The 68,156-nt window shown below is 40.1% G+C and overlaps 5 protein-coding genes across 7 annotated transcripts; 3 read left to right on the forward strand and 2 right to left on the reverse strand.

Moving 5' to 3' along the window:
* Positions 1-12,272: 12,272 nt before the first annotated feature.
* LOC128743501 (protein FAM177A1) lies at positions 12,273-13,657 on the reverse strand. Its single transcript, XM_053840096.1, has 2 exons — positions 13,330-13,657; positions 12,273-12,824 (listed from the first exon to the last, which is right to left on the reverse strand). Exons 1-2 carry the CDS (start codon positions 13,522-13,524, stop codon positions 12,465-12,467), a joined length of 555 nt encoding a protein of 184 aa, XP_053696071.1. The 5' UTR covers positions 13,525-13,657; the 3' UTR covers positions 12,273-12,464.
* Positions 13,658-14,055: 398 nt separating this feature from the next.
* Positions 14,056-14,498, forward strand: LOC128743627 (uncharacterized). The gene has a single exon (XM_053840239.1). The coding sequence runs from the start codon at positions 14,130-14,132 to the stop codon at positions 14,436-14,438; it is 309 nt and encodes a 102-aa protein (XP_053696214.1). The 5' UTR covers positions 14,056-14,129; the 3' UTR covers positions 14,439-14,498.
* Positions 14,499-33,196: 18,698 nt separating this feature from the next.
* Positions 33,197-34,835, forward strand: LOC128744540 (ribokinase-like). 2 transcript variants are annotated; one of them, XM_053841613.1, is made up of 5 exons: positions 33,197-33,443; positions 33,538-33,674; positions 33,734-34,279; positions 34,334-34,487; positions 34,552-34,835. In XM_053841613.1, exons 2-5 carry the CDS (start codon positions 33,619-33,621, stop codon positions 34,756-34,758), a joined length of 963 nt encoding a protein of 320 aa, XP_053697588.1. In that variant the 5' UTR covers positions 33,197-33,443; positions 33,538-33,618; the 3' UTR covers positions 34,759-34,835. The 2 variants fall into 2 exon arrangements, with proteins under 2 accessions (XP_053697588.1, XP_053697589.1); XM_053841614.1 differs by having other exon boundaries at positions 33,197-33,435.
* LOC128744539 (uncharacterized) lies at positions 34,796-56,858 on the reverse strand. 2 transcript variants are annotated; one of them, XR_008412396.1, is made up of 5 exons: positions 56,423-56,858; positions 54,926-55,458; positions 52,957-54,850; positions 52,261-52,895; positions 34,796-35,053 (listed from the first exon to the last, which is right to left on the reverse strand). XR_008412396.1 is itself a non-coding variant. In XM_053841612.1 (4 exons), exons 2-4 carry the CDS (start codon positions 55,407-55,409, stop codon positions 52,433-52,435), a joined length of 2,841 nt encoding a protein of 946 aa, XP_053697587.1. In that variant the 5' UTR covers positions 55,410-55,458; positions 56,423-56,858; the 3' UTR covers positions 52,096-52,432. The 2 variants fall into 2 exon arrangements, 1 of the variants encoding a protein (XP_053697587.1); XM_053841612.1 differs by lacking the exon at positions 34,796-35,053 and having other exon boundaries at positions 52,096-52,895.
* A 1,696-nt stretch (positions 56,859-58,554) lies between these two features.
* Positions 58,555-59,396, forward strand: LOC128739662 (uncharacterized). Its single transcript, XM_053835158.1, has 2 exons — positions 58,555-58,708; positions 58,900-59,396. The coding sequence occupies exons 1-2, from the start codon at positions 58,555-58,557 to the stop codon at positions 59,394-59,396; spliced, it is 651 nt and encodes a 216-aa protein (XP_053691133.1).
* The last annotated feature ends 8,760 nt before the right edge of the window (positions 59,397-68,156 follow it).

The following is a 68,156-nucleotide window of genomic DNA, read 5'->3' on the forward strand; positions in this document are numbered from 1 at the left end:
AATTCAACATTGAGCTTCCAGCATTTCGAGTCGAATAATGTAGCGATCAAATAATGGGGCAATTTAACACTAAATCTTTATTTGAAATTAATTGTACACAGAAGTTTTTAAATACTGTAAAAAATTTGTTTTAAATACTGTAACCAAATATTGTTGACGATTAGTAACTAGTATTAATATCACCCTCTAATTTCCTTTTGCTGCAATAAAATACACACTTAAAAAAAAGGCCGAAGTCAGCAAAATTTTGCCGAGATTTGGATAGCCGAGCGTTCGGTAAAATTTTTTATGATGCCAAACGTTAGTAAAGATCAGTAAACGTCGATTTGCAAAACTGAAATTTTTACTGAACGCTCGGCTGTCCAAATCTCGGCAAATTTTGCTGAGTTTTTTAGGTGTGTAGTTTGTTTTAAACTGGAAAAAATTATCAACGACGATTAATGTGAAGTGTAAAAATTTTCTGAGCACTCGTGAAAACTTATTTGCAAAATATTTCATTGCCCAGGTGTTACCCCAATGCTTTTCACCGACGGAAATTTTCTAAAGCAAGCAAATTCCAACCTCCTATCTTAACAATAATGAAGTATGTACCTACAACGTAACTGGACAACAAGATAATAAAAAGCATAAAGTTCCTAGGCTTTTTGAAAGCAAGGCCTACCAAATTGAACAGGATCGGTGTCAAAAACTGTTGGGTAGTATTTTTATTGAATTCATTATTGCAGTATTTTTAAGATTTTTAAAACAAACTTTAAGAGAGTTACTACATAAAATGTAGTAAATCTCCAATCTGCGTTGAATGCATGACTTTAAATCTGACAATACTATAATCAAATTGGCAAAATATGTTTACACTTTCTACTGTGATATTGAGATTTTTTTGTAGACAAAACATTCAAGCACAGATACTCGAGCAGACAGCTCGTAAATTTACCATGAATCATTACAGCATCCAGACGGTACTTGAGCCAGCTAACTCCATCATCAGAGAGTGTACCAGAAAACAAATAACATCTTTAAGAAACAGAAAAAGTGGCGCAATTTTCAAGATCATTGCTGAACCATCGCGTGGCATACATAATTTTTCCCCGTCCCAGCGTGTGACGCATACAGCAGACTGTGGAGGTGACGGCATCCAGGACGGAAGCAGAAAAAAAAATGTTGCAGCAGAAGGGAAAATGTTCTCGCGACAGTCGTATCAGAGACCGAGACGCGCGCCAATTTTTACGCTATCACCGTTATGCACCTCGCGGGCCGCCGAAGTCGGATAGCAGCAGCAGCACGCGGTGCAAATGAAAAAGTAGGTTTATGCCCCAGCTGGAGTTCTACGAAAGCGTGGTGAAAAACTTTGTACAGGTACATTGCAGTTGAAGCAAACAAGTTTGCGGAAACATAACACAAAATAAAAAGTTGCAGAAAAACATGTACTGCGGCATGCATTCCGTGCCAAATAGTTGAATTGCATTTTTACGCTTCCTTAACAGTGGACCAAAAACCTTTACGCATCCATCGGCTTTTTTTAAACACCCAAAACGGAACGGATTAGTTTTTTGTTACTTTTTGGCTTTTATTTTTTAAATTTCAAATGAAAAATAAAAAATCAAAAGAGATCAAATAATATTAAAAGAGGCCTGATTATAAGTAAGTAATATTTCAAATTTGGTTTTTCGAAAATATCGCTATGTTATAATTCAAAATCAGCTACTTTACTGATTTGCAAACAAATGAGATGACCAAAGGCGGAATATAAATATCTTGATGAGAGCATCCGTTAGGGTTAGAGTTACAAATATAACATTAGCCACTGCCACACCGTCTGCAAAATCTGACGAATCTATAACGTAATGAATAAAGAAATATAGTTATCACATTGATAATTGAACCCAAAAGAAACAAGATTTTATAGTGATGACAGGACAGCTATTAACTGCCTGTCAAGTCAGAGCTAAGATAATCGGCAGTAGTACATCCATCTTCAGTCACTTAGCAGAAGTATTTGTCCTCTCAATTTCCCGACAGCCGGCTCGTTATCGCTGTAATGAAAGCTTAATTTCAAACATTAAAAAAACACACAGCATTCACTCCTCAAATGAGTCGTTCCTCCAGAAACGAATAATAATAAGAAGTATGACGCGGAAGTGCCATCCTAGGCCACGGAAAATATATATAAAAAAAGTCTCAAGGTTACAAGTTTTCACTCGCACTCTCAGTTTCCACCGCCTCGGCTGTCTGCAAAACAGTAGCGCAGCAGCCGCCCAACCGCCCAAGCGGGTGGTAACGGTGGTTCCCTGCTTTTAAATACCTTTAAGAAATTAGAAAAAATCCTTGTTCCACTTTCCTCTCTGACGAAGGCAGGAATTAAAACAGAACAGGAAAAAATGCATTGAGTAGAAAGGCCAACACTCGCGGAAAACATTTCCTTTGTTCATTAGCACGTCGCGGGTGACATCACATCTGTAACCATCGTTACGCAACATTCTACATACCGCAAAGAATGAGTGCCCCATGTTGCACGAGCACATGTGTTGGTGTTCGAAATATAAGGGCGTGTCCTTTGTGTTGGGTATCACAGGGGTTACTCACCAATACCATGGCAACGGACGGTATACATAACGAACGGCGAAAGGGAATCGCTTCAAATTCCCATTCCGTTCACGTACGATTCGATGCCACCTAAGGATAACCGCAGCAGCAGCATAAGAGTTCCCATGCACACGTATGGAATGGACGAGATATTTATGTGCTTTAGCACCCCCTCATATCAACGCCCTTCAGTGGGTGGAAACGGGTAGAACTGAAAGGACCGAAAATTCATTCAGGCATAAATGGTACACTCGAAGCAGGACTGATGGCGGTGGACGGTGCGATTAGGCAGCAGCGTATAGCATTCACACCGGAACGCTTCGATTGCGCGCGGAACGCTGCTAGTTAGGCACAGTGGGTGAAAATATTAGTCCATACTATTGTTATGAATAAAAATACCTAATAATTAATACAATAATGCAAGAAAATAGCATTTATTTCATTTTACCACTTATGTTCTCGTTTCACAAAAAAATCCTAAATATTTATCCATCATGACGAATACGACTGATTAAAAATTAGCAAAAGAAAGAGCAACATTTCGAAAATTAATACATAAAATGTGATCATTATGCTACCAATTCAGTTTTATGATGAACTCTTCTCTAAAGGTGAAAATCATCAACCTTATTATAGCGATTGATCGAACGAAATTCATGAAATTTAACTTATAAATCCTGACTAAACGTTTATCTGGACGCATAGAACAACCTATTTTGGGATTTGAGTGCCGCAAAAAACATAAATGACTTGATTACAGTATTTTTTTATTCAGCTTTAAGGTTCACAATATTACTTCATTGTATTTCTCTAGTACTGATAAAGTTTCGAACTTTTTCTTTATAGAACTCATCACTAGCACAACTTTAGAGTAGTGACAGCTAGCTAAATCAGGGCAGAAATGTTACGTTTGTGTCAACGAATGAATGGAATAAGCCGTTTCTTCAAGCATTACAATGACTTGATGTCATTGTTGAAGAAGTCAGTCTTCAGTCCACAGCTACATATTCGCGACTACAAAGTTGCTGATATTTATTTTTGTTTTATTTATCGGCAAACATGAACTTATACTTGCCTGGCACATCGCCACACTCAATTGCAGTGTAACATTTTTGACCAAGAAGTTTGAAATTAAATAAAAAGAAAACTTTTCGAAGTTCGAAAGCAGACACTGATGAAGCCTGCAAGTTGTAGGCGAAATATGTATCTGTCGCGAATAACTGTTAAACCTATAGCATTCTCAAGCGAGGCTGGCAAAGAGTGAACATGTGCATTCCATAACCTCTTTTCGCTAACTCCTATTCCTACCTCCACGTGGTGCCGGCTGGGGTACGCAACCTCGGTTGTCGTACGTTAACAGGAAACGGGGCACAATGGCTCCCGCCCACACTAAGGTGGCAGCCCCATCAATGGGATAAGGACCTTAGGTTAACAGCCTACTGTACCGGAACACAAATAAGTTAATGAAAATGAATGAAGAAATCTCTCTGGATTATTGGCAACGACCTTTAGCATGAAAACACGGACACGAATCGGAACATGGAATATACTGACCAGCAAGGCAAGATGGCTCAACTTGCAAGGGAAGCTTCCAGGCAAGCCGCCTGAAGCTTGAAATCCTGGGGCTGAGCGAGGTCCGCTGGCCAAGTACTGGCGAACACAAGACATTATCCGGGCAAGTCTTGCTCTACTCTGGCATACGAGGTGAAAATGCTACTCGAGAAAGAGGAGTTGGATTCCTACTGAGCCCAGGGGCACATGCGGCCCTTATGAAGTGGGAACCGATAAACGAGCGAATAATCGCTGCTAGATTTAGAACACGGGTTAGAAACCTTACAGCTATCAGTGCTATGCACCAATTGATGCTGCCGACCTGCAGGAGAAAGAGAGTTTTTACAGCCAGCTGAACAGCGTGGTTGATAAAATCCCGAAGGGGGATATCCAAATCCACTTGGGCGACTTCAATGCGAAGATTGGTTCAAACATCGCGGACCTTGAACGCGTCATGGGACGCCATGGCCTAGAAGAGATGAGCGAAAACGGGGAGCTGTTTACAGAATTCTGTGGTAATAACAACATTCATTGGTGTCATTGGTGGATCGCTCTTTCCATATAGACCAGTACATAAAGTCACGTGGGTTTCCTACGACAACAAAAATGTTTGTTGGGTCTTGATGTACGCTACAGACACTATAGATTACAGAGGCGACAAGGCACTCAAAAACCGCAACATTTTGAATCAAAGCGGAGAGTTACCTTTATTTATAATGGTACTTACCGCTTTGACTCAAGATTTAGCGGTTTTTGAGTGCCTTGTCGTCTCTATAATCTATAGTCTCTGTAATGTACGCAACAAACGCAGCGCTGATATCGCATCCGACCATCATCTTGTTATCACTGAAATACGTTTGCGCGTCGCCCGTGTCCAACGACGGGAGGAGAAAGTCGGGTACCATTACGACGACGTCCGCTGATTGGAGAATTCTGAGGTGAAAAGGGCCTTTGTCGAACAACTTGAATCTCGAGCCTCGGAGTTACCACCTGGTGGAATCGTCGAAGTGCAGTTGACTGGCATCATAAACGCCTTCATCACAACTCGTGATGAAACCCTCGGCAAAGCGCGCAGCGGGCGGAGACAGCTGCCCGTTAACGATACGCCGACCAGGAGGGGGCTGGTAAACGTGCTTGTAGGCGGGACAAGAGAGCCTGGACTAACTCCCTAGCCGAACAACGATATATCGATATATCGATATATCGTTTGTACGATATATCTCGCCGCCTTAGTGGTGCCAGGATGAATACAAAGATGCCGCTAAAGGACATACCTGGTCTGCTACTAATTGACCGTACAGAACAGCTTAAGCGATAGACTGAACATTTTGAACAACTCTTCCGAGTTTCCAATGTCAGAGACCAACAAACCCAGCTGCGTATGACGCCTACAGTTCGTCGAATTAATCGCGTCCACTCGGAGGCGCCATCGCTGGATGAAATTGTAGCAGCCATCAAGAGTATGAAATCCAATAGAGCGCTAAGGATAGACTGTATTTCAGCCAAAATGCTCAAAGCTGACCCATCTTTGTCAGCCCAGATGATGCATCAGCTTTTTAGCAATATATGGGAAACCGCAACTTTTCCGGTGGACTGGATGCAGGGCATATTGGTCAAAGTTCCTAAGAAAGGAGACCTAACGGAATGCGGTAATTGGCGTGGCATCACGTTGCTCTGTATTACTCTCAAAGTACTCTGTAAGGTAATCCTCAACCAGATCCAGGAGAAGATCGACGCTACTCTCCGGCGGCAGCAAGCTGGATTCCGTGCTGGCCGATCATGTGTAGACCATATCACAACGCTCCGCATTATATTGGAGCAGATCAACGAATTCCAGGACTCTCTTCTGCTGGTGTTCTTTGACTTCCAAAAGGCGTTCGACCGACTCAATCATGAAAACATCTGGGGCGCACTTAGGCGTAGAGGAGTTCCAGATAAGCTAGTCCATCTCATCGAGGCTCAGTACGAGGCGTTCTCGTGCAAGGTTTTGCACGACGGCGTCTTGTCCGACCCCATAAGGGTTACTGCTGGCGTGAGACAGGGCTGCATTTTATCACCGCTTCTGTTTCTCATCGTTATGGATGAGATATTAGTTGGAGCAATTGACAGTAGACCAAATCGAGGATTGTCTTGGAATTCTCTGACGATGGAGCAGCTAAATGACCTCGACCTAGCCGACGACATTGTCTTGCTCGTACAACGCCGAAACGATATGCAAAGCAAGTTAGATGACCTCTTCGAGAGCTCCCAGGCCAGCCAGCAAGTCTCACAGTCAATGTAGAAAAATGGTAGTGGTAGTGAACACTGACAATTTCACCAACTTCACAGTAGCGGGACAACAAGTTAAACAGGTAGACGCTTTTCAATATCTTGGTAGCCAGCCAACGCCCGATGGTGGACTCATATAGCCGCACGGATCAGGAAGGCCAGGGGTGCCTTTGCAGGTCTGCGCAACCTTTGGCGCTCAAACCAGATCACTCTACGTACGAAAACTCGAATCATTAATTCAAACGTTAAATCCGTACTGCTGTATCCCTTTAAGCCCGAGCCCACATAATTGTGTAGGTGAGACATAACTACTTTTAAAAAAATTCCTTTCCTTTCTAAACGTCGTACTTTTACATGTATGGCACCAATTTCTTGTGTAAACATCGTAACTCGTAGAAAAAATAGAAAATAGCTGAAAAGAACCGTAGTGCAAAAAGTGAAGTTAAAAGCTGAAAAGAAGTTTTCTTTTGTGCTTGGATCAATTATTGTCCAGTCTTCAAAATCTTGTGAAAACAGCAAAAAGTTTTATCTGTCGTATTTTCTTATTGAATCCGTATTTCGAAATTGCTTGGATAAATAATTATTGGTAATAAGTATTTCTAATTGATGTAATTAAAAATTTACGGGAAATAACTTTTACAACTTACTTATGCACATTGTTTTTCATACCTACACAATTGTGTAGGTTCGGTCTTATTGTATACCTACTTTTACCTTTACGTTCCCCCCGGGACTTCAAAAATTAGTGTACTTGCCCTTACACTTTTGGCTCTATCTTTACTATTTTTTAATCTATTTTTATACAACTTGTCTTCAAAGAACCACCTTAGATCGACCTTCAATGAAAAAATATATTAGCAAATTTTGGAGTCCATTTTCCGGGAGATATTCCAGATCGCAGTGGGATTTTTTTTTTCACGTCATAAGTAACAGATGAAATAAAACGCAATCTGCTACTGCCATCTCATTTTGAGTCAGTAAGAATGAATACATTATACTGTAGAGCAGTGATGGTCAAACTGCGGCTCTTGAATATGGTCCTTGCGGCCCGCGGACTGGTTTGATGGATAGTGGACGGGAACTATAGGTTCAATTTATTAATGTCAGAAGTCATTTCGGGCCGCGGATCTATTGAGGAGATTTGATTTAGCCCGCATTATGCTTATACCGTGGCCACCAATGCTGTAGAGCATTCGTTCATGCTCCACACTACGGAACTTCCGTTTAGAGTACTACCGGAACCTAAAACTGGTCATTTATAAATTGTAAAATAATAAAGAAGTGTGGCAAATGATGTATTCAACTACGGGATTTTCTAAGACAAATTCTTGGATCAACATTTGAATGTTTTTAAGCCAATCTGGACGTTCCGGTATATCTGTTGTATTAAGGTTAGTAAAAACTTAACTTGCAAAAAGTTGCCTGTATTTCCATAGCTACGTAACGACCATTCCGCTGCTTCAGAAGCTGAAGTCTATGAGCCTCGAAGCGATGATCTCGCTCTAAACTAAACGGGGTCAATCCTATTCAATTCTATGGACTTCTTTACATAAAATAATTCGGTTTTCATGTTTTGTTTTTTCAAAGCCTGGCTTGGTATAGTTCAAAAAGGGTTAAAAATGTTAAAAATAGGGAAAAATGAGCAAAATGGGGTACTTTCCGATGACAAACAGAAAAGCGGTTGGCACCATGCGATTCTCCGGAAAATTTTACATAAGATCACCTACATTTTATCAGCCTGCAGGCGTTCGTTTTTTCGGCTCGTTTTTGCTCATGTGCAATGGTATAAAATAAGGCCGAACCCACACAATTGTGTAGGTTGCTAAATTTAGCAAACATTTATTACAATGTGTAGAAAACACTGGTTTTGGTATCTCGAGAGATAAAAAAATTTATATTGATCCAAAAACCAAAAATATCGTAACTAAAATCCGTCGTGCTTAAAGGGGTATACCTGCGAAACGTCTCAAGCAACGTCTGGAAACAACGCAAAAACTGCAGGTATTCATAAACCGGTGACTGCGATATATCATTCGTGCCTGGTAGCCTGACAATTGGATAATCAACGAGGAACTCGATCGTCGATTTCATCAACGGCCGATAGCAATAGAAATTCGTGAAAGTAGGTGGAAGTTGATCGGACACACCTCGAGGAAAGGGGCGAACGGGGTTTGCAGAGAAGCACTCGACTGGAATCCACAAGGACAGTGTAGAAGAGGCAGACCCAAAGGCTCATGGCGACGGAGCTTAGCCAACGACATCCGGGCTGTAGACGAAAACCTGTCCTGGCGACAGGTAAAAGCAATGGCAGGTAACCATCAGCAGTGGAGATCTCTGATTTCATCCCTTTGTTCTTCCGGACCGGCGGACATGGACACCAAAGTAAGTAAGTAAGTTTCTCAAGCGAGCATATTCCGCGTGGCTCGATAGTTGGCGTCTTACGATCTAGCCATATTCCGAATAGAGATGCCAAGATTGGACTTAACGAACCGCAATATCTTCCTCCCTAGCTCTCGGTCCTTAGGTTTTTTAAATTATTTGCTGCCCTTTCACACCTAGATTCTCCTTATAACCAGTCAGAACATTACATATTGTTGGTTTTGGCATTTTTAGCACTTTAGCCAACCTGGATCCAGACCACTCAGGATTTTTCAGGTGTGCAAGATTTCTTTACGTTGTTCAAATTCCAGCCTCTACTGCTTCTGGTGAAACCTGTACACTGCGATCAGTATCGTTGATCTATTGTTATATCGCCCTGGCTGTATAACCCGCACTCAAGGGGTCGGTCACTCGGCACAGCCGTTTTTATGTTAGGCGACTTGAGACGAGCCGAAATGTGCCGATGCTGTACCAAAAGTGCCGAGCTGCAAGATTTGTTAAATTCGTTATAATCTGATTGATCTGACAACCGTGCGAGATGATTTTGACAACTGGCAGTGCTCCCATTTAATATGTAAAATTGAACCGGAGGTATGCCACTTGATATCTCTGGAGTGCCGCGGCACAATGTGCTGAGTGTCCGACCCCTTGCCCGCCCCACATTTATTTTTGCTATAATCGCTATTAAGTGAGCGATTCGCTTATTGAATTATATGCGTGCTCGTGGGTACTCTTCATTCAATGCTTTTCTCTACTTTACCCACCTCATTCCACATGACAGCGCTGTCCTCAATTAAAGCCACCCCAGGCGCAGATAACCTGTGCATTTTACTATGAGTCACTTTTGCACTGTCAATAGGCCTTATCGGGATAATATAAAATTCGGCATGAGGGGCCTGAGAATAAACCCACGATAAAGTCACTTTTACATCGAATGGCGTAATTCTACTAAGATTCGAACCCATGACCATTCGCATGTCAAAGCAAACTCGGTAACTTTGCAGCTACAGAGCCCTTTTACGAGTTTGGTTCACCTTCTCGTAAAACTTGCGCGAGTCATTAGCCCGGAATAGTTGTTCCAGCTCCTCACGCTCTGTCCTCCTTCTGGCACTTTTTGCTCCTCAGGATCGTGGTCAACTCACTTCGCGCTCGTCGATACCTGGCCAAATTCTCTCTCGTGGTTATGCTTAGATAGTTTTCCAAGCTGTTTCCTTTCCTCGCTATCGCTTGTTGGCATTCCCCGTCAAACCAATCATTTCGTGCGCTCGAGGTTTCCTCACCTAACACCGCAGTTGAGACCTCATTCACGGTTGAGCGTATCATACTCCATCCGCATCCAGCATGTAGCTCCACTGAAGAAGGCAGAGGTTCATCCAGCACGCGAGCGTAGTTTTCGACAACTCGCGGGTTGGCTAATTGCCGAATGTCGATAGTTTTGAGTTTTGAGTTTTGAGATAGAGGTGATCTTAAAAGTGGCTTTGGTGATATCTTTGCGGGGAAAGAAAGTGCTTCTGATCACCAAGCCTCAAGACGCTGCAAAGCTGATCCGTTATCGTTCGTATCGGCGTGCAGGCTATGGGGCCTGATCACCGGACTATACATTGCTATCCTACCGACCTGGGCGTTCATATCCTCGATGACGATTTTGGTGTCCCGTGGCGAGCAGCTGTCATACGTTGCCTCCAACTGCGCATAAAACGCTTCTTTCTCATCGTCTACCTACGTGTGGACAATGCACGATTATGATGGTGTAGTTGAAAAAACGGACTTTTAACCTCAACATGCTCTATCCTTGTTGATCGCTTTCCAGTCCATTATACTATCCAGCATTTTGCCCATCACTACGAAGCCCGTTCCCACCTACTTGGTCGCTCCACCACTCTGGTAAAATTGGGCTTTGCCGCCACGGATCCTCCACACCTTCTCGCCTTTGCGATAGATCTCCTGCAGTCCCACGATGCCAAACTTTCGGGGTTCTAACTGATTGAGCAGCACCCTGTCGCCACCCACGAAATTTAGCGATCTGCAGTTCCAGGTACAAGTTTCCATTCCATGTACTTATTTCGTCGCATTTGTCCATGCCTAATGTTCCGAGTAGAATTTTCTAGACTCTTTTTAGTCTGTTGGATATAGATAGGTAACCGTTGTGATGGGGCTGCCATCTTATAGTGTCAAGACAATATTGTGCCTCCTTCTCTGTTGGTATACGACCTTAGTTTCCACTGGGTTTGGTTATCCGATCTCCGCTAAGGTTGCTCGTATTTCGGCTAGTACCATGTGAAAGTACGGATAGGAGTTGCTGGATAAAAGGCTAAGGACCACTATGGAGTCTGTTTTACGCATAATCCAACTATTTACCAACCAAGTTCACTTTGATCATCTCGGCTGACAAGCAGTTTATCTGGCGCTCTGTTGAATACCATACTTTTGATCGTTGTTTCAATTTCATCCAATAATAGCGTCTCAGAGTTGATGGACTCTGGCATTTGAAACTTGAAAAGTGTTGTTCAAAATGTTCAGCCCATCGCTTAAGCTGTTTTGTACGTTCAGTCAGTAACTGACCAGCTCTGTCCTTCAGTGGCATATTAATAATCATCCTAACGCCTTCAAGGTAGCGAAAAATATCGTAGGTACAACAAACGGATATCACCAATGGCGCGGCGGAGTCAGTCCAGACTCTCTTTGTCCCATTTACAAGCATTTACAATCCTCTCCGGCGTATGCTTAACGGGAAACTGTCTTAACTGCTCTGGTTCGCGCTCACTCAATGGAAGTTTTCGCCTCTCTCCGCTCGTTGATCTTCTTCCAAGTTTCATCCGAGATCCACTTCCTCCGCCCGCTGCGGGAAACCCGCATAACCGTATGTGATCCACCAATGACCAAGTTGTTATTACCACAAAATTCTGTAAGCAGTTCTCTTTGCTCATATCTCCTAGGCCATGGCGTACCATGACGCATTCAAGGTCCGCGATGTTTGAACCAATCTTCGTGGATCTGAATTTTTTCAACCACACTGCTCAGCTGGCTTTAGGGGGGTCTATTCTATGAGGCGAGTGACGTGACCGCAAATCGCAAATGCAATGCAAATCAAGTCACATGCCGCGAAAGGTCCGTCTTAAAACTCCAATGTCATTCGATATGATACGACTAACTCCGAACGAAATCTCACAACAGACACCGCCGAATTGTATCACAACCATAAATCGTAGATTTACAGGCGTGTCCCTTGTCGCTTCGCCTGCAGACCCTTTACGCGCGTAGGGACGACCATGATTAATAGAGCATTGTATACTCACCATGGGAGCGACATATTGCCCGTACATAAGCAATTCGGTTCCGGTGTCCGTCTCCTTGAGCTTCGGGTGCATGAATTCGTGTTGGCAGAGTTACGGTGCCCCTACTGTTCAATGACCAAGGTTTTTATTTGTTTTCGAAACCACCGTTTAAGTTTTGAATAAACATAAGACTAATTACCTGTACTGATACTAATATAAATTTATTATGTATCCTCAATAAACTGTCGATATATAATTTCTTTGGAAATTGCACTGTTATTTTCATTCATTTATGATAAATATACATATCTTTATATATAATGACGGCTTTAAATTAGTAGTTTACACATGATTTGGGTCATTTAAAATGTGCTTTTTTAACGGCACGATTTGTCCGTTTTTAAATTTTCAAAACTTTTCAATCTCGGTCGGTACGGGTATACGAGATACCGCGGCACTAGGTTTTATCGAACCCAGGCCTGCCTGGGGTTCTGCCACCGCAACAGATTTCGTTTGATTGCTAACATCTGCTGCTTCACCATCACTGCTAGCCGGGCGATTCTGGTCTACAAAGTTCTGTATGGCTCGATCTTCAGCATGCTGTTCTGCTTGCATTCGTTTAAACTCCTCAATTTCAAAGCTGTATTTAGGCGTGGTGATACCCAACATCGACGCAAGGCCTTCGCCAACGTAATCGCATCCGGCCAGGACGGTGTTGCCCAGCTTACAGGTTTTGTGTAACATCCAGTCGCTCCAGTTCATCTTAGACTGTTAGAAAAAAGTTAGATTGGAGTTAGTTGATTAGCAATACATTATTTCCATATCGATGTTTTGTTAATTAGTTTCGATAGGATGTCCGACACATGAATTATGATAATGTAAATTAAGTGTCCTTTTAATTATTTATGAGTCATTTATGAGACACTGAAACGATACTATTCTATGACTTTTATATACTCATATTCCTAAGATTGTCCCATGTTCTGGGTCACATTATTGCAATAAATAAATGCAGCAATGCTAATTTTGCATAATTGAGTACATTGAAGTACTGCTTAAAACGTATTGTTTAATTATTTAAATTATTCTATTGGTAATTAGCGCACTACAAATTTAAGTAATCATTAACTCGCATACCCAACACTTGCAAACACAATCAATCTTGTTCAACTTGATCTCCCACACCATGAAAAAGTCTATGATTCATTGCCTTTCAAGTCTGGTGGTACAAATTAATGAATACTTTTTTACAAAAATAAAATTTGAAAATCACCTCATCCACGACGGTTTCAGACCTCGGTACACCGTCCACCTGATCTTCGTCGTCGCTAAATTCCTCCATGGTACCATCGCTGAAATGCAATACCCTTTTCGGAGCTCGAACCTGCACCTCGACGTCTTTTTCGTTTTGTATAAAATTTGCCGATGATTCAACCTTATTTTTCATTGGTATGTCCATCTTTGTCATGTTTTGTAAATGTTATGGATGCACAAAACAAAAATGTAACACTAAATTTTGCGAAAACCTAAATTGAATCAAAAGTAGACTAGATTTTTAAAGCGCTCGTCTGTTTTCCTGTTGTTTTTTTACTTTTCACTTTTTTCGCTTTTGCGATTGTTTTTGTTTGGAAACTATGGTGCAGCAAGACCAATGACTCATGTGGAAGGTATGCTGGTTAGTTTTTTGTTGAGTAATATTTACTCTGGTTTTTTTAATGTTCCGGTACTTATTAAACACTAAGTCCCATGAAATTCCCATTGCATCTAAAAAACTTTTTAATTCAATTAAATCAATCGATTTAAAAGATTTTACGCAGCTAATTTATGTACAATAAATTAAAATCTAGTGTGGAAGTAAATATGGCACGCAAGTTTCAGTCGAATTTTAAGAGTGTGCCAAACGTCTCTCTCTCGTCTTCAAGATTGCATGCAAGATGCAAGTACACTGTTATCTATTATCACGACTGTCATTCATTCATTCTTAAATCTTAACTCACGTTCGGTGATTGAATAATCCAATCATTGTTTTTCAACTAGGTGATTTTGGTTGTTTCGAAGCCAGATTATAGGAAAATGATCCGGCAAATCTTGCTGAAAAACGACATTCTTGTTCGGTTAGTTGCTGCACGGACATTTAGCTCTCCTACATCCGGTAAGGTGGTCCAGAGCGGCCAACCAGCTTCCCCTAAAGCAGCACCGAGTGATGTTCCTGGGTTAAGCAGTAAATGTGTCCGCAGCAAATCTGGACCAATTGGTCCAGGAGCTTCACGTGACGGCGAGTACAAGGTTCCCGAATATTTCTGCTACGACAAAGGCAGTTTCTTTGAAGCTGAGGTCGAAATGGAGAAATATCGACTGCCACAACCCTCTTCCGTAAAGTGAGATAATTAGCAGTGTATATACCTATTTAGAATTGAAAAATAAAGTTCGTTTGAGTTTTAAAATGTATATTATCTCTTTTTCAATTCATTGTATATAGAATAATTTAAAATATTTACAAAAACCCATGATAAGTTGAACTAGACACACCATGACAAACGTTTTAAGCTTGAGAGAGCTGAATCGCTAAATACAAGGAGGGAGTGGTTAAAATAAAAGGGGAAATAAGCAGTCATTAACTTTTCGTCGGTAAGCCCAATTTCGGAAACAATTTTTAGGCCCAAATCAGGAGCTCTATTTTTAGAAAATGTATTCACTGCATTCCTCTTGCCAATCTGAACACAGAGAATTTATTTTCATGAACAGAATTTCTGCTTCAAACAAAAAAATTGCTTTTGAAATTGACAGAATCAATGACGACTCATTTCTTCTTGACAATAAAATTTTTGTCGTACGGTAATTTTATAATATTTCCCGAGAAATTGATATTTCGAGCTCGAAACCACTTTCTTCGATGTACGTATATTTTGATATTGTTTGTAGGTCTGAAAAACTCGAAAATTGTGTTTGCCGAATAATCAAGAGCTTATTAATAAAAACCATCCCATTTTTTGTTTATCGCATTTACAAAGCAATCATTATCACGTTTAACCTTTCCAGCAATTTCCAATGTGAGTTTTCCGATTCTCTCGAACATCGCTTATTTTAAAAATTTATAGCTACTGAACCAAGCATCATAGGACAAATATTTTTCATATAATGTAACCAAATTTGCTCAGACATCCAGCTAAAATACAATTTGTAAAAAAAATGTAAAAACAACATTCACAATATTTTTCTGTTATTCGTCAGTCCATGATCTTTCAACGGTGAAAATTTCGTACCTAATAAATTTTTGCTGTTGTTCTGTTCTGGTTGCAAAACTAATGGCTGCAGTTAAAAAAAGTCAATTTTTTTAAATTGGTTGTTTTACAAAATAATCGTATACAAACGTCGTGGGACCATGCGACTCAAAATTTTATAAAATTTTGCATACGAGTATAATTTATGGACTTATTGAAGCATACAATATTTAAAAATTTGAGTTCGCCTATCTCTTTAAAAACGTCAAGGCAAATTTTTCGATTTTCTTGTACATCGCTTATTTTAAATATTTATGACTCTTCAACCAAGCATCGAACTAAATTTTTTAAGGGGAAACTGAAAGTGGCTCAAAGATGGCTGGTTAAATGGCTACCATTCGAAGCATGTATTGTTTTGCGCCTTAAAATGCATCTGTATTGGCAGAGCACGCTTTCGCCACGTAATCAGTGCTTCCAGCGCTGTTATAATTTCCTAAAACTTGTAATTCAATTTATCGATCTGCTATGTATCAATAAACGCTCAGCAAAACATAATTGCTGATGGAAAATACAAATCGAATCCGGCCCTGGTTTCAACACCACAACTCTAAGCAATAGTGCTCTGTTTTAAAAGCCAATTTCGAAGTGTAATAACTACCAAAAATATCCTGCACGTGCACCATTAGAAAGACTGAAGAAGGCAGCTGGGGTTCGCGTTGTTTTTTGGAAGGAAAATCATCTGGATTTCTCGTTTAGAGGTATTTTCTGTATCGTTTGCAGTTCCATTATTTCTGCTCATGTTTAAACTCCGACATATGCCGCGCGCAAACAGCAAAGCAACTCCGACAGATATATACGGATAAACGCAAAACAAGGTATTGTTTAATTCCATTATCATCGCTGCTCTGTCAGTTCTTATATCTGTTTACTGACCTGTTGTTTTGGTCTAGTCAAGCACAATAGTAGTATGCCCAACAATGGTGAGGGCGATTATTGCTACATTTGCGAAAAATCTGAGTCAGTCTCAACACTGTTGATCGGATGTGTTCAGTGTGGAAAAAAGGCCCATTTTAAGTGTAAAAATTTTTCCGGGAACGTGATCGCCAAAGTCAAAAGTAAACCGTACTTCTGTTCTGTCGATTGTAGCGAAATGACTGGCAAAGGCAATAAACAGGCAGTGATGGCGACTAATGACGATATCATTCGTGAACTCCGATCACTTGGATCATCTGTGAAAGAAGTGCAACAAGAGTCGGCGAAGTTTCGTGAAATGTTTGAACAAACTCAGGCGCAAATGACTGTGATCATCACTACGAGCAAGCAAATAGAACAGTCCCAAGAATTTCTCGCTGGTCAGTTCGATTCACTGAAGGCGGATTTTAAGTCGTTCAAAGAGGAAATAGCAGGCCTGAAGGCTGAAAACTCGAAAAATCGAAAGGAACTCGATGTTTGGAAAGATACGTGTGCAGAGTTGATTGATACAGTCGACCGACTGGAAGTTGATTTGGATCGGATTAATCGAGCATCATTGTCGAAGAGGGCAGTTGTTTTAGGCCTTCCTATGATCGAAAATGAAAATACCCCGGATCTGATTTCGAAGCTCTGCGAAGTCCTAAATTGTAGTTTTACCAATACACCTGTAATCGTTGGAGCTAAACGTCTGCTTGGAAAACGAGCAGCGAATGAAATTGCGCCAATCCTGGTTTCATTCAGCTGCGAACAAGACAAAGAGGAACTGTTTCAGAGGAAGCGGTCATACGGTGTTTTACTCGCATCTAGAATAAGCAATGCTTACAACGGATCGAAGCGGACGGTTACTGTTCGAGATGAAATGACAGCTCACGGAAGAGAGCTACTGCGAATTGCCAAGGATTTACAAGAACGGTTGAATATCAAATATGTTTGGCCTGGAAGAGGAGGAAAGATTTTGCTGAAGCGGCACGATGGAGGCAAAATTGAACAAATAGGCAGCAAGCAGCAGTTGTACCAATTGGCCCCCACTAGGAATAAGCGATCTCTTCAATCTCCAGGATCGTCGCCTCCAGCTGGGCCGTTACCTAAGCGCTAGTATCTATACCTAAAACTGATTGTGAACTTTTTTTTTGTTTGTATTCGTGAATAATTTTTACTATGATACAATAGATCTGCTAAATAAAAATATTTGTAACTCTGGAGCTTCTTTTCAATTGAAAGTAATGCAATTCAACATACGAGGTATGAATAATATGGATAAATTCGATAAAATGAAAGAAATATTAGATTTATATACTGGTGTGGTTGACATTTTAGTGGTTGGCGAAACGTGGGTGAAGCATGATCGGAAGCAACTTTACGGTATCAACGGATACCGAAACATTTTTTCATGTCGATCAGATTCACAAGGTGGCGGTCTAGCAGTATATATTAGAGCTGCAATCTCATTCGATGAAATATCTAATGTACATGAGAATGGATTTCATCACGTGCACGTTCGTCTTGATATTGGAGAAACTCCATTTCATATACATGCAGTATACAGGCCGCCGTCATTTGAACATACAACATTCTTTTCGAAGCTGGATAGGGTGCTTTCGTGCGTAGGACAAGGTTCGTCTAGTATCGTTATTGGGGATATAAACATCCCAATTAATAAAACAGGATGCAATATTGTGAATGAATATTCAAATCTACTGAAATGCTATAATTTTGAGGTCACAAATACTTATGCCACAAGGCCGTTAAGTGGAAATATTCTTGATCATGTCGTCTGCTCGGAGTCTCTCCAACCTCTAGTAGTGAATGAGACCCTTTATTCTGACATAAGCGATCACTGTCTTGTGTTGTCTACATTTACTCTGAGAAAACCTGTAGTGCAGCGATGTCTGACAAAATCTGTCGTTAACAACACGCAACTCAATGAATGTTTTCGGCTCGCAATGGCGAACATACCGGAAGGAACTGCAGAAGCTCGGCTAGAATTCGCTGTTAACACTTACCAAAAACTGAAGCAACGTTTTACAAAAATAATTTCTGTTGATGCGAAAGTCAAAGGATTCTGTCCGTGGATGTCTTTCGATCTATGGAAACTGATGAAAATCAAAGATAACGTTTTGAGAGGCCATAAGAGGTACCCGTTCAATACGCATTACAAGGAGTTGTTGAATCATATTTCCAGGAGAGTGCAGCAGGAAAAGAATTCCGCCAAGGAAAACTATTATAGAAAATTGTTTACCGAAGCAAACCAGAAGACCGTGTGGAGCAACATTAACAAGATTCTTGGTCGAAGCAAGGAAGAGGACGATGTTGTAAAATTATCGGTGAACGGACAAGAAACAAACCGTGGACCCACTGTTGCAAACGCCTTTAACGATTTCTTCAGTTCAGTTGGACCCCAGCTTGCTAGTTCGATTAACAGTGCACGTGACATAAACAAGTATGAAACCTTAAGTCCGGTCTGCAATTCAATCTTCCTTCAACCAACCACTGAGCAAGAAGTTGTTGTGAAAATCAAGGAATTAGTAAACGGCAAAAGCTGCGGCACAGATGGAATCTCAGCTGAATTCGTTAAGAGGCATCACCAGATTTTTGCAATACTCCTACGAGATTCTTTCAACGAATGTGTTACAACTGGACGTTTTCCGGAGTGTTTGAAGATTGCTAGAGTAATCCCTATCCATAAAGGTGGTAGCAAGCTGGACGTTAATAACTATCGACCGATTTCAACGTTGTCGGTGTTAAGCAAAGTGCTAGAAAAACTGCTAGTAGGAAGAGTAGTAAACTTTCTTCGACAGCACAAGGTATTCTACAGTCGGCAATACGGATTCAGAGAGGGATCCAGCACATGGACGGCAGCATGCGAACTGGTAGATGAGATCCACGATGCCATGGGAGCGCGCAAAATAGAAGGAGTGCTGTTTCTTGACTTAAAAAAAGCCTTCGACACGATAGATCACCAAGTTTTACTTCAAAAACTGGATTGTTATGGCATTAGAGGAACATCCAACGATCTGTTTAGGAGTTATTTAACAAATAGAAAGCAGTATGTGTCAATCAACGGATCTATAAGCTCGAATCAGTATGTAACCGTGGGCGTTCCGCAAGGAAGTAATGTGGGCCCTCTTCTGTTTCTTCTATACATCAACGATCTGGCAAACCTGAAACTTCACGGAAAGCCTCGACTATTCGCAGACGATACGGCACTTTCTTATCAAAACTCCGATCCGAATCAAGTTATCCAGGAGATGAAAGAAGATCTAACAACTCTACAAGGATACTTATCCGAGAATATTTTATCTTTAAACCTGTCTAAGACAAAGTATATGTTGTTCCACTCCTCTCATCTTAAAATTCCACATCATTTGGACCTAGTTGTAAACTCAATTAGGATTGACAAAGTTTACACTTTCAAATACCTTGGGCTCACTTTTGATGCAAACCTGAAATGGTGCGAGCACATTTCTATTCTGCAACGTGAGTTAAGCTCTACATGCGGTATAATTTGGAGAGTATCGAAATACCTACCAACGAAAGAGCTCAAAACTATCTACTACGCGTTTGTTCATTCCAAATTGCAATACCTTGTGTCCATTTGGGGATCTGCTGCAAAATCCGCGCTACGTCCATTGCAATCAGTCCAAAACCGCTGCTTGAAAATCCTATTCAAGCGTCCGATTCTATACCCAACTTTACAGCTTTACAAGGATGCTCCTCATTCGGTTTTACCCATCCTCGCTCTACGGGAAAAACAGTGTTTGGTTCAGATGCATAATTTGCTAACCAATCCTGTTGTTGTGCACAACCAAAATCTGCAACGAACAGCAAGTCGCTATCCTCTAAGGAGTCAACCAGTATTTGCGATCAGTCGCCCACGAACAGCAGCCATCAAAAAATCCTTTGCATATTACGGCAAATCCCGTTATAATGCGTTACCCGCTCAATTGAAAACTGAACGAAGGATGCCAGTTTTCAAGAAACAGATCACGTTGCATATAAGAGACAACATAGAAAGCTACATAACATGAAATATGTTGAACTAGGGTGAAAATAGCTGCCAGAATTTACGGCACCCCCTTCACAGAGAACAATCTCACTGGGGGTGTTTTTGATGCTACCATAATCCACCATCTTCAAGAAGAAAAAAATAACCATAGTTTTATAAGTATACTGTCACATTGTATTAGTAATTCAAAATCGTATATTGTTAGCTTTTTGTTAATAAAGTAATAAAGTAATAAATAGTTGCGACCACTGTCAGGAGGTTATCACACTGCGAGCCTTCTGAAGTGGGGGAGAGTGGAGGGCGCAAGAAAAAAAAAAAAAAAAAAAAAAAAAAAAAAATAAATTTAACTGAACATATCGATCATTACGTGTTCATAAAAGCGACCAATGTATAATTTGTAATTAGTTAATAGATATTTGGTTACGCATATATTTCGTTGAACTAGCTGTCGTGGTTAGCCGTTGGGTCTCGGTCCATTCTCCGCGTAAGGCGTAACACGTCTTTACTTTTTAACGTCTGCCGAAAGAATCAGTTCGATGGAGAGGAATCGGCAATTATAAACCTCTCTTGATCTACATGAGCAATTTTTCTTTTCGCCGCCGCAACTGCCGCTAACCGAAACCGACCGACGCATACATACACACGGATATACGACGCCTTTTCTCTCTCTTTTAACCATTTATATTCTCTCGCAAATCCACGATTCTTATTATAACCGATCGTTTGATTGCGGGTTTTGCTGCTTCGTATTACAATTGGGCGTCGATACTGAAATCAAATATTGTGCATAATATTTCAATCCAGCTTTTTACGAGCCATAATGGCGAACGTGTTCGTAATATTTGAATAACATTTTTGACAGTTCCCCAATACATCGCACGTTTTCTTTCCGCGCGTTCACGGTAAAACTAAAGGAATGTACGGAAAGAAACCGTGCGATGTATTAGGGAAATGTCAAAAATGCTGTTTAAATATTACGAACGCGTCCGCCATTATGGCTCGTAAAAAGCTGGATAGGGCGTATTTCTCATCTGCTGATATTACATTTTTCCTTATGTTCATTACTTCTCTACACTAGCGATTTCCGAAAAAGCAGCAACACAGTATCAAACTTTCGTCACATCAATGAGCTTTTAAAGAGCTTTCAACTTTCGCCGCATCGATGAGCTTAGAGTGAAGTAAACAAACAAAACGCAAACGCAGAAATCAAAAACGCAATCCGATGCAAGCGGATTAATTAAACATTAGTGATCCTACGCATTATTCAGTTGCTACTGTTTATTTTGATTGAATCGGAATGCCTTGATAAAGAAAACAAACCCTTTTTCGGGATGCTTGTAGTCAGTGCGGTTGGCTGCGGATTAGCTGTTTATGTTTGCAAGCTCCGCTATCTGACATATATTACCAATACTAATGCAATATTCAAATAAATGTTTAGGTTTTTTACGAACACATGAGATGTACAGTACAGTGTTTGTCGCACTAACACAATAACGTTAGCCACTTTCGGTTCCGCCTTAATGCAAAAAATCGGAGGGGTTGTGTATAAGACACGACCGCATATATAGGTGGCTGGCAAAGGGTGAGCATGTGCATTCCATAACCTCTGTTCATTAACTCCTATTCCTACCTGCCGGCTGGGGTGCGCAACTTCGGTTGTCATATGCTAACAGGAAAGGGGGCACAGTGGCTCCCGCCCACATTAAGATGGCAGCCCCATCAGCGGGATAAGAACCTTAGGTTAACAGCCTACTGTACCAGAACACACAAAAAGTTAATGAAAATGAAAGAAGAAATCTCTCCGGATTATTGGCAACGACCTTCAGCATGAAAACACGGACACGAATCGGAACATGGAATATACTGACCCTTGCCCAGCAGGGCAAGCTGGCTCAACTTGCAAGGGAAGCTAGCCGCCTGAAGCTTGAAATCCTGGGGCTGAGCGAGGTCCGCTGGCGGGTACTGGCGAACACAGGACATCATCCGGGCAAGTCTTGCTCTACTCTGGCATACGAGGTGAAAATGCTACTCGAGAAAGAGGAGTTGGATTCCTACTGAGCCCAGGGGCACGTGCGGCCCTGATGAAGTGGGAACCAATAAATGAGCGAATAATCGTTGCCAGATTTAGACCACGGGTTGGGAACCTAACGGCAATCCAGTGCTATGCGCTAACAGATGCTGCCGACCTGCAGGAGAAAGAGAGCTTTTACAGCCAGCTGAACAGCGTGGTTGAGAAAATACCGAAGGGGGACATCCAAATTCACATGGGCGACTTCAACGCGAAGATTGGCTCAAACAACGCGGACCTTGAACGCGTCATGGGACGCCATGGCCTAGAAGAGATGAGCGAAAACGGGGAGCTGTTTACAGAATTCTGTGGTAATAACGACATGGTCATTGGTGGATCGCTCTTCCCCCATAGACCAGTACATAAAGTCACGTGGGTTTCCCGCGACGGCCGAACAGAAAACCAAATCGACCACATCTGCATCAGCCGGAAATGGAGAAGGAGCCTTCTTGATGTACGCAACAAACGCAGCACTGACATTGCATCCGACCATCATCTTGTTATCGCTGAGATACGCGTCGCACGTGTCCAATGACGGGAGGAGAAAGTTGGGTGCCGCTACGACGTCCGCCGATTGGAGAATCCTGAGGTGAAAAGGGCCTTTGTTGAACAACTTGAATCTCGAGCCTCGGAGTTGCCATCTGGTGGAACCGTCGAAGAGCAATGGACCGGCATCAAGAACGCCTTCATCACGACCAGTGATGAAACCCTCGGCAAAGCGCGCAGTGGGCGGAGGGAGTGGATTTCGGATGAAACTTGGAGGAAGATCGACGAGCGGAGAGCGGCGAAAGCCGGCATTGAGCGAGCGCGGACCAGATCGGCTAAGACAGCTGCCCGTGAACGATACGCCCGTGAACGATACGCCGACTGGAGAGGGCTGTTAAACGTGCTTGTAGGCGGGACAAGAGAGCCTGGACTAACTCCCTAGCCGAACAAGGAGAAACCGCCGCCGCCAATGGTGATATCCGTTTGTTGTACGATATTTCTCGCCGCCTTAGTGGTGCCAGGATGAATACAAAGATGCCGCTAAAGGACAGAGCTGGTCAGCTATTGACTGACCGTACAGAACAGCTTAAGCGATGGACTGAACATTTTGAACAACTGTTCCGAGTTTCAAATGTCAGAGACCAACAAAACCAGCAGCGTACGACGCCTACAGTTCGTCGAATAAATCGCGTGAACTCGGAGGCGCCATCGCTGGATGAAATTGTAGCAGCCATCAAGAGTATGAAATCCAATAGAGCGCCAGGGATAGATCGTATTTCAGCCGAAATGCTCAAAGCTGACCCATCTTTGTCAGCCCAGATGATGCATCAGCTTTTCAGCAATATTTGGGAAACCGCAACTTTTCCGGTGGACTAGATGCAGGGCATATTGGTCAAAGTTCCTAAGAAAGGAGACCTAACGGAATGCGGTAATTGGCGTGGCATCACGTTGCTCTGTATTACTCTCAAAGTACTCTGTAAGGTAATCCTCAACCAGATCCAGGAGAAGATCGACGCTACTCTCCGGCGGCAGCAAGCTGGATTCCGTGCTGGCCGATCATGTGTAGACCATATCACAACGCTCCGCATTATATTGGAGCAGATCAACGAATTCCAGGACTCTCTTCTGCTGGTGTTCTTTGACTTCCAAAAGGCGTTCGACCGACTCAATCATGAAAACATCTGGGGCGCACTTAGGCGTAGAGGAGTTCCAGATAAGCTAGTCCATCTCATCGAGGCTCAGTACGAGGCGTTCTCGTGCAAGGTTTTGCACGACGGCGTCTTGTCCGACCCCATAAGGGTTACTGCTGGCGTGAGACAGGGCTGCATTTTATCACCGCTTCTGTTTCTCATCGTTATGGATGAGATATTAGTTGGAGCAATTGACAGTAGACCAAATCGAGGATTGCCTTGGAATCCTCTAACGATGGAGCAGCTAAATGACCTCGACCTAGCCGACGACATTGTCTTGCTCGCACAACGCCGAAACGATATGCAGAGCAAGTTAGACGACCTTTCCGAGAGCTCCCAGGCAGCAGATCTCACAGTCAATGTAGCGAAAACTAAGTCTATGGTAGTGAACACTGACAATTCCACCAACTTTACAGTAGCGGGACAACAAGTTGAGCAGGTAGCCGTCTTTCAATATCTTGGTAGCCAAACAACGCCCGATGGTGGTACCAAGACTGATATAGCCACACGGATCAGGAAGGCCAGGGGTGCCTTTGCAAGTCTGCGAAACGTTTGGCGCTCAAACCAGATCACTCTACGTACGAAAACCCGAATCTTTAATTCAAACGTTAAATCCGTACTGCTGTATGCCTGCGAAACGTGGTGCGTCTCAGCGGAGACAACGCAAAAACTGCAGGTATTCATTAACCGGTTCCTGCGATATATTATTCGTGCCTGGTGGCCTGATAATTGGATATCCAATGAGGAACTCCATCGTCGGTGTCATCAACGGCCGATAGCCACAGAAATTCGTGAGCGTAGGTGGAAGTGGATCGGATACACCTTGAGGAAAGGAGCGAACGAGGTTTGCAGAGCAGCACTCGACTGGAATCCACAAGGACAGCGTAGAAGAGGCAGACCCAGAGGCTCATGGAGACGGAGCTTAGCCAACGACATCCGGGCTGTAGACGAGAACCTGTCCTGGGGACAGGTAAAAGCCATGGCGGGTAACCGTCAGCAGTGGAGATCTCTGATTTCATCCCTTTGTTCTGCCGGACCGGCGGACATGGACACATAAGTAAGTAAGTAAGCATATATAGGTGACGCAGGACTACGTAAGTCTCTTTGTAGTGATATAGTAGCATGCATTCATGCTTGTAAGGCGGAACCGAAAGTGGCTAACGTTATTGTGTTAGTGCGACAAACACTGTACTGTACATCTCATGTATTCGTTAAAAACCTAAACGTTTATTTGAATATTGCATTAGTATTGGTAATATATGTCAAATAGCGGAGCTTGCAAACATAAACAGCTGATCCGCAGCCAACCGCACTGACTACAAACATCCCGAAAAAGGGTTTGTTTTCTTTATCAAGGCATTCCGATTTAATCAAAATTAACAGCAGCAACTGAATAATGCGTAGGATCACTAGGATGTTTAATTAATCCGCTTGCATCGGATTGCGTTTTTGATTCCTGCGTTTGCGTTTTGTTTCTTTATTTCACTCTAAGCTCATCGATGCGGCGAAAGTTGAAAGCTCTTTAAAAGCTCATTGATGTGACGAAAGTTTGATACTGTGTTGCTGCTTTTTCGGAAATCGCTAGTTCAACGAAATATGTGCGTAACCAAATATCTATTAACTAATTCCAAATTATACATTAGTCGCTTTTATGAACACGTAATGATCGATATGTTCAGTTAAATTTATTTTCCATTAGCAATTATGTTTTGCTGAGCGTTTATTGATACACAGCAGATCGATAAATTGAATTACAAGTTTTAGGACATTATAACAGCGCTGAAAGCACTGATTACGTGGCGAAAGCGTGCTCTGCCAATACAGATGCATTTTTAAGGCGCAAAACAATACATGCTTCGAATGGTAGCCATTTATCCAGCCATCTTTGAGCCACTTTCGGTTTCCCCGTAATCATTCGATTCTTCATGTATATACATACTATTAGAGTGACTATATACAGAGTGGCGACAAGTCATCCCAAATGTATGCAATGCGGTTTTTTCAAGGCTTTTCTTTCTCTTTCCTGCATACGCGTTGGATAGGTCGTCTGCTCGATTGGAATGACACTGACAGATAATTAACATTCCAATTTTGACATTGTCGCCACTCTGTATATAGTCACTCTACATACTATATGCAACATAGGGTAACCAACGTATTTTGGACCCCATCAACAGCTGTACATAATTTGGACACTTCCATTTGATTTTGCTGTAAGTGTCCAAATTATGTACAGCTGCTGATGGGGTCCAAAATAGGTTGGTTACCCTATATACATGCTACATGCGTTGTATGTAACATTTATCAAAGTAGTAACATTGCATACGTTCAATTCTCAAAACATTGTGCATTTGAAAACAATTTAACAAAATCAAGAACACATACTATTGCTTGCCTGCTACCTTACAGAAATTAAAGATTGTTTTTATTACCCATGGTTCCCCACGTTGAAGGGATTTTACCAATTCAATCCTATTTTATCAACAGCACATCTTTTCACTACACTTCTGATGAAACGGCAAGCATGCGTATTCATACAGAGTCTTATTATAACTGTACACTACAGCTGTAGCACATTTTTCCAACACAGATATCAAATTCGCCGAGGTTTAATCGTCTCGCAGTAAAGAATTTGCGATCTGTTGGGACAACGAACTTGTGTCATTTTTTCTGGCACACTTCCCTAACACAGACATCAAATTGGACTAGGTTTAATCGCGTTCGTAAGAAATCTGTTGGCACGAGGGGGCTTGGTCACTCTTTCTGGCATACTTCCCAAGCAAGGACATCAAAATGGTCTAGGTTTAGCCGCGGTGTTATGTGTTAAGAAATATTGTTGAAAAGGCAACTTCGTCACTTGTTTTGGCTTCCTTCCCAAGCACAGATATCAAATTGGTATAGGTTTAGATCATCGTAAAGAATCTTCCAACCAATCACGAAGCGAGAATTCTGGTAAAACATAGGTTCATTATTTTCAATTTTTCAATAGTTCAACATCAAGAATCCATACTTTTCTTCATTTGGGTCAATTCTTAGAAGATTTTCCGATCGATCGCAAAACCGCTGAGCTATTAGCGCTCAAAACCTTTCATTTTTCGTGACGCTCGCATTTTTCGATTTTTTGGAATGACACCGTATCTCAAAACTTGCCGTAAGACGTAGTCCTACGTCAAAAGTTTGCGACTCGAACCCACAACTTTCAATCTCCGATTGGTTCTGTTGCGTCCATCACTAGATCCGTCTTCTATTCCGCAGCAGGGATGGTTCGATCACTTTAACTCAATTTTGATTCATTTGACAGTATCGTCTTAACGGGGCCGAATATGACAAAGTTACCCGGTCAACATTGTTACATAACATTAACCAGATTGTTACGTAACTGTGTTATGATGTGAGGTTGTAGTTATGTAACCTGAGAGTAACAGGATGGTTGAAATTTTCCGCTCTTTTACATAACATTGTTACATTACAATAAAGTGACCAGATTTTTTTTGGATGAGTGCGAGACATATTGAATGGCTTATTTGGTAAATCGGTTCGGTAGTAAAGATGGGATCATTTAGTAATTGGGCAATTCATTTTGGCGATAGCGGCGCTCCCAGTGGCCGTGAATGGTAGCGTTGTGTTATTTGTAAACAGTTATGCTCGGTATATATTTTTCGCAGTTTTATGGTAACATGATTTCGAGATATTCATCATGTAGGAGGAGAAATGAAAGTAATTATGTGCGGTCACCTGCAGAATCCATCAGCGTCGGCTCGGGAGCTGGCGGGACTGACGGATTATCCTGCTGTGGTATGAGTAATTGAAGGGTGCAAAAAAACTCTCGTCATCTGCGGTTGAGGGTCATTCGGAAAGTCAAGGCTGATCTCAGCCTTGACGGCTTGTGCTTTGGCGAAAAAACTGAATACTGACCGCTGTACTGTACGGCGAATCCGTCTAGGAATGGCTACAAGTGTTACCGAGCAAGTGGGGATCCCAACAAAAGCCTCAAACAATAAACAAAGTGGTGCCGAAACGCGATGCGTGTGTCTGACTCGATGATGAATAAGCTTCAGAGAAGGCCGATTTCAGCCAAAACCCAGGGGTTAAATTCTCCATGCTCTGGCTCGCGGCAGGGGTTGTAGCAGCTTCGAGATTGGTTTTTGGGATCGGTTCGTAATAAAAGGTCATGACTTGGCACAGAATCTGTTTCATTGGCATCCGAATGAAAAACCAGTATTTTATAACGAATAAGAATTTGGAGATACACCACCAGGCGGATTTTGCCCTTCATCAAGTCACATGATAGCCTGCCGCAGTTTCAGCATGCATGCTACAATCGACAATGGACTTCAGTTCATCTCAAAAGAGCTGCGTGCACCAAATTGTCCCCGGGTTCGTCTAATATTGAAATATTGGAGGATAATGAAACGAAAGCTCAAGATGAAGAGAACAGTCACCAGCGACATTGGTCAGATGAGGTGTTCGAGGTACTGGCTGGGCGGGCCGTGACTGGGGAGGGTGTGCACCGGCTAATGTGCGGTGTCAGCAGTAGGTTTTTTCATGCAATGTAACATAATTTCCTAAGTTTCCTCTTTAGAAACTTTTTCGTTTAAAAAATTAATCCATGCGGGACATTTTCCGGGACACTTAGTAATCCGGGACAAGTCATCCAAATCCGGGACAGTCCCGCATAATCCGGGACGTCTAGTCAGCCTACATTACAATGTAACATTGCGTTAATGTTTACGTGTAACATTAAAGCAATGTAACATCACGTCACATAATTGCCATTGTTATGTAACAATCCCATTATTTTATTTCTGTTACGTAACAATATAAATGTTTTTGTAACATCACAAAAAATACTTGACTGTAACACCTCGATAATACTTGCCACCAGAATATATGTCAAGCCTCGATAAAACTATGTGAAGTGACTAACTACTAGCAAGTGCACTTAAGAGCTGATCATAAACTCACGCAGTTTACGATCAGCTTGCAAGCTCATTTGCTAGCAGCTGCATAGTCAATAGGGATGGGAACTATCATTTCAGCAATTGCACTTATTGGATGAACACGGTTTCCCAGATAAACTGACGCTACTGATCAGAGCTATTCGATCGAGTAGTGTGTTTTGTGCGTATCTCGGGGACACACCCTTCGAGACGCAGCGAGGGTTGAGATAAGGTGACAAGATGACTGATATCATGGCTAGGAACCTTGTGATGGTAGAGGCAACCTACGCCAGGTTGAAAGCAGTAGTCTAGGAAGAACAGATTAATAATAAATACGTCAAAGATTACATACATGAAAGAAAGAGGCTCCAAGGAACCAAACGCGTGCCTCTCACGGATGGTAACCCTTGACGGCTACAAACTAGAAGTGGTAGATGGATTCATGTATTTTGGATTGCTGGTGACCGCGGACAACATTAGTATGGAAACCCAGCGGCGCATTCAAGCAGGAAATCGAGCCTACTTTGCCCTTCGCTATACGCTACTATCAAGAAACTTACGCTACCGTACGAAGCTGATAATGCACAAATCTTTTATTAGGTCAGTAGTTCTTTATGGACTCATAAGGTCGCTCACGGAGAATATACGCGCCCTTGCGGTGTCAAACGGAGTACAAACTGAAAGCGAAGAGTGGTAAAGACGGAGCTGCAGGCATTGTTTGGAGAGAATCCCATCGTACATTTGGCGAAAGTTGATGGGCCAGACACGTCGTAAGAATGCCGGACGATAGTGCGACGGAAACAGTTGTATTCAACAACCTCGCTGGCACCAGGAACAGGGGGCTCAATGTGCAAGATGGCACGATCACGTCGAAAGTGATTTGTGACTTTTGAGACGACTGGAAAATTGACGACAAGTGGCCAAAGTTCGAGTTAAATGGAGGTGACTGCTTGAATCAGCATGAGCTACCCCGGCTTTAGGCTACTGACGTTGACTACGATATATTGTGTCATTCACGTTTGTCGTACGCAACTACCGACCAATAAGTTTATTCTAACTAATTTTTCTAACGGGACAAAGTTACTATATCAGTAAATATCAATAATAGCGAAACCTTACTGATACTTAGTGATATTATTGCTTACTGATAACTATCAGTAGTTAATGATAGTTTTCCCATCCCTAATAGTCAACTCGCCTAGTATTTTCGAGACTTTACATACATTCAGGCCTCCGTCACCAATCTTTGTTCTTTAAATGGTCATTAAATAAAAAGTACATGTAGACTTCAAATCATTTATTATTCGATTCCTTTTAATTCATGTAGGGTATATGCTCCAGTAGTTTGGGTATTGGGGTTGAGGTAGTAGGAGAATTGTGTATAACGTACCCCCCTGGCCAATTTGCACCCCCCCCCCCCCCTTCGTTTTTCTCTAAACAAGCGAAATTAAAATGCAAAACCACCCAGAAACCATAGTATTTGATGCAACTATAGCCTACTATGCAAGTACACTCAACCCCCGCTAATATTAAAAACAGCTCGTTCAGATTGGGCGAGTTCATTTTTAATCTGAATATTTGGTAACCTATTCATTTTCACATACGCGCACCCTATGAACTTATTGTTTTGATTTGACGAAAACAAACGTTTTGAAAACATTTCAAACATGCGCGAATTCTAAAGGTTCGGTTTGTAGAAGACGAAATTGGCTCGGGAGTTTCGACTAAAATGGTCTATTTTGAGTGCTGGAGAGAGGTAGGTTGCATAGGAGCTGTATTGCCAAAGCTCCGGAGCAAGAGAAACGCATTAAGCTTTTTTTTGACGTAGGACTACGTCTTACGGCAAGTTTTGAGATAGGGTGTCATTCCAAAAAATCGAAAAATGCGAGCGTCACGAAAAATGAAAGGTTTTGAGCGCTAATAGCTCAGCGGTTTTCCGATCGATTTTCAATATTCTTACACCAATCGATCAGAAAATCTTCTAAGAATTGACCCAAATGAAGAAAAGTATGAATTCTTGATGTTGAACTATTGAAAAATTGAAAATAATGAACCTATGTTTTACCAGAATTCTCGCTACGTGATTGGTTGGAAGATTCTTTACGATGATCTAAACCTATACCAATTTGATATCTGTGCTTGGGAAGTAAGCCAAAACAAGCGACAAAGTTTCCTCATTTCAACAAGATTTCTTAACACCGCGGTTTAACCTAGACCATTTTGATGTCCTTGCTCGGGAAGTACGCCAGAGAGAGTGACCAAGCCCCCTCGTACCAACAGATTTCTTACGAACGCGATTAAACCTAGTCCAATTTGATGTCTGTGTTAGGGAAGTATGCCAGAAAAAATGACATAAGTTCATTGTACCAACAGATTGCAAATTCTTTACTGCGAGACGATTAAATCTAGGCGAATTTGATATCTGTGTTGGAAAAATGTGCTACAGCTGTAGTGTTCGGTTACAATACGACTCTGTATGAATACGCATGCTTGCCGTTTCATTAGAAGTGTAGTGAAAAGATGTGCTGTTGATACAATAGGATTGAATTGGTAAAATCCCTTCAACGTGGGGAACCATGGGTAATAAAAACAATCTTTAATTTCAGTAAGGTAGCAGGAAAGTAATTGTTTGTGTTCTTGATTTTGTTAAGTGGTTTTCAACTGCACAATCTTTTGAGAATTGTACGTATGCAATGTTACTACTTTGATAAATGTTACATACAACGCATGTAGCATGTTTATATGTTACATATAGCATGTATACATGAAGAATCGAATGATTACAAGCATGAATACATGCTACTACCACTGCAAAGAGACTTATGTCGAATTTGTTTATTCAATCCGGGTTGAAACTGGATGAATTTTATCTGTCAGATAGGAGCAAATGAACACAAAAAGTTCATCCAGTTCCAATCCGGATTGAATAAACAAATTCGACATTACGTAGTCCTGCGTCACCTATATATGCGGTCGTGTCTTGTACACAACCCCTCTGATTTTTTTAATTTACCGGTCAACTTTAACGTCAATTGTGTGTGACGCTTGGTCGGTTTTTAATGTGAACGCATTCATACCACCGGGGTACAGATTAAAAATGTTCAGATTAAAGAAGGTCATACCAACGGGGGTACACGGTATGACAGTTGCCACATGCTGTAAAAACAAAACAAAAATAAATTTGTTTTTGAGAGCTTCCGATGTAACTTTTGCCGTCGTTTCCATAAGCTATTTTCTTGTCAAAATCTGTAAATAACCGTTTGTTGCGATTCGATTGCGTTAAGTGAACTTCAAAAAGACTTCCCTGCCAAAAATGACGGTATTTGTTTATTTGTATAAACGAATGAAACGCTTGATGTGCTTTAGCATTTAATATTTTTTCAAATAGGTAAAAGCAGGCAAATAGGCCCCACTTGCGGTGGTGCAATTTGCCCCCTTGCAAATGTGGCTATAAACATAGGAGTCAAAACGACTACTTGTTAAGCATAGCTACCAATATCCCCCCCTGCTCTTCCCCCTCCTTCACCAAAAAATTTTCATTTCTTTCCCCTGCCGTCCATTCATCAATTGTAGAACCATCGTTTCAAAATAAAATATAAATTATCAAGAATTTTACAGGAAAAAATTTATTCAAAATATAAAATGATCTTATAATTGTCAAACCTTTATATTGATAGTATACATTCAAGTCGCTTTTTACGCGTAGGATACGTCCCGCGTAAATCAAAACCGCGTAAAAAACGCCTATATTCCGAAATTCGCGTAAAAAAAAACCGCGTAAATTTCAAAATTCGCGTAAAAAAAAGTTTGTGGAAATAGACGGTTTGAGCACTTCCGCGTAATTTCCGAAAATCGCGTAAAAAACCGCGTAAATTCCGAAGTTTGCGTTAAAAAAACCGCGTAAATTCCGAAATTCGCGTAAAAAAACAGCGTAAATTCCGAAATTCGCGTAGAAACACGGCGTAAAAAGCGACTTCAGTGTATTACATATTAACAGCTGTTGTTAATGCCCTTGTAGCTTGAACGATATTTCGATATATCATCCATACGCATCGATAACTGTCCCATCTCTACTTTGTATCGTTTATCATCTAATGTGAGGGTGAAGCAGACTGAGCCGTCGCCCGTTCTGGGAATGAAGGAATATGTGATCGGATTATGCACATTACCCCTAACAGCAATTTTTTCTCACTTTGGACTAGTTTTACTGCCCTAAACAAGCGCCTTTGCTACCGTAATACAAAATTTTTCTAATTAAAAGTGTAACTTCGTACAAATTGCTTTTAAGCATGTAGTTTTATATTTTAACAATATATCTTGAGAAGATCAACCTCAATGAATCAATTATTGACGTGAATTAATTATCGACAAATTGATACGCTTTCTGCCACGAATGAATTTGTTATTGTTTTAATTTTAGGTTGCAAATTAAAAATTTTCTCAAAGTGTTTAAATTATTTCAATGACCAGCAAATCAGTGAAAGATAATAACTCCGGTGTGTCTGTATAGTATCAACTCAGTATTGAGAGCTCTGTTGGAAGCTCCTTTCTTATCGCTGTTTATATTTATCGTCTTTTTTTTTACTTTGAATACTTAGGTAGTTGAATTGCAAGCAATCGTTTTCTTCACTTGTTAGAACTAATTGCGCACAATATAGGAAACGACCAAAAGGAAAATAATGTCACATAAATTTGATGTTGTCGTTTTTGGGTCGTGTATAGTAGATTTTATTAGGTAGAAACCAACATTCATTATGCCATACGCGTTGTTATTTGCATTCATTCTATCGATAGTTATGTTCCGCGTCTGCCGAGGGTAGGCGAAACGCTGCATGGTTCTCGATTCGTGACCGGATTCGGTGGTAAAGGTGCCAACCAGTGTGTTGCAGCAGCTAGGCTAGGCAGTCGGACGGCAATTGTCGGCAAATTGGGGAACGATCCATGGGGCAAAAATTATCTAAATGCTCTTCAATCAGAAGGTGTCAACGTTGATTGTGTAGATATTGTGGACGGTGAAAGTACGGGTATTGCACAAATTAATGTAGCAGAAAATGGGGACAACCAAATAGTGATTGTTGTTGGAGCGAACAACCGCTTACTGGCTGGTGACGCTGATCAATGTAAGGATTTATTCAACGAGGCAAGGGTTCTTGTTTGTCAGCTGGAAACTCCATCGGTGGGAACTATTGAAGCATTAAAGCATTTCTCTGGAGTGTCTATTATGAACGCGGCACCAGCGATGGAAAATATTTCACATGATCTCTTAAAACTTCCGACTATTTTTTGCGTTAATGAATCAGAGGCGGCTTTAATTACCGACATGCAGGTTGAAACTGTCATGTAATTAACCTAACTTTCGTGATTTTCTTCATACAAATGATGGTGTGTTTTCAGGCAAGCTAAGGCAGCTCTATTGAAGCTTCGCAGTATGGGTTGTGGGATTGTGATCATCACTTTGGGAGAGAAAGGCGCTATCTTTCAAATGAAAGACAGTTCTAAGATAAAGCATGTCCAACCACATCACGTTGATAAAGTAGTTGACACAACGGTAATTTCCATTGGTTATTCACTAAAATAAAATGTCAAAGCGTGCATTCCTTTAATTTCTGTAGGGTGCAGGAGATGCTTTCATCGGTGCTTTGGCCCATTTTATCGCTCGAAATCCATCAGCCGGATTAACCGAGTGCATTTCAGCGGCCAATCGAGTGGCAGCAATTTCGGTACAGAAAACGGGAACCCAAACAAGTTTTCCTCGATTCATTGAGACTGGTCTTCCTGAAGACGTGTCTTCGTATAAGAGTGACTGGGAGTATATCTAAACACGCTCAGGAGAGAACAGGTTTCATACTACTTTGATTTTATTACTATACTGAATAAAGTTTTATTTGATGTTACAATTTAATGTAATAGTTTTTTGTTGTATGTATGTATCGTGAGCCCAATATGTAGAAGCTGAATAGCACAGCATTTCTGCTTTGCTTAATATGCTTGATTGCTGATGTTGACCAATTTTACAACACATTAGTATAATTCTTACACTTAAAGTAAATTTATAACACTTTTCAAGAAAACAGCCCAATTGCAGATCATACCATGCCCATGCGATGCAATATCCTGTGAAAGAAAAACAAAATTGGTTAATATTGTAAGGTAATAAAAATGTCGGTCTTAAAGTAAAATCCCTTCTTGTTTGCGACCGAAGGGTTTGGTCTAAGAACCGACTTTCGAGTGACGTCGCATCGTGCAAGACATGTAGCATACAATGGTTGATCAGTCGTGCACAGGTAGTCTCGATAAAACGAGGGGATAAATTCGGCTGATTATACGACTAATGGCGAGGGGTATTTTCGGTCTGATGCTATGACGCAAGTTTTGTTTCTGAGACAATTGAAATAAATAGAAAAAGAGAGCTGTTTCGAAAACTTCTGTATATTTTACACTTTTTCGACTACGAACCTACTTTTGAACACTGATATTTGCTCCATTTTATGCTACTGGTTCCTAGACGAAAGGGACTACAAGTAGGGAGTAGTAGCACAAAATAAGATAGATTCAGATAAATGTGTACGCAATGAAACAACCAAAAACAGATAGTAATAACATATTTATAGATTGTCTCTCACTAGAGATTCGAACGTGCGACAACTAGTTTGTAACAAGTCTTACCTCGACGCTAACTGGAAAGCATCTCTTCAGGGAGTTACTATCGAAGCCGATCTACAACAGACCACGCAGGCACAATTTTTCTGAGGCTTAAGGTAGCGACGGGACTTTTGCTGCTGTAGTTACGTGTGCAGTCCATTTTCGCCCGAAGTAGAGTTCTGCATTTCAACAAGATTGAACGAAGTCGCAGTCGCGTTAACTCTGCAGGTACCTTAAGAATACACTCAAGTCGCTTTTTACGCGCACGATACGTCCCTCGTAAATCAAAACCGTGTAAAAAAACCGCGTAAATTCCGAAAATCGCGTAAAAAAAACTGCGTAAATTCCGAAAACCACGTAAAAAACCGCGTAAATTCCGAAAACCGCGTAAAAAACCAAAATTTCGCGTAAAAAAAACTTTGTGGATTTCAACACTACGCGAAAAAATAGACGTTTTGAGCACATCCGCGTAAATTCCGAAAACCGCGTAAAACACCGCGTAAATTCCGAAAACCGCGTAAAAATAGTCGCGTAAAAAAACCGCGTGAAAAGCGACTTCAGTGTACTACTAAGCGTGACTCACTGTCCCATTCCCGCATTCAATGTGTGGTCTAATAGACATACAGCCTTATTCTGTATTTTGATAAATCGTTTTGTCGTTAGACTGTCGATAGACTAAAGAAATGATAGAAGAAAATAATGAAACAAAAGTGTTTTATAGTATCCCTACGGCGGGATCAGACGTGGAGGGAAAACAGCACAAAATCAGATACCAATACCAGGTTTACATCTGGTTTATAGGCCCTCCTGAAACGTTGGTCGAGACTTTTGTTTCGGCTTTTGAGTAATTTGATGTATTCGTCAGCAAAATATGGTTCTGGCGCCTAGGTTATGTTTCACTAAAGAACGTCCGCGCCATAGCAACTTTTTAGGTTGTTTCCAGTTACAAAACCCATTTCAATGGTTCTTAAAAGCTGCAAACTGAGCGCAGTTTAAAGAGAGGCAAAAAACAAAAGTATTTTACTTTATACATTAAAAGGTGATAGACATGATCACAGCATTTAGATGTATGTCATTTAGTCATAATTGGTATAAGTACAGGATAGTATTATTAATAAAAATATGAATTTGCGTAGGACTCGTAAAATTGCTGCAAAGAACAATATTTCTTCTGCATTATTGCTGATTGCAAGGAAGATTTTCCAATAAATAAGTGCGCAATCGCTCATAAATATGTTATTTTGGCTTAAATCGTATCGGTCTCTTCGACATACTTATTGTTTGGAATGTAACGAAAAAGTGCGTCGAAGATACCGAAACGATTTAATGCAGGATCGCACTTTTATGAGCGATTTTTCACTTTGGATGGTACAATTTTCCTTGCAATCAGCACCCAGGTAACCAATAAGCATTAGTATAAGCAGTAAATCAATCGTTTATTAGCATTTCCGGCGTTTTATACTGCAGGTTGCTGTATATCAGCCTTTTGACTGCTTAACTGTTGTAAATTGGCATTCCAAATTCTATTTAAATTCTTCTTGTCGGTAACTAGCTGCAAATAAGCATTGTCAGCACTATAAGAGGGCTAGCAGTAAACTAGCCGCATATTTTGCTAAAATAGCATTTAAGTAGCATTTAAGGCAACTTTGGCAACATTGGAAATGCTTATTGGTTACCTGAGCAATATTAGAGTAACGCTAAAATGTGCGCAACATGCGAAAGGCCCTTTTTCGCCCGACACAGCAGTATGGGAATGTGTTATGTCGCATCGCATGTCACCGCATGTCACGTGCACCCGAACAGTTGAATAAATTACACTATTAAATAATTCTCGACTAACATTTGAAAAGGGCCAATAAACCAAATTTAAAGATTTATATCTTTTTTAAAATTGCTACTTCCGATTCTAGTAAAAGGTACATCATTATAATAGTACGCCTGATCGCGTCGACCCGTCTTAAAAAAGAATTTGTCCGGAATTCTTGCAATATGCCCTGCCCATCGTATCTATCCAGCTTTAGGCACCTTTCCGACATAGGGTTCGCCTGCGAGCAGCATAAGTTCATGATTAAACCTCCACCTTCATACTCCGGTCCACAAGAGAAAGACCGCCGAGAAGCAGTCCTAATATTTGCAAGTCCTTTCGAGCATTGTCCGCGTTTCTTGCCGTAGAGAACCGGTCTAGTGAGCGTCAAATACACGATACACTTCGTCTGTTCGACTGCCATTGCGGGCACTATCCTCACAGTCACCTCCCTTACATCGTTTATATAAAAGCACTATTTGCGCAGCTAAATTATCCTTAACGTGTTTTAGCTTGTAGCACTATGTTGAACAGATATGACAGACCATCAGCTTGACAAGCTTCCTGTGGAATTCAAATAAACTCGATAATCCAACTAAAATCCGGAGATAGTACTGCGTAGCATCCATCGTAGCCTTAATCAATCTGATCAGCGTCCTGGGAGAGCCATTCTCGTTCATGATTTTCCATAACTTTTTGCAGTCGATGGTATCACATGCAGTTTTTAAATCGATGATCACGCACACACTGTCCTTGTTGATCGGGCCCAGATAACCTAAGCCTTCCACTTCTCTTGCCAACAGTTATGGCCCTAACTCTTACAATAACTCGGTGGCAGACAAGTTCCCTGCAGTCAATATACTGTTCCGATAATCATAAATACACTAAAAAGTAGCCGCAATTTCAAATATCATGCAGTATTCACCCAAATTTCGGGTAAGTCCGGTTGTTTACATCCAAATGAAACAGTTGTCCTTTTTTTGGTATTTCACGAAGAACTTTCAAAGTGCGTGGCCTTTCTCCCGAGCAAAGAAAACGGATTGAGCAGCAGAGAACTAGCTAAGAACGAAAGTGTGAGCAATTCAAACTGGGTTGAGGAAGTAGAATGAAGAACAATGAAATTTCGAAGATTCCCCGAGATGTGGTAGAATACCTGATCTGGTTGACCCTACAATAGACAGGAATATAAGGCATTACTACAAGCGGCATTCTTCGGCATCAGTCCGAGATGTGGCGAAGAAATTAACTGCCTCAATGCTAGTCAATGGGTCTACAGACCCATCGGCAGGGATGGTTCGCTCACTTTGACTCAATTTTGATTCATTTGACAGTACCGTCTCAGCCGAGCCAAATATGACAAAGTTATATACGGGACATTGATAGAATTAGTTCTTATCTACAATTTTGCTGAACAAAGTTTTGCTGTATCTTTTGTAGTTACGGTGCTATAGAGCTAGTAACTCATCAATGACTAAATGAACGTTCATTTAGTCACTAACAAGATACTAGCACTGTAGCGCTGTAACTACAAATGATACAGCAAAATTATAGATAATAGCTTGCTCTACCAATGTCCCATTTGTAACTTTGTCATATTTGGATCCGCTGAGACAATACTGTCAATTAATCAAAATTGAGTCAAAGTGATCGAACTTCCCTGCCCATCGGAAGTAGAAACAGTAAAAAGAAGCACTAAACAGGCTAAAACCATGAAACTCGTAAGCTGAAGGAAACCTATATAAAACTCAACCGAAGTGGAAGGTGTTCTTGGATCAGTGAAGGCCAGTAAAGCTAACAATGTTACATGTGACATGTTACACGTTTACTACATTCTTACACGCAAAATAATCCACACATCTTTTCCATGTGAAAAATCACGTAAATTTCTCTACAGGGAGTAACGTGATTTTCAATTGAATATTATTGGAAAATACAATAACATCTATCTGATTTCCACGTAAATGCACGCATACTAATGCAAACTACGCTGAATTCACATAAATAGTACGGGAAAAGTTGGATGGAAAATATTCATATAACTTTTCCCGAAATTTCGACGTGAAAATTATTTTGAGTATATACAGTGGACCCCCGTTCGTTTGACCGTTTTTAATCTGAACACTTTTTAATTTGAACACCGCTGGTTCGCACGACGTGCAAATAAAAAAATGGTTCAAATGTCATTGTCAACATTGCATCATTTGCTTTTGCAGACAATGCACATAAAAACGATTTGTTTGTACTGATCTAGCGTATTTAATCAGTTTCACATTTCGTTTCCCAACGAAGAATAGAATATTCGCTGCATGCAACTGCAAACTAAATCAAATCACCAAAATAATAACAAAGAGCAGGGCGGGCAGTTCATACAAGTTTCAGTATATTTAGGGTTACTAGTTGTTACTAGTTAAGAACAAACTCTGTTATAGCGAATTCATAAATTAACCTGGGTTCATGCTAACTGGAACCCGAAATTTATGAACGATACGGGCAGTTTGACAGATCGACCCGTAAACCGTAATGCTAGACAGTTTTAACCTGCGCTTCAAACTGAATGCTGTCAGTTTAACCGAAATGCAATCTCGATTAATTTATGAACGGTTTGACAGCACTTCGATTAAAACTGAGTGCTAATCGACCTGAGCCAGGTTAATTTATGAATTCGCTATTAGTTTGCATGAGGAACGAACGGGGGTCCACTGTATATTTTCATTCATAGGTTATTATGAGCTCACCTAAATTGGGAAAAACCAAATAAGAATCCTCTTTAAGTGTACAATCTCAGATACTCGGTTAAAATTTGCACCTGGTTAAACTACATCTTGTCAATTCATGGGTACAAATAGGCTGCTTTTAAGTTCGTCAGCCAATTTTATGGTTGAAGATTTTTGCAAGAAACTGAATTTGTACACTTTAATACGATTGTAAATAGTTTCAACTATGTAAAGATAAACTCAACCAACATTAGATATAAATATTGCGTCGCCAGCACTACCTAGTGTCCACCTTGTGTACATTAAACCTAGTGTCGGAAGTAATGCGCTGTATAGCCAATGAGACGTGCTACACAGCGCACTTCTTCCGGCACTAAGTTTAATGTACGGTACGGAAGAAAAATCGATTGCCTTTTTTTCGGAAGTCCAATTTTGTGCTGAATACGCAATATTTAAGCCCGATAAAAAATAACTTTCGGTCGGTTTGGTTTTTTGGCCCTTTTCAAATGTCAGGCGAGAATGGTACACTGTAAATCCGCTGTTACGCAAAAACACAACCTAACAGTTTGGCAACAATGTACAAAAATTGTCAGCACTTGCCGCCAGGGGTGCCAGATTTGAGGACGCATGAGTTATTTGGCAGATATTGAGATTTGTAGAAACATTTAAAAATTATCCAGTTGTTTAAACATGACTGTAGACGATCAGTAACATATTGCGGATTTGCAGGGACACTAGATATGCAGATTTGTCTACGAAACGGAGATTTTTATAGTAGTCTTTGCTGATTTAGTGCCAATTTGTTGCAGATTCAGTAGAAGCACAGAGAACAGACTACAGTGGACCCCCGTTCGTTTGAACGATTCCTCATGCAAACTAACGGGGTTAGTTTTTAATTTGAACAACTGGAAACTCTACATATGCTGGAACTTGTGTGATCTGGTCGCCCTACTCTTTGTTATTGTTTTGGTGGTTTGATTCAGTTGGAACTTGGAAGCAGCGAATATTTCATTCTCCGATCGGATTTCTATCATAATCGTTGGGAAAACGCAATGTGAAACAGATTAAACACGCTAGATCAGGACAAACAAATCGCGTATATGCGCATTGTCTGCATAAGCAAATGATGTCATGTTGAGAATGACATTTGAACCATTTTTAATTTGCACCACTGACGAACTGGCATGACACTTAGAAGAAAATCCTTTAAATACCATCGTCCTGCACATTTTGCTTGCACACTAGCACCCTCCGTTATGCATGTTGCGGAGTAGTTTGCATTTGCAGGGTTTTATGCTGTAGGGTTTTGTACATTTGAATGGTTTTATACTGAAAACTCAGAGCAACACTTGCGCGCCGCGGTGTGGCCATGTTGCGAAACATGCTTTTTTGAAAAATGAGTGGTTTTTGATTGGACGATGGAATTATCGCGAGTGTCTCGTCTGTTTGTCTGTGTTTGCACGTTGTGCAAACCAACGGGGTGCAAATTAGTGTTCAGATTAAAAGCGGTCAAACGAACGGGGGTCCACGGTACCAGGTAATTGACAAAAAGTGTGTAAAAGGTTTTTATGTAATCTACGAGTAATCCTTCAATAGAGCACCCCTCGAGCAGTAAGTGGCAAACTAACTCTTGTCGCTGCCATCGCTGCTATGTAACTCCAGCACAAAGAAATATTGACAAAGGTATTGTGCTTTGCAGCTGTACCTGGATTAATCCAGATTATTTTCTCTAATGCCAATGTATATGACAAAAGAAAACAGCAACATTGCAGTTGTCACTATTTCTCTTTCTCACTCACAGCATTCGCATTGTCGCACTTTTTGTGCCAGTCGCACTTTTAGACTGCGGTGTCCAGTAAGGTGCAAAATGCGGGATACATGGATATTTTTTGATGCGTTTGGCAAACTATTTCTGGAGGGGGCTACCGACATATTTTACACACAAAAAATCGATTACTTCCTTCGAGCCTGTCAATCTGTTCTCTGTGGTAGAAGTTTATTTTAAAAGCTGCAATCATTTCCTGCAGCCGAGCAGTCGCATATATTTTTTAGAAAAATATGGGATCTATGCAGATTTGTCTGTGACATTGTTATTTTTAACACTACGTTGATGTTTTGTTCCCATTGATTTTATTTCATTCAGTCATATTTTTAAGTTTTTGTCAGTTTTTGTAACACGGGTTAAACACCGTCGTATAAGGTGCAACATTGAAGTAAAATACCCGAGTTCTATTTGCCTAAACCGTAGTACACTTGAAAAAACATCAAATACGATACAATTTAATCGAAATCTTACCGAGATGATTTCAATAATTCTGTTTCGCTTTTTTCTCTTTATATACACTCTTTAATAAAGTCACCTGTAAACAGATACAATTGTGCCAACACTCGATTAAAATTACTCAAAGTGCCTTCAACAACCTCAGATTCTGAGTAGTTTTGTTATCAAAAAGTTGGTAGCAGTAGCGCAAAACAATGTTATTATTGTCACAGGGAGTAATTATATTATTGGTAGCAAGTAGCCAGAATTCAATGAATTTTCCACTTGTACACTTTAGGGGCATTTTAGTAGTTTTCACCAAGTTTCAGCTAAACCCAACCTATTTACAAGTAAACTCATTCAAGAGTGACAGACGAACGAAGAAAAAACAACCAATTTGGCAACACTTTTTAAACATGATTCAATTTAGGTACACTCAAAATAATCCACACGTCCTTTCTACGTGAAAAATCACGTTTCTCTTCAATTTTTCTACAGGGAGTTACGTGACTTTCAGCTGATTGTTATTGGAAAAACCCGATTTAATCCACCTAGTGGTGAAAGGAACCTTTGTTATACGGTCTTACTTGGTATTTGAGATAGAAATCGACACGTTTTCGGAACATAATTCATCTATTGGTTAACGTTGCGTAATGCGTTGGTTTACATAAAATTTTTGAAAATTGAATAAGTTTACAAATTTTGAACAAAATAGGAACACTTTTAAATTTTGATAGATCCTTTTTTCATGTAATTGCTGAGCAGAGGTGGCATAAACCGCAGCGCCGACCAAAAGACACACATTCTTAAACAACACAACACTCGCCATGCGGTGTGTGTTCGCCCACAAATTCCCTTCAGTGTCTCTTTTGCTAAACACGCTCTTTCGTGTTTTACGCGCACCAACAAAAGGCAGTCGCAAACGCAGAGTGATAAATTTGCTGCGTGCTTTACCACACCAAGAGCCGCACTCTGCGCGGCTGGATTGTACACCCTGCGCTGGGTCATTTGAAGTGGTGTGATTGAAAAAAACATTTTTACTGTTGTGGTGCCTGATCCGTACTAACTTAACATAGACCATATTAGTTGTTCAGTGCAGCGTGTATTTTCACTTTTAAAAGGGCAGAAAATTTGTAAATACAAAACAATTTTTTTGCGCAATTCCGCACGGAGTGTGGCAAAGGGCAGCACCAAGTGCTGTTTGTCACTCACTGGGCGATTTTCACCGAGTGCTGTCGTTCGCTCCCACTCTGCTTTCGCTCGTACGCTGTGTGCATATTAGCTGTAGAGGTGTGTTGCCGAATCGCTCTGTGCGACAAGGCATAATATTGGAACATTGGGCGCATAGTGTGAGCGAATGACAGCCCTGTTGCTGAGTAAGGATAAGTAAGTTGTTATTAATTTGAGTAAGTGCAAATAAAAGTAAGTTGTAAGAGGAAATCTTATTCTTTAACATATACATTGCCTAGTAAAGGTCTAGTTTATAGATTTTTGAACTATGCATAATTTCCTGTAATGCCATTCTATTTGATTCACATCAATAGAGTTTTCTTGAATAATTTTAATCAATTTTTATTAACCTTCGGTTACTCACGCTGTTGTATTTTGTACAACACGTGTAGGGTTTTCAACGCCATACTGTTATAAAGTTACAAATCGTTGTTTAACTAACGAATATTCTTCAATAAACTTATTCTGAGCAAAATTTCATAATTATTCAATGCATTAATAATTTAAATTGTTTGAAAAATAGATCAGCATAAACCGCCATCACAGAAACGAAACAATCAGCATGCGAGGTGTACCGCAATTGACCCCAAGTGGAATTGGAAAAATGGTGTCTGTATGCAGCAAAACTATCCAATGTAAAATGTTTAAAATGTATCCGTCTACTGGTAGTCGAGTAATTCGTAGTCAAAATTAAGGTATTTTTTATAATCAAAGTTCTACAGTTCCTAAACAAGCAAACATAGAGGTATACTATATAATAATATGCTCTATAACTTTGCAGAACACATCAATGTGTTATATTGACACTGAAGAAAAATATTTTATTTATTTCACTTTTAGGGGGATTAATCAAAATTTGAATTCAACCAAACGATAGAGCTTTTAATTTCAAGAAACTATTCTAAAGGTTCGATAAACCTAAAACCAAGTTTTCCCAGTCAAAACTCTAGTACGCACGTTTTCTTTGGTTTGAGGCTATTGTGCGCGCGAGTAACTGTGTTGCAAAAGTTGGCGCGAGTGTTCGAGGGTTAATATCTTTTGACCGGTACAACCAATTCTTATGAAATTTTGCATATATATTCGTAGTGTCAAAACCTCTCGTTTGATATTAAAGTAATTGAAATTAGGTAAATTATCTTGGTTAAAATCATTATAAATTATTGTTAATTTTGGTGTGGTGTATACGGTTGCTCATAACTTTCAAATTAAACGTCCAATCAAAAAACCATTCAATAGTGATCTATTAGGATACATTATCTTTCAAATGAGACTAATAGCGCATAAATCGGTTTGACCGTCTCTAAGAAACAGGCGATAATTATTACCTTGTCAAAACAGGTTTTTTAAGCATAACTTTTAAACTACTTGTTTGTTTTCAATTAAAAATTTCTGAATAATTTAGCTTTAATAAGGGCTTTCATTTGATACTAAGATCGTTGAAATCGGTCATGTAGTTCTAGAGAAACCCGTGTCACGTATTTTTCACATTTTTGCTTATAACTTTTAAACGAAACGTCGTGTCACGAAGCAACTCAATAGTGATCTACTAGACAATAATACCTTTCAAACAAAAGTAATAGCGAACGATTCGGTTCAGCCATCTCTGAGAAACAGGCGATAGAAAAAATCATTACATACATATACACACACACACACACACACACACACACACACACACACACACACACACACACACACACACACACACACACACACACACACACACACACACACACACACACACACACACACACACACACACACACACACACACACACACACACACACACACACACACACACACACACACACACACACACACACACACACACACACACACACACACACACACACACACACACACACACACACACACACACACACACACACACACACACACACACACACACACACACACACACACACACACACACACACACACACACACACACACACACACACACACACACACACACACACACACACACACACACACACACACACACACACACACACACACACACACACACACACACACACACACACACACACACACACACACACACACACACACACACACACACACACACACACACACACACACACACACACACACACACACACACACACACACACACACACACACACACACACACACACACACACACACACACACACACACACACACACACACACACACACACACACACACACACACACACACACACACACACACACACACACACACACACACACACACACACACACACACACACACACACACACACACACACACACACACACACACACACACACACACACACACACACACACACACACACACACACACACACACACACACACACACACACACACACACACACACACACACACACACACACACACACACACACACACACACACACACACACACACACACACACACACACACACACACACACACACACACACACACACACACACACACACACACACACACACACACACACACACACACACACACACACACACACACACACACACACACACACACACACACACACACAGACATTGCTCAAATCGTCGAACCCTATCGATTGGTATATGTGACTCGGATCAATTTCGTGTTTTTCGACCAATTTTTAAACCTTTGTTATAGTATAACAAAGGTAAAAATATAAACATCTATCTGATTTTTACGTTAACGCATTAGTATGCGTGCGAACTATCTGAAAATCACGCAAATAGTACAGAAAAAGCTGGATAGAAAATATTCACATAACTTTTCCTATGATTTCGACGTGAAATTTATTTTGAGTGTAGTTTTGGCAGCCAGACTGAAAAAATGAATCAATTTCGTGTAATTATTATTACTTACTAGTAATTATTACTCGTACTCGTATCAGTAGAATGTGAAATATAAATCTTATGGGCTGTATTAAACACCCCATCGGCAGACAATCATGTTCATGCCACGTGTGTGCGAAAATCAAATAGCACTTTACCACTGCGTTTCACTCAACTGCCAGCAGTCTGATTTGGGCCCGCTGTCACTCATTACAGCTCGTTATAGAGATGCCAATAGGGTGGTATTAAAGTACTTCACGAATTACGGTACTTGTTTTGTATCATACGTAAGCTAATTTTAATTTTCTATTAAACATCTCAGTTTGTACATTTTAGGGGAATTTTGAATACACTCTTAAATGAGTCCACCAATAAATAGGTCCGATCTGTCCGATCTAATACGATCTGTCAAATGCAGCCAGTCGTTATCGTTGGCCCAAAATGGAAAAGTATTGATAATTCTCATAAGTTTTTTGCCGGTGTTTTTTGTGAAACAACCAGAGGTGGGCACCGCTAACCGAAATTTTAGCTTCGCTAACAGCTAATCCGCTAAATCAAAACGTTAGCTTCGATAACCGCTAACCGCTAAATCAACCATCAATTTAGCGGAAGCTAACGCTAACCGCTAACAGCTAAATTTGTTAGCACTGTAGAATCAGCATTACTTTGATAAGCCTGATTTCGGCAATAAAAGAAAATTTTTGTTTCAAAGGTCTAAGAAAAAAAAAAGGGTATAAAACATTTCCATGTTCCATGACATATATTTCTCGATTTTTTATTGGAGTTTTCCATCGCTGTGAAAATTTATGTAAATGCTTTCCAAATAATATTTTCTCTGGATTGCTTAATAAAAAGTTAGGTATTTACATTTTGTTGGGTTTACACTTGAGCATTACCGGTAAGCGTACCAGTAGTGGCGCATCTGGTAATAAAATTTCAAGTTTTTAGTCAAAATACAATGAAATCAGAATGAAAGGAATCAGAATCAGAAGGTAGAAAATTTGTAAAAAAATATTTTGTAGATAATAATTTTCCTTGGTTGTTGTGAACACTTTATTGCGTTGAAATTTGGCCCAAAACTTATGAATTTATATCGAAAAATCTCCTTTGATGTTTTCAGTGAATGTAAGAGGCCTCGAAGTTTTTAAATATCGATTTATTTGAGTCCGCGTACAAAAGTAGTCCTCTACGGACTTGAGACAACAACTTTGTTTACGGAAGTGCACTTGCCGTATTTGAACGAAAGATGTTGCGGACTATTTTTGGCGGAGTACAAACGGATAGCGGAGAGTGGCATAGACGTTTGAACCATGAGTTGTAGTCACTATTTGGGGAAAAGTTGGGAGACTACGGTGGGCCGGCCACATCGCAAGTATACCGAACGTAAAATCCGTTCTCTTCAAGAACTCCACCGGCAACAGGAATAGAGGGGCCAAACGAGTTGGATGGTTTGACCAGGTTGAAGCCGACTTGCATGTGCCAAGACGCGTAACAAATTGGAAACGAGTAGCCTAGGACCCAGAAGTACAACGGAGAGGAATTCTTGATACGGCAAGAGCCACCCCGGCTCTTGGCTGGTAAAGTACGTACAAAAGGTTGGAATTTGGAATCCTTCGACCGAAGCCTGTGCGATATTTCTCACAAATTTTCCTTCTGCCAAAAAAAAGTTAGCGGTTTATTTAGCGGTACACAAATTTAGCGGAAGCTAACAAAAACGCTAACGGTTATAAAAATTAGCGAAAACGCTAACCGCTAACCAAAATGTTAGCTGAGCTAATTAGCTGTTAGCGGATTAGCGGAATTGTGCCCACCTCTGGAAACAACACATTTAGAATTGAATTAGTCTTGTTTGTCTCAATTGTAAACTAACATTTTGCAAAAACTGAAATACCCATGAGCCAATTAACACCAAAAAATCTTATTATAAAACGCACACTTCATACGTCCAATAAGATATTCACGCACAAGTTTGATTTATTTACCCGAAAATGAAAGCAAACGTAATAGGAAGAAGAAGAACAGCCAAAGCATGAGAAGAAGAAGTCCGTCTTCACGACACTCTGTCAGGTTGAAACTACTCAAAATGCCCTTTAAATCAAATTTTGGGTACAAAACTCAACCAATTTTGATTACTCGCTTCCGATAACTGAATTAAAACCTCATTTAAAAAATTAAATGAAAAACTACTCAACGTCTGAGTTTGTACACTTTAGGGGATTTTGAGTAGTTTTAGCTAAATCCAACCGATATACAGGTAAACTTTTTTAAGAGTGTAGTTTTAACCAAGTTTTAGCTAAATCCAACCTATTTACAGGGTTTTGAGGCAAACTCATTTAACAGTGTATAATATGAAGTATAAAAATGAAAAATTCTGCATTTTTCGCAACACTGCCACTCAATAACTGATCCAGCTGCCCGGAAATTTTTGCAAGAATGCATTGACTGCAAGCTTTGTTTTTATGTTAAGATTTAAAGTTGAGTGTTGAAAAGTTAAGTTCTATCTCGATCGCTGCAAAAATCCATGGAGAAATCTGGTAAGTTTTAAAAGTTTGAAAACAAATAAATATAATTTTATTCAATTGGCACGTACTTTTCGACAGTTCGATTGGTGCAGCGTACTATACTAACTCATTATCATACATTATATTGTAGGGTTTTATGGTGCTTTGCAGCTGTCCCTGAATTAATCTCATTAATCCAGATTATCCCTAATGCCAATGTGACTATGTGCATGACAAAACAAAACAGCAACATTGTCGTTGTCGCATTTTCTCTTTCTCACTACAGCCATCTATGTCGCACTTTTAGAATGCGGTGTCCAGTAAGATGCTAAATGCGGGATACTTTTTTATAATTTCTTTATTCGCCTATTATTGCCGAATATAGAGGTTATAAAAAGTACTATCATTGTATTTGTATAATCTTCTCGTATTACAAACAAATTTTGGTGACAAGTGATAGAATTTGACGTGTCATATGAGAACCTTTTACGAACACTATGATAGGTGTTGTAACCCAGTCGTTCTTCTTTAATGTTACGGTCGCTAATCATTTTCGCGGTGGATTTTCGGCAATGCACTCACACTTAAACGATTCGGTAAAATTTCCCGAAATCTAAACAGCCGAACGTTCGGTAGAAATTTTGGTGATGCATATCGACGTTTACGGATCATTAGTAATGTTTGGCATCATAAGAAAATTTACCGAACGTTCAGCTGTTTAGATTTCGGTAAAATTTTACCGAACTCGGTGCTTTTTATTAAGTATACTTAATATATGAGTAAAGACCGCCTATTTTCATGATGGCTTAATCAAACTTCAATAAAAACGATTAAAACTGATGAGTTCAAGTCGGTGAGGATGTACACACTTAAATTTTTTTACCGAACTCTGAGCAGCTGAACGTTCGGTAAAATTCGATTGTGCCAATCGACGCTTACGGATCATTAGTAATGTTTGGCAACATAAAAAAATTTTACCGAACGTTCTGCTGCTCAGAGTTCAGTAAAATTTACGATAATTTACCGAACTCGGTACTTTTTTTTAAGTGTGTAAGCATTTCAGGTGATTTTGTCAAGTTTTCGGGAAGAGTAAAATTGTCTTCATTTGTCTTCACCGTCTTTCACACCCATTAATGTTGTATCATGATCACACATATTATGTGAAAACATATTAAAATAAGTCTTTTTTATAACTCAAACGTCTTCGGAATTGAGAACGAAGTCTGGAATCTCTGAGTTGGAGGGGAAATACGTATCTGTTAGAATAACTAATAAATAATAGATGGCTAGATGGCTCGAGCAGGTTGAAGCCGACTTGCGTGCGTCGAGGCGCGCAACGAATTGGTGACGAGTAGCCCAGGACCGAGTACAGTGGAGAGGAGTTCTTGATACGGCAAGAGTCATCCGGCTCTCGGCTGGTAGAACACAACACAATAGAATTAATTAGAAAAGTATCTTTCTCTATTTTTAGATTACATCTTACACGTTCGACAAAGAAGCTATAGAAAAATTGGCCATTAAACGACAGCACTGAGTGATTATTCGGATTAATCTCCAAGGTTCTAATTTCAATTCGCGGAAATCAATGAAAATACCATCGGTCGTGGTCATCTGGTGCTTTCACGGTACTAAATCGACCAGGTTTTGAAGAAACAAATGCTTCCTCATCCTTCAAGGTTGTGCAATAATGAACCGAATTGCTTCGAGCAAGATTTTGCTCGACCAAAAAATACAAACAAATACGGATACAAAATATAATAAGCATATTGCTCACTCAATCCAGCTTTTTACGAGCCATAATGGCGAACGTGTTCGTAATATTTGAACAGCATTTTTGACATTTCTCTAATACATCGCACGTTTTCTTTCCGTACATTCCTTTAGTTTTACCGTGAACGCGCGGAAAGAAAACGTGCGATGTATTAGAGAAATGTCAAAAATGTTGTTCAAATATTACGAACACGTCCGCCATTATGGCTCGTAAAAAACTGGATAGCGATTATTGCAAAAAGAAATGCAGTGTGGTGTGTTTTTGTTTCGTGTATGATAAACCTTGATTTGTTCCTTTTCACTATTTCAGATCAGTTATTTCGTAGTCTTCTCAGAGCCGGTCAAACTACGGTTGACGTGACGAGTCCGTTTCCTTTATATTCTGTTTACAACGCAAAGTGATAGTTTAATACTGTTCTTATAGTCACAGATGTCTCTTCCTCTACTGTCTGAATAGAATTTTGCAACAGAATTCTGAGCGGACTGGACTTCGTTTCGCAGACTTTTTGCAGGGTCTGCCGAAATGATTGAAAATCTAATCCTAAAGGGTAAGAAAAAGGTTTACAAGAGTGCGAGATGCGGCGAATATTCTCAATAACCAAGTAAGGAGAGGAAATCCCATGCTCATTCTTTAGAACTAGAACCTTTTCCACAGAGTTGCTATTGCCGTAAGTGTTGATATTCACATGGACATGGATAGTATTAATAAACTTTATTCGCATGCATGGTTATAAAATGAGAGTATTTGGCACATCCAGGCTATTGGTTTATCCTTCCCGAACAATCTGGCTATTCATTTAACCAAAATAGTCTAAAATTCAACATAATTTTGAAAGATACACATTTAACTATTAGTACCTAGTCGGTAACATCTCAATTTCAAAATGTAGTCACATTCTTATAACAAACCTAACGAAATAAGTAACTGAAAATACAATATGTAATCAAATCCTTAGTGAATGTTTTGCAGATCGATTGATGCAGTCCCAAGATAGCAAGATATAATCTTTTTTTCGGTTAAAATTAGCGAGTAATATAGGATATGATATAACTATTTAAGACCAGGGGCGAATTAAATGTTAATAGTCACTGTTTTCGGCGAATTGTAGCGAATCTTTTATACAGGTCGATGCAATTAAGTATAGCTCAATACTTACCTTATGCACCATGTACAAACCACAAACATTCTGCACATGACAAAAACAAAATAAAAACAGGGCATCTTAATGTAAAATAAATCGCACCAATTTTTTTTGTATCAAAAATAAAATCTTCGCGGTCAAACAATATTAAAAACCCAAGCCTCTGGCCATTCGGGTGTAATTCTGCACTAGAAATAGAAACGTCATATTTTTCGTATTACGTTGCATTGCATGATGTACCTAAACTTTATTTTTTGCTTGTAAAAGTTCTACCAGCAAACGATATTGCCTAGTAAGAATGCATGCTAATAAATAACAAGTACAGAGTCGAATTTTGCCATTGCTCTACCAGCGCAAGACGTATGCTTCAATATAATCAGAGAGAAATTAGGATACTCTAACGATATTTACCTCTAGGTGGATACACTTGTGTACACAAGCCACTAGTCACGAAAAGTCAGTTCGGATTATCCGCTTTAACGTACGGGTCGAGCGTACAGGGTTCCTGGATTGGGGGATGAGTGTTCTGCTTGGTAAAAAAAACTATTTACAGATATCGGTCACCTTCCGGCTGCAATTGGGCTCAGGCTGTGGACAGTTCCACGCAGTTGTTTTTCAAATTGATGTAATCCACGACGGCCAACAACGTTTCAATGTCTTCGGTATCGTCCAGTTTAGACGGAGCTCCCACGAGTTGACAATTTTTACCATCGACATTGATGAAAAATGTATCGTTCTTAAATATAACTGCTCGATCGTACTGCAGATTGAACTTGCCAGGGACGGCCGTTTTTCGTCGAAACATAATATTGCAAGGCTCGTAGTTTCGCTTTTCGTCTTCGCTTATGGCTCGGTCTTCCACATCACCGCTGAAAACTTCATCCCCGGTAGTCGGAGAAATCTTCCGTTTGGTCAGTATGATTTTATGTGACCATTCCGTCGACGGAAGCTGAACTTGCGCAGCAATGTTGCCCAATCCAATCATCGACATTGCAAACGACGGCCGTTCGGGTTTATTCTCATTATTCGGGATGTTGATTACGTACCTGACGGGATGAAATGAATAATGTGATTCAGTTGTAAGAAGTGGAAAAGAAGGAAACTTACCAAGTCTCGTAGCATGTGATTTTCTTCATTTTTGGACTACTGCCAGCCGAAGTCGTCAGCGACGAAACTGACCGCTGCACGGCTCCACCGACCGGTTTGTTAAGGACATTGGATGCATTTCGAAGTCCACCGGAAGCTACGACGGGTCGCGGAGCTACCTTCGAGGGTGATCGCTTTATCGGTGATATTGTAGGTGATCCAGGGGACGCGATCAATTTCACATCATTGTCTGGATCGGTCAAATCGATCGAGTAGTGCTTGTCACCGCTGTTCGGCACTAGCTTCGCGAATGGTCGACTGTCACCTAGCTTCATAGTAGAGTTCAAAATCCGTGGTGGATTTTTCTGCGGGCTGGAAGAACCAGACCGATTAATAGAACTCTGAGAACCGAACCGACCGTTGTTGTTGGATTTGTACACATTGTTATTGGTGGAAGCTGCAGTGGTTCTGACAGTACCAGACTTAGTACCACTGCCACTTTTAGCATTTTCATCTGCCATAACCGATGACTTTCGACGTCCAGGAATTATCTTTTGTATCGTTCCCTTTTGAACAGTGTTCGCCGTGACAATGTTTGTTTGCAGCATATCCTCAAAATCTATTTCATCTTCTTCCAGCTCAATGACGGATGGGCGCACGATCTTCGGACCTGCTTTGTCTGGGCTTTGGGTCTTTGTCAAACTCAAGGAAGGACGCCCTCGTTTTGCCGAGCGGTTCAGCCGCAAATGATCCAAGTTGATGGGTCGCTTGCGTTCCAGAATTGATGCCACTAGTTGGTTGTTTGTTTTTGGCGTTTCCGTTTGGGGTCCTTCATCAGAATCTTCACTATCGTCCGAGTCCTTCAGTAAACTCTTTCTGGCGAGAATACCAGCTTTGTTAATGTCGGGAGTGCTGGCGGATTTGTTTTTTATAATATCTCCAATATCGACAATTCTAATGGTAGCATTTTTCAACTTTCCTTTATCAAGTGCCTTCGATCCTGGCTCAGGAGGTGCACGGATCGGGTCCATGAGATTCCAATCGGATTTGCTTTTTTTCTCTGTCAACATGCCTGGCGTAGGCTTCGACGCTAATTGAGGGGTTGATTTCATTAAACCAGACGACTTCGGCACGGAAGTTTGCATGGGCAACTTCGGTACAGTAGGTCGCACGATAAGTTTACTCTTGTCAAGTGTTGGCATACTAGAGGTTCTCGTAAGGTTGGTCTTAAATTGCTCAGAGCTTTTGCCAAGTTTAGCACCAGCTGAAGCCGGTGACTCTTTAGTTTTTGCGGTAGAAATATTTTGAGGAGTCGAAGTGGCCGAGCTTTTACCGGAAGGCAAACTTGATCTTGTTGAACGGCGGCTTGGTTCATCTTCGTCCTCATCTTCATCTTCATCCTCATCATCGGAATCAACCAGCATTGTCAGCTTAGCTGTTTTAGGCGGGAGGAGTCTTTTTTTAACCCCTTTAGCCTCATCAGTTTCTTCTAATTTCCGCTTGTTAAGAACTGCAACTGGCGGGGTAGGTTTGCCCGTGATCAGCGGTTTTACTGTCTTGGTAGTGGCCGGAGAAATTTGCTTCAAACCCAACGGGCTTTTTCTGGCTGTCTTTCTCCCCAACATAGGTTCTGGCTCACGACTGATACCAACGATCTGCACATCGTCATCGCTTTCGTCACTGGAACTGGAAGTCGGCTCTTTTCGACTGCGATTTACCAATATTGATTTTTCCACTTGCTGCTTTTTGACGGCCACAGGGTTGATAACTTTCTTTAAAGTGTCCGGTTTTTCCGGAGCTACTGGACTTTCCTGTTGCCGTTTACGTAGAGGTCGGATTTCCAATTTGGATTTTTCTTCCGTTTTGGAAACTTTTTCCACGGAAGACGGCTTCGGCTTGAAGACTGGTTGTTTACCTGTTGACAAATGATTGATGATATAACTATATTTGTGATAAAACTATGCAAGAAATATACGAAATGATGTTTTACCTTTCTCAATTGATTGATCCAGATCCAATTTGCGTTTGAGATCTAACTTAGTTATCGGCGTAAGAACTACTCTTGGTTTACCGATGTTTAGGGTAGATAAATCCATCTTTTTCAATACCTCCTTGCGCAAATTTTTGATCGGTTCAGTTTTTGAAGCTGTTTTCACAATTCCATCCCTTCTCGGTCTGCCGCGCGGCTTTGCTGCGGGTGTTTGCAATCGACCGCCAACTCCGCTTTTTCGTCCGGCGCTTGGTTTCGGTGCAATTTCTTCATCGTCCACGTCCTGGTGATACTCATCGCCACTATTGTCGCTGTCCGGACTGGTCGAACGAGACGAACTCTTGGAAGCGGTAGCCAGTACGACACTGTCGTTCAGATATTTACGATTCGGTTTAATGGTACGTCTCGAGCGACCGGCTGTCAACGTAACAGCCGAGTCCGACGGCGACGTAACCGGCTGTTCCTTTTTCTTCAATCGAGGCATTGTGGCAACGGAACAGGCTCTTAGTTCCTAGTTTAGTTTGAATCGCTCTCTGAAAACATCGGATTCCAAGGTATACTTTTAATTTACTGATCATTTACAAAATTATTCAGAATAGATAAAAGTACCTACAATAAACACCTACCAAACACCAGTTCTGTTTTTACAAAGAAAATAACACAAGTAATAAATTCATTTGAGTAGGCATTTATTGGACTTGCAAATTTTCTAAACACAATTTTATTATCATTATTTAGTTCATTATAATAAAAATAAGATAAAACCGCGTTTTTAAAGCACATGTTTTACCGATTCCTTGCCCGCCCGAAATTTACAAAGGATATCAACACTCTGGCTTGAATTTCACAATCAGGTAAAATGTTTCTCAGATGTAATAATTAATAATTTTCTATTGTTATAGTGACTTTATACAGATTACGGGAATTGATTCCGTATTTTTTTTAATTGAATTCGATTTTTAAATATATTTTAAAATTATATTTGTAAACATAATAAAAAATCTGCAGTGTTGTATTTAATGGGTTTTAGGTCAATTCAAAGCTTTAAACAGTAGGTAACAGAGTTTAAAATATGTGTATTGCAATAGAAATTGAGGCAAAACAAACCAGTTTCTATCTAACTTAGATACGTAAGTCTGCCGTCAGATGATAAGACCTACATATTTTTATACTGCACCTTATCCGACTAAGCAAGGTGACGCCTGAACGTTTACTAGCAAGTATGTACGTAAAAAGTGCTTTAAATATCTTTAATGTCTTCTCCTAAACAAATCAAGTTAGAAACTTTCCTTAGCGATAAATTTCAATGGATAGTTAGTGCATCCAGGACTTCTAAAACTGTCCTCAAATTAAATCATAAAAGAAACAAAGCACTGCCAAGCCTAGCAAACATGGAAAAAATCATGTTCCGTGGCAGTTTTCTTTTGCCATAACCGAGGAAGCTACTGTCGGTAAATCCGATGCATTATCAAATTTTGAAATTAAGAATTTACTCACTTTGGCGTTTTGGCTCCAAAACCTCAAAATAGCAAACGTTTAATCAGCGCTCTGTTTATGTTGATCTGTCACACCGATTGACTTTCGCGTCTAGGAATAGCTTTGCTTTATTTGCTATTCGTAAGTCAAAAACAGTTCTCGATGCAGGCACTAATTCCCGCGTTCTCTCGCAGCACTGCTGTTCTGCCGTCGCCGCCACACCACAATCGCTTCACTTTTCCAAGCGCTTTCCTACGTAGTTCGAACAGGGAAAAAATAGAACGCTCTTTTTCACTGCTAGACAAATGTTTGCCACGATTTTGTTCTTCGCAGCAGGTGCTTGGCCGGAAGATAGTACTTCTGATCAATTACAATTTAACTACAACACGGAAAGTTGCATCAGATTCACAAATTATAAAAATCTAAAAAAGCTAACGCGTCTCAACTTGACACTTTATCATAACACAACCGCGTACAACGAGAACTGATGCCGAACTCTCTCCGAATCCGATTAGACCCTTTTTCGAACGATTAGGCAGCAGGTAAAGTCAAGCTTCAGCGTCGATTTACAACCCTACACATTCAAAATGACGTCAAACTCAGGTACGGCCAAAGGAAAACCACCTACCTACGTCAGAACGAGCACTAACACCACAAAGCAACACGGAATGGGACGATGCCTGCTACCGCTGCCAGCCGACATAATTCGTGCTCGGAATGGATTCAAAAAACTAAGATGGCGTCCTTAGCTGAAAAAGCGGCTAAAGCGAATCAGCGTACAATGGCGCTCCCGTTCGGTTTGCGAGAGAAGCACAATGTGCGCTTGTTGAACTGTACCGTACCGCTGTAAGAATGTGATACGGGAGAGCAATTCGCAGAGACCTTAGCCGGCGTTGAAATGTTTACTGCCATCTGGAAATATTTTTGACGTAAAAGTTTGTAAGAAAATATATTGCACATAAAAATTATGGAAATATTGAAGCTAAAAGCATCTAAATTATTCGGTTTTAATCCGATCAGGTAAATAAATATTTTGTAATATTTCTCGTAGAGAATTTTTTTTTGTATTTTTGTTTCTTATTTTACAGTACAATTGGCCATATTTCTTCACCAATTTACTGCTTTTTTGAATTATATTTTATTTTTTCGCTTACAAAAATTACCATAAAGGATGAAAACTTTCACTGAAAATGAAAATTTTTGTTTGCGAAAAAATAGATTTTTGTATTGTTAAGATACTTAACAACCCGTCATTTTTATGGTAGAATCTCTCAAAACCGTGGTGAGGTACAATAAGTTTGATGGTTTGGTTATCTTTTCTGACAATAAGTTTTATTGTTTTTACTATATTTTATATCCTACCGTTACCATAATTTTTATATTCGTGCTATGGTTATTTTTTTCCGGGTATCCATCATTTCGCGTGCGTAATGGCGGCTAGTGAGTACAACCTCCGGAAAATATTAGCAAGCCTTTGGCAACTTTATTCACATTTTTTTTTTGAAACGATGATTCTACAATTGATGAAGGGACGGTAAGCGAAAGTAATGAAGAAGGATTTTTTATGGGAATGGAGGGGAAAAAGTGGAAAGGAAGGGGGGAGGGGGTAATAGGTAGCTACGCTTAACAAGTTGTCGTTGTGACTCCTATCTTTTATCTAATGCTGGAAGGTGCATGGGTCGAACCAAGCTATAATCAGAGATTATAACCAGATTTGAACCCACAACCAGGGTTGCCAGGGCGTGTGGCTCGCTGGTACCCGTGTACCTTTGAACCATAGAGGCGCTGGAAAAGAAGTCTGCACAACCCCCCTTATTAACCGTGGCGACATGGGTTGGGCTATTTTTAGATACAAATTGTGCCTCTTCCTCCACCTACTGTAGAAACCATCGACCGAGAAGTTTTAATCTAAGGGTACCGCCAGAGTGCAAGCGACACGCGACGCGACGCGACACTTGACAGATTTGACAAGTCGCATAACGACGCGCGACAAACCTTTGCGCATTTGTCTGCAGCAAAAATTGGGTTAGCCTGCCAGAGTGGACGAGATTTGTCGCGACGCACCAAGCGACAATACCTGCGACTTGCGACAGACTTCTACTTGCACTGTTTTTTTGAAGCGACATGCGATTTGTTTTGGTTGCTGATTCAAAATGGAAGCAGAAAATTTGGAAAATTTCCAGGATTTATTAATTAGTGCCGTTTATGCTCGCAAAGAACTGTGGGACCAAACCTCGGTGGCACATCGAAATCGTGTACTTGTAGAAAATACGTGGAAACAACTTGCGGAGGAATTTTCTTGCTCTGGTAAGTATGAGCAGCAGCGTGGAGGGAATATTTGCATTCTAGTATTTCTTCTTGAACCAGTACAAACCGTTAAGAGAAAGTGCCTGACAGAGTTTATACTTTTTTTACAGCGAGTACTCTGAAAGGCAGGTGGAAAAATTTGCGAGACGCCTTTACAAGGGAGCTTAGAAAACAACCTGTTTCACGTTCAGGAGACGCAGGATTCGAAAACTGCAGTACCTGGCCTTATTTCCAGCAGATGTCTTTTTTAAAGCATCAAGTAAAGCCTCGAAAGTCCACCGGCAATTTGTCGATTCCGGCATGTCAACCAGAGTACGGCGAAATTGAGCTCTTGGATGAGTGTGTTGGTGAAAATTCGTCTGCACTGGGAGATAGTGGTGAAGTGTCCGAGAAATCTCCTGAAGCAATATCTGCAATCAGAAAACGAGCAAAAATGTCTCATGCAACGCAGTTACTGGAGATCGAAAATCGTAAACTAGAAATCTTGGAGAGAAAAACATCCAACGTTCGAGATGAGGATGAAGCATTTTTCGACAGCTTGCTGCCTCACATCCGAAAGCTGGAACCAGCGCGAAAATTATACTGCCGAATGGAGCTTCAGAAAATTATAATGGAACACGTCTATGCGACAGAGGAACAACACGTTGACACTCCGGAAGATGCAAATTATTTTAATCTATACCTATAAAGAAGGATTTCTGTCTGTCTGTCTGTCTGTCTGTCCTGTGTTCCTTATAGAATCAAAAACTACTTAACCAATCGGCGTGAAAATTTGCATGTAGAGGTTTTTGGGGCCAGGAAAGGTTTTAGTGATGGTTAGAGACCCCTCCCCCCACTCAGAGGGGGGGCTCCCATACAAATGAAACACAAATTTCTGCATAACTCGAGAACTAATCAAGCAAATAGAACCAAATTTGGCATGTGGGTGTTTTCGGTGACAAGAATTTATTCTAGGGTAATTTGAGACCCCTCCCCTCTTTATAAGGGGAATTATAACTCCTCTCCCCTTTAAGAGGGGGGATTTCCATACAAATTTCCTCATAACTCGAGAACTAATCAAGCAAATGGAACCAAATTTGGCATGTGAAAGTTTTCGAGGGCAAGAAAATTTTCTATGTTGAATTAGGACCCCTCCTCACTTTAAGAGGGGGGGCTCCTGTACAAATGAAATACCAATTTCCTCATAACTCGAGAACTAATCAAGCAAATGGAACCAAATTTGGCATGTGTGTGTTTTTGGAGACAAAATTTTTTTCTATGATGAATTGGGACCCCTCCCCACTTTAAGTGGGGGGGGGGCTCCTGTACAAATGAAATACCAATTTCCTCATAACTCGAGAACTAATCAAGCAAATGGAACCAAATTTGGCATGTGTGTGTTTTTGGAGACAAACTTTTTTTTCTATGATGAATTGGGACCCCTCCCCACTTTAAGTGGGGGGGGGCTCCTATACAAACGAAATACAAATTTCCTTATAACTCGAGAGCTAATCCAGCAAATGGAACCAAATTTGGCATGTAGGTGTTTTTGGAGGCAAGAATTTTTTCTATGATGAATAAGAACCTCTCCCCACTTTAGGAGGGGGGCTCCTATACAAATGAAATACAAATTTCCTTATAACTCGAGAGCTAATCCAGCAAATGGAACCAAATTTGGCATGTAGGTGTTTTTGGAGGCAAGAATTTTTTCTATGATGAATAAGAACCTCTCCCCACTTTAGGAGGGGGGCTCCTATACAAATGAAATACAAATTTCCTCATAACTCGAGAACTAATCAAGCAAATAGAACCAAATTTGGCATGTGGGTGTTTTCGGTGACAAGAATTTATTCTATGGTAAATTGAGATCCCTCCCTCTTTATAAGGGGAATTGTAACTCCTCTCCCCTTTAAGAGGGGGGGCTTCCATACAAATTTCCTCATAACTCGAGAACTAATCAAGCAAATGGAACCAAATTTGGCATGTGAAGGTTTTCGAGGGCAGGAAAATTTTTTACGGTGAATTAGGACCCCTCCCCACTTTAAGAGGAGGGGCTCCTGTACAAATGAAATACAAATTTCCTCATAACTCGAGAACTAATCAAGCGAATTGAACCAAATTTGGCATATGTGTGTTTTTGGAGACAATTTTTTTTTTTCAATGTTGAATTGGGACCCCTCCTCACTTTAGGAGGGGGGGTCCTATACAAACGAAATACAAATTTCCTCATAACTCGAGAACTAATCCAGCAAATGGAACCAAATTTGGCGTGTAGGTGTTTTTGGAGGCAAGAATTTTTTCTGTGATGAATTAGGACCTCTTCCCACATTAGGAGGGGGGCTCCAATACAAATGAAATACAAATTTCCCCATAACTCGAGAACTAATCAAGCAAATAGAACCAAATTCGGCATGTGGAGGTTTTTGGAGGCAAAAATATTTTCTACGGTGAATTAGGATCCTTCCACACTTCAAGAGGGTGGGCTCCCATACAAATGAAATACAAATTTCCTTATAATTTGAGTACTAATCAAGCAAATGGAACCAAATTTAGCATGTAGGATATTTTTGAGTCTTGAATTTATTTTATGATAGTTAGAGACCTCTCACCCCTGTGGTAGGGGGATATGGACTCTCATACAAATAAAACAGAAATTTTTGCGAAACTCAAAAACTAATCCAACTCGAGAAATTCGAGACTCTTCCATAAAACATTAATCAATAACAAGACCACAAAAACTATCTATAGTAACACTAGATCATTCAGGACGAGCCGGTCGCGAGTGTTGCCGGTGACCCGCCGTCGGAAGCGCCGCCCACTCGAGATAGTGACAAAGATCATCCGAGATTCATGATTTATGTACAACACAGGTTAATTTGTGGCAATACGAAGTTTGTCGGGTCAGCTAGTGATATATAAACTCGCTGGAGCAAACTTGTATCTTCTATCAATATATATAAAAGCGAACCCTAAGTTTGTATATTCTGCCATTACTCCTTGACCGTATTCCATCAAACTTAGCATACATGTTCCTTGACATAAAAGAATCAGCACATGGGGTCGATAAAAGGGGGGTTCCTAAGAATACGGAAAGGATCATAATAAGTGAGAGGTCTACAGGTGACCGGTATCACAGGTAAGTATTTATTGAATAATGAACGTTATCCAATGGGAAATTATCTGCAATTTCAATAAATGAACGCCGTTTAAATATATGAACCTTTCAAGATTCAAGGTTTACTAATGCTTCCGTTTCAGTTTGCTCATAATGGATGTCACCTTAATACCAGGCGGAGTTGATTTCATTTGTATAAACCGCAGATAATTTTATAGACATGTTTTACCTTGGATCGCTTGGTTGTTTGTATGTATGTTCTGTACAATTAGATTCGACCAAATTTTGCGTTTCAATATTGAATATAACGTAACTGCATGGAGTGTGTATTCTTCGTTGATTATTATGCATGGGGCGAACAATTGCCGATATAAACTAGATTATAAACTAAAAGATTTTTTTGTTTTGTTTTAAACAATGGATAAACATTTGGCCAATTGAAGAATCTTTGCGTATATAAGTATTTAAAGTTTATCCTCTTGGAACTGTTCTGTTTGTGTGCTACATATAAAATCACGAAACTTGTCTCTAATGTTTTTTCCTATCTTTTGGTACACATGGTTAGTAGGGTGTATTGCTAACGGTTCGTTGTTTTCGCAGAAGTCTTCTCCTTCTTTCATAGCGGTTTCAAACCCTTCCATATCAATAATTATATTATTCAAAATACATATAGCTTTCGTAATTATTTCTGCTGACTTTACATCAGTTTCTATTGGTTTCCGAAGCAAACGCCATTTAGAACTGATTGCACCAAATGCACACTCAATAGATTTTCTAGCTCTAGATAATCTGGAATTGAAATATTCCTCATTTTTACCGCAAATTCTTCGAGCATAAGGTCGTAAAATATTTTGCAATAAAGGGTACGCTTCATCAGCTAGAAAAACATGTGGCACGAAAATATCAGACCGAGGCAGGTTTGAATCTGGAGGAATATCCAAATTTCCTGTTTTTATTAGCTGGTACAATGCAGATGCATTGAAAGTACCTCCATCGCTCTGTTTTCCGTACCCGCCGACTTCAACACAAATAAATTTACACTTGGCGTCGGCCACCCCCTGTAGCACCAAAGAAAAAAATTTTTTGTAGTTATAATACATGGTGCCTGAGTCAGGAGGGCACTGAATACGAATGTGCTTTCCATCGATGCTGCCTATACAGTTAGGAAAGTTCCACATATCCCAGTAATCTTTCGCAATTTGCACGAACATTTTGACGTAGGACTACGTCTTACGGCAAGTTTTGAGATAGGGTGTCATTCCAAAAAATCGAAAAATGCGAGCGTCACGAAAAATGAAAGGTTTTGAGCGCTAATAGCTCAGCGGTTTTCCAATCGATTTTCAATATTCTTACACCAATTGATTGGAAAATCTTCTAAGAATTGACCCAAATAAAGAAAAGTGTGGATTCTTGATGTTGAACTATTGAAAAATTGAAAATAATGAACCTATGTTTCACCAGAATTCTCGCTTCGTGATTGGTTGTTGGAAATGACGTCATCAAAGTACAAACGCGTTTTCACGCTTCGGCTTATAATTCAGTCAATTTTCAATAGATTTCCAAGATATTTACACCAATTGATCGGGAAATCGATTGAAAATATTGAAAATATAGAAAACTATTGATTTTGTTTTTGAACATGAATTTGAAAAATTTTTGTTTTTGAATTGATTTTGAAAATTTGAATTATTTTCATATTTTTGCCTTCCCTCGTCAGTGCTTCCCTAGCACGGATGACAGAAATATATATGATATAAGCTATGGGTTAAGCTTCCTTATGATTGTATTTAATTTACGCCCTATAGAATCCGATCGAAAATTGTTGAGCTTCAGCTGTTGCTGCTTTCCACGGATAAGGCAACCAAGGCATGCAAATTCTCCAAGCGAGGTGTTGGAGCTGGAGCACTCAATGATCGCTGCCGTGATGGAATATCTGGCAACAGGAGTTCTGGAATTGGGAGGACAAATGCTGCTCGCGACAACGAAACGATCAGAATTATCGTCACTTGCAGCTGGCCATCCGCAACAACGAAGAGTTGAACAAATTGCTGTCCCGTGTCACCGCTGCTATGAGAAGTGTCTTTTCAAACATTCAAACTGTTTTGTTGCTGCCCAAGAAGACGGGAAAAGAAGGCTTAAATTTCCGGCATATCACGTTGAAAAACCGTTCTTTTAAGAACGAAATATTTGTTCATGAAGATTTGAGGAACTTTCTCTCACAGATTTAAATTCTATTTAACTTAGATTGATCTGATTATTCGCTTCTTTGCAATAATTTTAACCGATCACCTTCGCCCTTCAGACTGAAATTGAAATGCTCGATTTTTTATTACACGTAGATGATAGAATAAAGAACCAAGAAAAATGGGCGTTGCTTGTCGCTTGCTCCTGGTACATAATACGTGGTAAGCCGGCGAACAGCATTATTCAAACGCTAGCTAAGCTAGAGCTAACATCGTTTGCCAGGCAAACGGAAGTCACGTACGACTCGTGCACGTATTCATTGGCGGCTGACCGTGTGTTGGAGCTGAAGCACTCATTTCGCTGCTGTGATGGACTATCTGGCAACAGGAGTTCTGGAATTGGGAGGACATATGCTGTTCGCGACAACGAAACGATCAGAATTATCGTCACTTGCAGCTGGCCATCCGCAACAACGAAGAGTTGAACAAATTGCTGTCCCGTGTCACCGCTGCTATGAGAAGTGTCTTTTCAAACATTCAAACTGTTTTGTTGCTGCCCAAGAAGACGGGAAAAGAAGGCTTAAATTTCCAGCATGTCACGATGAAAAACCGTTCTTTTAAGAACGAAATATTTGTTCATGAAGATTTGAGGAATTTTCTCTCACAGATTTAAATTCTATTTAACTTAGATTGATCTGATTATTCGCTTCTTTGCAATAATTTTAACCGATCGCCTTGCGCTGCTGTTCGCTTGTTGCTGGTGGTTCATTTCGTTGCCGTGATGGCATAGTTGGCTGCTGAAGTCCTGGAATTGGCAGGAAATATGCTGCTCGCGACAACAAAACGATCAGAATTATCGTCACTTGCAGCTGGCCACTTGGAGTGGTATTTCTCGTGATTCAGGACCATACACGAACGGTTTCGTTGATCTCATAGCTGCTGAGGCTTTCCGGTTGGTCCGTTGCAACAAGCCGTGCCTGGTTAGCGGTTATCGGTACTCCAATTTACCGAACAGAGAATTACGTTAAATGCGTTAGTGCAAGTTTATTGCAAGCAGGAGTTATGATAATCAAACAATCGGTTCTTTTAAGGGCCACACAACGATTGAAGAGTTTATTATATTTTCTTGCCCAGTTATTACCATAATTAACACAGTCAACGAGAGAAAAGTTGAATTTTTCGCCATTGCGGACGACCAACCAATGACGGTAATAAGTTTTCTGGTCACAGGTGACATTTTCTGCGACTTCCAATACGTCTGCAGGTTGTAAATGCTTTATCCGTGTCCTTTTGTAAGCCGCAGAAAAGTTGCGCAAAATTTTCAACTTTTTGAAAACTCGCGCGTACCGTCTACCGATTACCAAAGGAAAAGCACTATTCAACGTAGAAACATATCATACAAATTTATTTACGGATGTAGCTTGTATACATGAAGAATCGTATTATTATATACATGGATACATCCTACTATCGCTACAAAGAGACTTACGTGGTCCTACGTCACCTATGCGGTCGTGTCTTGTGCACAACCCCTCTGATTTTTACCTTTGTTATACTATATAACAAAGGTTTAGGAATTGGTCGAAAAACACGAAGTTGATCTAAGGCCCGGAGGGCCGAGTCACATATACCAATCGATAGGGTTCGACAAACTGAGCAATGTCTGTGTGTGTGTGTGTGTGTGTGTATGTGTGTGTGTGCGCTGCTTATTTTCTATCGCCTATTTCTCGGAGGTGGCTGAACCGATTCGTCTGCTATTACTTTCATTTGAAAGGTATTATTACCTAGTATATCACTTTAAAAATTGTTTCGTGATCCGACTATTAGTTTAAAAGTTATAAGCAAAAATGTGAAAATTACGTGACACGATTTTCTCCGGAGCCACATAACCGATTTCATCGATCTTAGTACCAAATGGAAGCTCTTACTATCGCTAAACTTCACACCAATTTTTATTGAAAACAAGCAAGTTGTTTAAAAGTTAGCCTTAAAAAACCAGTTTTGACAAGGTTCAAATGATCGCCTGTTTCTCAGAGAAGGCCAAACCGATTTACCCGCTATTAGTTTCATTTGGCAGGTAATATAGCCGGATAGATCACTATTGAATGGTTTTTTGATTGGATGTTTAATTTGAAAGTTATGAGTATTTGAATACACCACACCAAAATTAACAATAATTTATAATGATTTTAACCAAGATAAATAACCTAATTTCAATTATTTTAATATCAAACGGAAGGTTTTCACACTACGAATATATATGCAAAATTTCATAAGAATTGGTTTTGCCGGTCAAAAGATATTAACCCTCCAACACTAGCACCAACTTTTATAACACAGTTACTCGCGCGCACAATAGCCCAAAACCAAAGAAAACGTGCGCACTAGAGTTTTGACTAGGAAAACTTGGTTTTAAGTTTATCAAACCTTTGGAAGAGTTTCTTAAAATTGAAAGCTCTATCGTCTGGTAGAATCTGAATTTTGATTAATCCCCTTAAAAGTGAAATAAAAAAATTATTTTCAATCAGTTTCAATATAACACATTGATGTGTTCTGCAAAGTTTTAGAGCATATTATCACAAGAAATTTTGCCGAGGATAGTAACCTTCTATCTCTTCAACGAAGAGATCTTATTTATTGTATATAAGTTTGTAAAATCAGTTTTTCTATTTTACCTCTTTTTGTAATTGTTTTATGACTTTTTCAAGTATTACAAAGTTGTATAAATAATAAAAATACATAACTTTGCTGAACATAGTATACCTCTATGTTTGCTTGTTTACGAACTGTAGAACTTTGATTATAAAAAATACCCTGATTTTGACCCCGAATTACTCAACTACCAACAGACGGATACATTTTACATTTGCTGGTGGTTTTGCTGCATACAGACACCATTTTTCCATATGAAAAAACGAGAGAAAATTCCAGTTGGGACCAATTGCGGTACACCTCACATGCTACTTGCTTCGTTTCCGTGATGTCGGGTTATGCTAATCTATTTTCCTAACAATTTAAAGTATCAATGCATTGAATAATTCTGACATTTTGCTCATAACAAGTTGATTGAAGAATATACGTTAGGATATACGTAATACACGATTTGTAACTTTATAACAATATGGCATTCAAAAACCTACACATGGTGTACAAAATACAACAACGTGAGTAACCGTGAGTAACGTGAGTGAGTAATAAAAATTGATAAAATTTATTCGAGAAAACTTTATCTTTGTGAATCAAATAGAATGGCAATACAGGAAATTATGCATAGTTCAAAAACCTATAAACTAGACCTTTACTACGCAATGTATATGTTAAAGAATAATATTTCATCTTACAACTTACTTTTACTTGCACTTACCCTCATTAGTAACAACTTGCACAGCAATTTCATGAGAAAAGGAACTATCAAAATTTATAAGTGCTTCTATTTGGTTCAAATTTTGTAAACTTATCCAATTTTCAAAAATTTCATGTAAACCAAACGTGTCGATTTCTATCTCAAATTGCAAGTATAACAAAGGTTCCTTTCACCACTAGGTGGATTAAATCAGGTTTTTTAGATGGTTGTGGCATGTGAATGGGTTGAAAAACGTCCCATAGTGCATGGCAAGTCTCTTTTACAATTTCAGCGACGGTTGACCTTCCAACACGAAACGTATAGGACAATGTTTGGTATGATGATCCCGTTGCAAGATATCTGTAAAATTTTAGCACGAGATAGAGTAGCATTAGATGATTAATAAAATAACAATTTTGTTTATATTTATACATTTTCAGATCTAGAAGTTTTCTTCTCACTTTGGCCGGGTGTGATGAAATTTACGAATAATAAACATACAATCTTGGCCGGGTACTTACCTCAGTGTGATGATTAGCTTTTCGCGAGGTGTAATAGGCTGTTTCACAAAATTCGGCCAGTTTTTTATTAGCTGAATGTTAATTTTTTCCAGAATATAGTTAAAGGTCACCAATTCCATTCTTGTATAGTTTTTAAATTTCGCTGGATCATTTAATAAATCAGCATAGAGATGATGATATTCCCCATACTCGTCACGTTTCCGGTTGATTGGATGGATTCCATATTCTTTTAAACCAAAAAAGAAATCTCGTACGCCTTCCGACATAAAATAGTCAAAACATTCTTCTATTTCCATTGTAACACAAT

Source organism: Sabethes cyaneus, chromosome 3 (genome assembly GCF_943734655.1).
Source record: "Sabethes cyaneus chromosome 3, idSabCyanKW18_F2, whole genome shotgun sequence".
In the NCBI taxonomy this organism is placed as follows: domain Eukaryota; kingdom Metazoa; phylum Arthropoda; class Insecta; order Diptera; family Culicidae; genus Sabethes; species Sabethes cyaneus.

Bases quoted from the DNA above. Each gene is read 5' to 3' on its own strand.
- LOC128743501 (XM_053840096.1), bottom strand. From the start codon at position 13,524: ATGACAAAGATGGACATACCAATGAAAAATAAGGTTGAATCATCGGCA. The intron at 12,825-13,329 runs GTGATTTTCAAA...TTTTTCTAACAG, and splicing joins CTGAAACCGTCGTGGATGAG to TCTAAGATGAACTGGAGCGA.
- LOC128743627 (XM_053840239.1), top strand. From the start codon at position 14,130: ATGATCCGGCAAATCTTGCTGAAAAACGACATTCTTGTTCGGTTAGTT.
- LOC128744540 (XM_053841613.1), top strand. From the start codon at position 33,619: ATGTCACATAAATTTGATGTTGTCGTTTTTGGGTCGTGTATAGTAGAT. The intron at 34,280-34,333 runs GTAATTAACCTA...GTGTGTTTTCAG, and splicing joins ATGCAGGTTGAAACTGTCAT to GCAAGCTAAGGCAGCTCTAT. The intron at 34,488-34,551 runs GTAATTTCCATT...TAATTTCTGTAG, and splicing joins ATAAAGTAGTTGACACAACG to GGTGCAGGAGATGCTTTCAT.
- LOC128744539 (XM_053841612.1), bottom strand. From the start codon at position 55,409: ATGCCTCGATTGAAGAAAAAGGAACAGCCGGTTACGTCGCCGTCGGAC. The intron at 54,851-54,925 runs GTAAAACATCAT...ATTTGTCAACAG, and splicing joins GGATCAATCAATTGAGAAAG to GTAAACAACCAGTCTTCAAG. The intron at 52,896-52,956 runs GTAAGTTTCCTT...TCATCCCGTCAG, and splicing joins ATCACATGCTACGAGACTTG to GTACGTAATCAACATCCCGA.
- LOC128739662 (XM_053835158.1), top strand. From the start codon at position 58,555: ATGGAAGCAGAAAATTTGGAAAATTTCCAGGATTTATTAATTAGTGCC. The intron at 58,709-58,899 runs GTAAGTATGAGC...TTTCACGTTCAG, and splicing joins GGAGGAATTTTCTTGCTCTG to GAGACGCAGGATTCGAAAAC.